This window comes from Gossypium hirsutum, chromosome D01 (genome assembly GCF_007990345.1).
Source record: "Gossypium hirsutum isolate 1008001.06 chromosome D01, Gossypium_hirsutum_v2.1, whole genome shotgun sequence".
Classification (NCBI taxonomy): domain Eukaryota; kingdom Viridiplantae; phylum Streptophyta; class Magnoliopsida; order Malvales; family Malvaceae; genus Gossypium; species Gossypium hirsutum.
In genome coordinates, this window is record NC_053437.1 from 15,750,961 (window position 1) to 15,823,049 (window position 72,089).

The 72,089-nt window shown below is 33.1% G+C and overlaps 4 protein-coding genes across 7 annotated transcripts; 1 reads left to right on the forward strand and 3 right to left on the reverse strand.

Moving 5' to 3' along the window:
- Positions 1-6,893: 6,893 nt before the first annotated feature.
- Positions 6,894-9,669, forward strand: LOC107921047 (coiled-coil domain-containing protein 115). Of its 2 annotated transcripts, none has more exons than XM_016850903.2 (6): positions 6,894-7,160; positions 7,485-7,608; positions 8,356-8,493; positions 8,757-8,806; positions 9,095-9,182; positions 9,261-9,669. In XM_016850903.2, exons 1-6 carry the CDS (start codon positions 7,014-7,016, stop codon positions 9,359-9,361), a joined length of 648 nt encoding a protein of 215 aa, XP_016706392.1. In that variant the 5' UTR covers positions 6,894-7,013; the 3' UTR covers positions 9,362-9,669. The 2 variants fall into 2 exon arrangements, with proteins under 2 accessions (XP_016706392.1, XP_016706393.1); XM_016850904.2 differs by having other exon boundaries at positions 9,095-9,178; positions 9,261-9,327.
- A 689-nt stretch (positions 9,670-10,358) lies between these two features.
- LOC107922000 (epidermal growth factor receptor substrate 15) lies at positions 10,359-19,711 on the reverse strand. 3 transcript variants are annotated; one of them, XM_016851810.2, is made up of 13 exons: positions 19,066-19,711; positions 17,120-18,224; positions 15,831-16,049; positions 15,524-15,744; positions 15,201-15,275; positions 14,764-14,835; positions 14,581-14,679; positions 13,256-13,327; positions 13,065-13,179; positions 12,148-12,216; positions 11,743-12,043; positions 11,561-11,639; positions 10,359-11,157 (listed from the first exon to the last, which is right to left on the reverse strand). In XM_016851810.2, the coding sequence occupies exons 1-13, from the start codon at positions 19,198-19,200 to the stop codon at positions 10,630-10,632; spliced, it is 3,090 nt and encodes a 1,029-aa protein (XP_016707299.1). In that variant the 5' UTR covers positions 19,201-19,711; the 3' UTR covers positions 10,359-10,629. The 3 variants fall into 3 exon arrangements, with proteins under 3 accessions (XP_016707299.1, XP_016707298.1, XP_016707300.1); XM_016851809.2 differs by having other exon boundaries at positions 11,561-11,642; positions 19,066-19,584; XM_016851811.2 differs by lacking the exon at positions 11,561-11,639 and having other exon boundaries at positions 19,066-19,598.
- Positions 19,712-30,856: 11,145 nt separating this feature from the next.
- LOC107921710 (uncharacterized) lies at positions 30,857-35,188 on the reverse strand. The gene is made up of 6 exons (XM_016851534.2): positions 35,134-35,188; positions 34,967-35,052; positions 33,587-33,709; positions 32,505-32,532; positions 31,536-31,604; positions 30,857-31,448 (listed from the first exon to the last, which is right to left on the reverse strand). The coding sequence occupies exons 1-6, from the start codon at positions 35,186-35,188 to the stop codon at positions 30,994-30,996; spliced, it is 816 nt and encodes a 271-aa protein (XP_016707023.1). The 3' UTR covers positions 30,857-30,993.
- An 8,471-nt stretch (positions 35,189-43,659) lies between these two features.
- On the reverse strand, positions 43,660-49,855 carry LOC107920886 (uncharacterized). Its single transcript, XM_016850705.2, has 13 exons — positions 49,544-49,855; positions 49,340-49,405; positions 49,164-49,229; positions 48,953-49,028; positions 48,091-48,168; positions 47,219-47,316; positions 46,708-46,781; positions 46,135-46,222; positions 45,893-46,050; positions 45,028-45,070; positions 44,718-44,783; positions 44,414-44,491; positions 43,660-44,124 (listed from the first exon to the last, which is right to left on the reverse strand). The coding sequence occupies exons 1-13, from the start codon at positions 49,838-49,840 to the stop codon at positions 44,047-44,049; spliced, it is 1,266 nt and encodes a 421-aa protein (XP_016706194.1). The 5' UTR covers positions 49,841-49,855; the 3' UTR covers positions 43,660-44,046.
- Between the last annotated feature and the right edge of the window lie 22,234 nt (positions 49,856-72,089).

The window sequence follows — 72,089 nt, forward strand, 5'->3', positions numbered from 1 at the left end:
TTGGTTGTGAGCTTGAGTCATATTATTGATGAATTATTTTGATGAGTGCAATGCTATGGTGTTTGCTAAATTCTAAATTATATGACAGTTACCTTACATATCTATAGTTTTGGTGAGATTCCTACTGTGTTGTTGATACATGTTAAGTTGGTGTGCAAATTTATGCCCTGTTGTAAGCATAAATTTGTTGTATTGTTAAGTTTTTTCTAGGTAAAGTACTATTGATTTTGTTATATTATTGAATGCTTGATATATGTTATTTTGATGAAAAATAATGATATGCAAAGGTTTTGTTGGAGGACACAGAGAATGAATAGACAGGTTATTTGGTTTTGCAAAGGTTCAGTTGGATTGTACAGGGTTATATGAGCACAAGTATGTGATGACCCTACGAGGATTTTTCTCAAGAATGAGAATTTGCGGAGCCTGAAGCTCGAAGCCTCATGTATGTATGCAAATCTCATGGCCATGGCATATTCAAGTAAGAGTCTGCATGGATTATCTATCAAGTAAGAGTCAGCATGGACTATCTATCAAGTAAGAGTCCGCATGGACTATCTTTCAAGAAAGAGTTCGCAAGGACTATCTTTCAAGTAAGAGTCCACAAGGATTGTTCTTCAAGAAGGAGTCCGCAAGGACTAACTAATGAGTATGAATCCAAAAGTTTAAGTTTGCCAAGGTATGATTCCGCAAATGTAAGTCCTCCAAGAATAAGTTTGTATGTATGAATCCGAGCATGTGAGTCCGTAGGTGTGAGTTCATAGGAGCATGTCTACTAAATAGGGACCTGCAAGTATGAATCTGCATGTATGAACCTACCAAGTTTGGATCCACGTGTATAATTCATCGTATGGGAGTCCGCACGTAAAGGTCCTCCAAGTGGGAAATTTCATGCATTAGTCTTTAGGGACCAACCGCTGAATGTTAGTCTGCAATAGTATTATCTGCCAAAATATTCCATACAAGATTGACTACCAAAATTACTATCGAGCTGTCTTGTATAAAATTAAGGCAAATGTGTAAGCGAAACCATCCTTCAAGAAATACTAACGCACGGACGATGAAAATAGAGAATCGTGTCAATGTATAAAATGTGCCAATTTACAAGTTGTGCCAATGCGAATGATGTCAATTGTGCACTATGAATACGTGCGATCTGCCCTCGTGCAAGTGATGTCAAGCATGAGCCTAGGCCATTGAAGTCATATCATATGATAATATCATGATCAGGTATGTTATATTAATAACTCACTAAGTTCATTAGAACTTACCTAGCTTTTTGTTATGTTTTTTAGGTATAATGGGCTACACGAGACACTGGAGAGGGACTAAGCCAGAATCTGTTAAACCTATATGAGGCTTTTCTTCTTAACTGTAACATGCATATAGTGGGGGCGACCTGTAGGCTAAGCCTCAGGATTAGGAATTCTTGTAACTGAGTATGAACAACATGGTAATTATTCCAACATAGGTTGATTGCTACAATTTAATGAAGTTGTTATTATGAATCATCATTAATTCATATGTTAATGTCCCAAACTAGAAATTAGTATGATTGTAACATTTTCATTTGGCTAGTCGATCGGTTGAGCTTTTGGGATGCTACACTATAGAAGTCGTATACCCAACACACTAGCTTTCAGTTCCTTATTTATTTGAACTCAGACTTTTACTTAAATAAAAGTATACAAAAAACACATACATAGTCTGTTATCCACTCAGGATTTAGGTACGTCACACTATGAATGTCACAAGTGAATAAATCTATAAATAGATTCAGGATCTATTCTTTTTAGGTCTAGTCCGATGTACTATCAATCTAGTTAGTCACATCTATGTCTTTATCTTTTAGGAGTCATCCACTCCGATACCCAAGACAAGGCATCTCCCTAATTGGACTTGATAAACGTCATATTAGTCTTTTAATCTGTTTTCTCATTTCCTATTAAACTAAGGGTATGTTTAGTTCATCTACTAATTAAGCTTTCTTTCCATATTACAATCTGACCACGTAATACCGCTTAGTATTATTTTAAACATTAGACAACCAGTGAGCCAATATTTGCTACTATTTTTCTTTATATGCAAAAACCACGTGAGGAAGATATACAAATGGTATTAATGTAATTCATGAATAAATTTATTAAATAATCTGCTCGAAAAAATTACAAGTGCACATTAACGAAAATACTACACTTAGGGCACCAGATCCAACATTAGGGTCATTGGAGAGTTATGGATCCTATGACTTTGATGGGTTGATTCACAAACCCATAAATCGGGTTCACCTTATTTAACATACTCTCTTCAAGGACCATTTACCTGAAAGCCTACTGATCATCGTAACTACCATTGGATCATTTCCTTAAATCCATTGATGATCATCGTAACTACCATTGGATCATTTCCTTATTTTCCAAAGGCTACATTTTCATTTTCTTGGGTAAAACAAACCTAACATATGTCAATCTAATGAGATTTATTCATTATCGGGTTTATTAATATGATACTCCTTAAATAAACTTTTATCTTGGTGTTAGAGATAGTCATTCCTCATAAGTTTATACTATCATATATATTACCCCCTATCACTACTTGTTTCCTTTTGCCTTTATCTTGCTTACACAAGTATGAATCTCGCTCAGAATATTGCCTATGGCGAGGATATCAAGGTACAAACTATTTAAGCTACCCTAACCTAACTTCCTCTTCTATAGTGTCCTTTAGTGAGGTGCAATATTTAATCTTATGTACCATATCACTATAAAACTGACACCTTTAAGTGGATCAACCACGATATCAATTAGGACTTATTAAAAGAGGTTTACTCTTGAACTTGACTTAATATATATGCTTGTGATGGAATTTAGGGAATATAATATGTAAATTTATTATGTAAACCCTATCAACTTCTCTTTTTATAAGATTCAGAGATGAAACCTTCTTTGGTGAATTTGGGGAATGAGAATGGTGCTGCCCTCCCAAGTTTACCCATAAGATAATATGTGTTATGTGTTGTTCCTTGTTAAAAAGTCGTCTGTAAGAGGGGCAATATGATCTTTGATAATATGAGGCATTATATCCAAAATCAAATTCACTGTTGAAAAAATTCATTTCCTTTATTTCTACATATTTGTAGGCTTTTCATACAAGTTGGTAAGGGGTTGAGGCTTATTCTCCGTGAAGGTGTATTTTAAATGCTCTTGATTCAATCTTGCTATAGAGTCATCCATGACCCACTAATGTCAAATCCTTGGTGGTCATGGTCACGAAGTGAAAGCATTTGATGTAATCTCACAGTGGCTCCCCAAGTTTCTGTCTAATAGTTAGAAGGCTAGTGGGTATTTTCAAAATAACCTTATATGCGTAAAAGTGACATAAAAATAGGTGAAATAGTTGCTTAAAGCCATGAATAAAGCTTTCTAGGAGAGATAAGTACCAATTCTTTATATTTATTAATCATGCCTCAGTATACGTACACCGGGGCTATGAATCAACACAATTGTCTCTAAATATCTAATGGTGTACTACAAGTGTGACAAGTCGAGTTGTAATATTTATAGTGTTACAATGGAACACTCGAGTAATCCAAGGATCGAACCCAAGAGAGTTCGAGGACAAAGTGATTCCTAAGCAACAAGCATACGAATAGAAAGTCTAGCTAACTACTCACTAGGTATTATACTACGACTATTCATAATCCAGGGTAAATTACACTAATTGACTAACTAACGCTAAGAATGACCAAATTGTAAAAAAATAAAAAAAAATATGCAATTAACGATTCAATACACACAAGCGGTTGGTTGACTTTCATGTTGCCGATTAGTCTTTGGGTTAAGGATCTAAAAGGCTTAAACTTCTAATTGGCTCAATTTTACCTCTCACTCGCCCACTTTACCCAATTAGACGATTTAGTTTGGTTTATCTCTCAACTTCACTAAACTAACTTAAGATAATCAAATTGGTGCTCAATAGGATCTCCTCTCGATCTCACCTATCTAAATGTTCACCTAGAGGCATCAATTCTAAGTTTTGAAGTCTATTCAATTTAATCTAGTTTTTACGATTTAGTTTATGTACCCAAAAACTAACCAAACAACACTTCTATCAACCAACCACCATAAATTTAATTACCAATTATCATTTACATGTATACAATCATCCAACACGTACTCAAATCATACATAAAAATAAGCACAAGAGTATGGTTAAGAAAAGCTTAGAAATTTCTTGATGGATGCTTGAAGAAGATGATGACAGCAACAATGGAGCTAACAAATACAAATAAAGTTCATATTTTTAGACTTTGGAAAGAAAATAAACTAAAATATCTTGAAGGACTTGGATGAAAATAAAAAACAAAGTAAATTTAAAGTACCAAAGTGCAATTAATACTAGAGCTACAATAAAAACTAACTAAACTACCAACTAAAATCAGAAAAGCTATGAACTAAAACACTAAAAAATGAAGAAGGAGTAACTACTGAGCTTAAAAGATAAAATAAAAGGTGGCTCATTTAAAGTTATCAGCCAAAAGTGCCTTTCAACAACTGAATACAACTCCAATTTTTAGACAAAAATGCCTCTAAAAGTTATGTTTTGGCTTGGGTTAATGTTGGACAAAAGACTACCCCTGTAGCTATTTTCTCTCTGCCACGCAGTGTTGTCGCGACACCTAGGCTTCAATGTCGTAGTACCTTAGACAGTAGTGAACTCATTGTTGTGGGGGTTTCAGTGTTGCGGCATCACTGGTGTTGGCTCCAATTCCTTCATTTCAACACCTCCAGGGATATCACAACTCAGGAAGCTCGATATCGCAACATTGGCTTGGTGTCGCGACATCCTACCTTTGATGGCGCGACTCTCTCGATAGTAGGCTTTATGTTGATTTCGCGTTGAATTTTTACATCCTCAAGATGAAAGGGTTTGGTGTTGCAGCATTAATATCAGCAGTGTTGCGACACCTACTTTGAATGATGTTTTCCTTGAGGTTGGGCCATTGTCATCTTCCTACACTAACTCAAACACCTCGTTAGGTCCCCTATGGCACCATGTTGCCAATTTGGTTCTTAAAAGGGGAAAAACTCAACCAAAAACATTTATTAATGGTGAAAGCTAAAATTCAACAAAAGCATAGAAATGACACTTAATTTACTTGAGAATAAGCTCCTAGAGTGTATTAGAGAGTCTAATTTGACGTATTAAACTATGGCAGATCATTTATTCTTATGGTGGTGGTGAAGACTCTACATTTAAGAGTATCAAAAGCTCCTGAAACATTAATATAGTCATTGTATTGCATTAAGTGGTTGGGTCCTTGTCACCTTCATAGATTTCTTTAGGGAATTCGAAACTCTGTGGCAAATTGACAACTACTACCTTAAGTATGAGGGGGTTATTGGAACATGATATGCAATCCATGTCTTCAGTATCAAGCTTTAGAGCCTGAATATCTTACTTCAATACCTCCATTTCGTCATGCTAGGTTTTTGCTTCTAAGGAAAGACCGATCTTGGTTAGTACTTTAGGTGTGCATCGTGAACATGAGCATTAAGGGAAGAAACAACATAACCATTATGCCTTTAAAACTAAACGGGGGTTGTCCTACTCTTAACTTTCTTATTACCTCAATTTGATGAAGTTGTTGTTCTAGGTAGATAATTCATTGTCATTTGGTTTCTTAGGGCCTTTATGTGTTTTTTTAGTTCTAGAAATTGTTGGGAGAATGAATTGGGGTTACAGTTAGGATTTTGGGTTGTTTGCTCATAGAATTTGGTATTAGGCATATGTTTGGTGGAGGGGGGAGGAATGTGGTATTATACCTATGTTGTTGATTATACCAGTTTTCAAGTGTCACTATAGGGGTTGTAAGGACAAGCTAGGTGAGGATAGCTTGTTTAGTCAACGTGTTGGGTGGTAATACTAGTGGTTAAAGTGGGATTTTCGGTGATGGCTTCCACAAGACAAGTCATTTTATCACTATTGACTACACCAATTGTTGAGGATTAAAAAAGGTAGAAGGGGGAGATGACAATTTACATTATGGTAAGGTGTTAAAAGTCGTCGGAGGAAAAAAAGGAAGAAATATATGGCATGGAAGAGGAAAGTTGAAGAGGAAGAATAAGAAGAAGAAATAGGAGAAGGAGAACTCTTAAGGCCAAGGATGGGTATTTATAGGTGAGGATGACCATCCCTTGGCACTAGGTCTTGGCACGTGTCTATGCTAGCCTTATTGTAGATGATCACTTAGAGAGCATGATAACCTTTTAGATGGGGGACGATGTGATTGACATGGATCAAGTTAGACTATGCAAAAGGAGGGAATCAACACTTGCCCTTGGCGAGGTAAATTAGAGCTATACCATGTGTCAAGCACGTATACATTCATGTTTGATGGAGTGATGTGTGTAAGCAAAATCATCACCAACAAAGTTAAGACTATATGGGGGTGAGGATGGTGAAACCATTCTGGCAAGGTGCTGATAATAATACAACAGTATTGTTCAGCGCAAGTCCATGACTAAGAAAAGGAAGACAAAACCGTGTAAAAGATACATACTTGGTCTGTAGATAATCGATTGTCAGTTCCTCATAATGAGCCCCGTTCATTAATTAAATAATACTCGCAATCAAAGCTGCAGCTTCACTTTCCATAACAAAAGTCAATAAATTAAGAGTACATAACAATCAAATTCATCATCCTGAATGATGGGATAGTAATCACTCTCTCATATTCGACTATTTGGGTGTGTACTCAGTCAATACTGTTCATCGTCCCAAGGATATTGGGCTTAAACTCCAGATGGCCTGGCTCAATGTGTTTCTACATGTGTTCGTGGGCCTTTACCTATGAGTTTTCTAATCTATAGGCCTAAAGGATCCTATAATTTATGTAATCCATAATGCCCTCAATGTTTTAAGTTGCGAGTTGTGCAACTCAATCTCAGTCATACTGGGATTGGGAGTTGGGACTGTAAGGAGAAGAAGGTGGTATTTTTGGGTTTCGGAAGATGGAAGTAGTAGATCATGAAACCCCAAGCTTGGAAAATGGGAAAACTGACAAAGAAGTAGAAGAGAATGCAAATGTTTTACAATTTATGGACTCCATGGACGCTTATTTGACCCTCATTCATTCTTTATCTTCGACACTTCGCCGGGTAAGAAACATCTTTTCTTTTTTTCGCCCTTTCTCCGATATATTTGATTGGATTGATAAATGATGAAATTTCAACTTTGATTAGATATAATTAGTTCTTCAGTTATCAGAAATGCTTTAGACAATGAACATGTAAATCAGGGTTAAGTTCATTACCAAGTGAAATAAGAAGATGCATTGATCCAGGCATCACCCTTTGAATCCTGATTGTTTTATCTACTTGTAGTTCCCTGTTTATGCCACCCAGCTTCGATCTTTTTTTCTGCTTTTGTTTTTCCCCAATTTTTTTTTTCTTGTTTTGGTCTTAATAAGTACCAAAAATCAGGGATGGTTGGAACTGGCAAGTGCTCGACATTCCATGGGTGCTTCACGGGTGAATACTGTCTTGTTGGACCATACGTCTCATCCTGCTGCTACATCATTGCTTGTAACCCAAGATGAGGGAAAAGGTATTTATCAGCTTTATCTACAAAAGCAATCAGATCCTGGTATAAATTGTTCGGCATAGTGCTTCAAGCAGACTTTGTAAACTAGACTGCAGAGGGTTATCTTATAGTAGTGGACTCGGTGTAGTCAATATTGTCAAGGCACCTGCACCTTGCACATCAAGCCATTTTTGACAAGGCCCATTTGACCTGGCGCCACTAGATGCGCTTTTTTGTATACCTTTATAAGTAAGAAAGTGATAGTATTAAACTCTATATTTCTCAATACTTGAGTATTCAACTATAGACATGGACCATAAAGAAATCATGCTTGTTGACTAATAAAAAGTTTGCTTGTAGACCACAGTTTAGAGTTTGTTATTTCTTAAGCTTTATACACGCACAGAGAAATACACACATACATACTGGCACATAGAAAACTCACACATATACATATTACACTTTACTTCACTCAGGCCAATATATTTTTAGTGCCTTGAACCTAAGCCAATGTAAAGGTTCTAGTGCCTAGAGTGCTCCTCATGCCCTTGACAACATTAGGTGTGATTGTTCTGGTGGCACCTGCATGTGGGTACTTGTATATGAATATGAAATGATTTTACTCTATTAGGTTTTACTGTTTTAGACAGCTAGATCTAAAGCCCCTTGTTATTGAATTCTCATTCATATTGAAACATATGGTTATGGGTTTTACCTGTTCGTTTACCTTTTTGCTATAAGGAATTTTATTTGATTTATGATCTGTAATAGTTGACTCGGGCAAACCACACTTTACATTATGCAAATGGGCATCTTCTAGCAATGAGAACTCCTTGTTGGGGGAGAAACAATCTAGCCAAGACAAATTACATCCACAGCTGCGACACAGGGGCAGTACCGAGCTTTATGGTATGTTTTGGCCCTCTATATAGAAGTAGACACTCTCTTTGGATGTTAATTATAGCACGAAGACATACAATCAACTGAAAGTCTGAAACTATTTGCAAAAAAGAAAAAAAAAAGTGTTTTGGAACTATTGTTGTTAGGCTCATTCTTAGGTAATCTTTAAATTGAAACCAAATGATGGGAATTACAGAATTCCAATTGCAAACCATAATTGCTTCTTAATGGTTTGGTATGTTTTCTCACATTTTCCTTCTGTCTGTTTTAAGAGGAGAAGACCTCATCTGAGAATAAAGCTTCACGTGAAGTTGATGACCCAGTAAGTATCCTATTTCTACCACTCTTGCTCCTTCTTTGTTGTTGTTTTGCTTTCGGTTTCAGTTTCAGTTTCAGTTTCGCAGAATGCTTATTTTATTTATTTGAAAGTAGCTGTGATGTATCTGTTTTAGTAGTTTCCAGGGCCAACTAGAAAAACCTTTTTCTATGATATATTTGTTAAGGAAGCTTACATGATAGATTTTCCTGTTAAATTTGATTGTTTTAGTAAATTCGAATAGAGAAACAATCACATGGACTCATTTTGGAAAACTTTGTGTCTCCGGTTTAGGTTCAAAAGGAGAGATCTAAATCACTGTCAATGTTTGGAACTCTTGTTTCTCCAAAGCTTCGAGCCGCCCAGCTATCCTTTGAGGCAGGTGTGAACTTTTAGGTCAATGCTCTTGATCATATTTCAGTACAAGATGAGACTTAGCTTACAAATTGTATTATTGCAGCACTAGAGACACTTGTAGAGATAGCGAACATGCGCTCGGAAATGGTCTGCACTTTTGATCAAGTCAACATGAAATTGGCAGGCAGAAAGGATGAAAAATAGTTGTTTTCATTCTGGTAACTCTGCACAATATTTATTATTCCCCTTTATGTTATCCCTCCACATTTCTTTTACTCTTCTAAACTTAACAACTCAGTCATTCGTGCCAATATTTCAAGAAAAAAGAAGAGTCGCATGTATAGTTCTGGGAGGGTGAATGTGCTGATAACAGGATTTAATTCTATGCTTGTTACACTTATCTTAGATTTTGGAGATCGTTAATGTATGAACTAAAACAGAAGGGGTTTTGCCTGTTCCCTATTCATTGTAAGTGGGTTTAGTAAACATAATCTGTTTTTCTGTTTTTCGAAGTATGTGGTTTACACGTCATTTATTTTTTTGTTTTCAAATTCAAATAATGGATTCTAATTTTGATATTTGTTATTCAAATTCACAAATATCCGAATCTATTATATACCACATTTTTAGCACAAATAATTTATTTATTTTGAGATGATATTTTAATGTTTATACATTAATTAATTTTTAAAAATGCAAATATACAGCATTGCATGCTAGTATCATATCTTATTGAGTCTTATTCTGGTGTGACAACAAGATGTGAATTTAATCGTGGTTAATCATGTATTATCCCAAGTTCGAGTGCTATGGCAATAAGAAATATATATATATTTTTATAATAAAAAAACCACATCATAAAATGCACTATTGGGACTGCAATTGTGGGCATGACCAATAAATAAGTTTTCACCCTGCAGCTTCAGACTCAGTAAAATTAATGAGGAGTCTGGTTAAGAGTAAAAAGGATTCCCATCAAGTCAACCACTTCTGCTATCGCTATGATTGAAACACCGAACAAGCTCCAGTTCCACAACAGATTCGCTGCCTGCTTTATTCCATTCAAACTCTAAACAATATATAGGTTAGTTTCCGGCAGCAGCAGCAGCAGCAGCAGCAGCATATCAAATTATTTTCTAACAGAACATAAAATTATCACCATGCAGATTACAAAAGCAAACCTACCATGATGATCAGCAACTTAAAAGGAGACTTTTTTGTGTGTGTTTTATTATTTTCCAATCACTATTCTGGCATGCCAACACCCCTCAAAAAAATGTCGCCATATAACAAAAAATACAGCACAACTTTACAACAATCCAATTCCATGCTGCAGAATATTAAACACAACAGCACATAGTAAAAAGGTAGGCAACCCAACAAAACCTCAACAAAAACAGGAAAAGGTGTATAAGAGCCCGAGGGAAAATTACTTATCTTTTTTCTTATCATTTTAACTTTTGGATTACCAATTAGAAAGCACGCCAATTATCAGAACTTTTCTTCGGACTCTGCTGATCTGATGAGACTTTAAATGGACCGCTGGAGCCAAATGGATCTGAGTCGTCAAAAGAGAACCCATGGCCAAAGTCTTTGCTGCTACTTATGGAGTCGAACCTCGTGAGTGTCTCAGGTTGTGGGGAAAATCTGCTGCCAAAGTCTTCGCTATTGTTTACGGAGTCAAACCTTGAAAACCCGCTGCCAAAATCCTTGCTACTGTTTATGGAGTCAAATCTTGTAAGCCTATCCGGTTGCTGTGAAAATCCACCATCATGCATGCTGAAGGAATCAAACCTTGAGAAACTGTCAAACTGATCCCTTGATGCCTCACTGAACCTTGATGGCGAGTTCCCAAACTTGGAGAGTGGAGTACTGGGAACCGAGTCTTCAAATGTAAATGGACTCTTCTTATCATAAAAGCTTTCTGCATTTGGGGATTCTGTTCTTGTGTGTACATCAAAATCACTTGATCCAAAAAAGTCTCTGGCCTTGTCCGAGTCCTGCCATGTGACATTAAAGATCAAGACTAAATATATTTCAATACATCAGACCAAGAAAGGATCATAACAAGCACATTAAAATATTTTGAACACACAAGAATCCGAGTTTATTGAGGGTAAGCTAGGTAAAGCAGCCAGATTTATGCCTTGTGACTAAAAGCTCTGAACATAAGGTTTCCACAATGCGACCTACATGCAACTTGACAAAAAACTTCACAAAATATGAAGAGTTAAGACATCTATTAAGTTTAGACTAACCAACAAAGTATCCCAAATTACTTTTACCCTATCACCACCATACAGGAAGGGTAAATACCATTTAAGTCAGAATTCTACACAAATGATGAAGCTACCATCTTTGTAACCTAAAAACAAAAATGTGCTTCAAGACGTTCGGGGTCACCTTGGTATTAAGAGAATTAAAACCCCACACAGAGTCCATATCATCATTATCAAAGGTCCCCCATCCTGATTCATCAAAACTTCTGTCCAGAAATAGAAAGGAATTTAAAAGGAAAAAATGAGAAAAAAATGTCAAACTCAATAGTTGACAGAAAAAACTTAAAAAAGTTTATTCATCCATACTGGTGTCTTTCTGCCTCTGCTTCAGTGCTCTTTCCAAAAGGGTCATCAGAAAATGGTTTAGATGGGCTTTCTAGAGAGTTTCTATCAGTAGGACTACCACGAGGACTTCTGGCAGATTCATCTTCACTGTGTGTATATGCAGACTCGCTCTCGATGGCACGATCACTAGCACTGAAGAGATTCGCAGTTTTTTCATCAGCATAGGAAGTGGAATCAGGGGTCAAGCTACCATCTGGAGAAGCTTTTCCTCTCTGAGAGACGGCCCCTTTTTTCACATCAATAGTGAGCTCATTGCCAAATCCTGAAGTTTGAAATGAAAAGTCAGATGAATAAAATTGTTACAGAACCCCACCAAGTTTCACAAAACTTTATTTGCAGTTCTCAAACAGTAAAGGAAGGAAAGACCTTCATCTTCAAACTTATCCCACTCTTCGTCCCAGAGTGCTGCTCCCTCTGAAACTCCTGGTTGCCAACCTTAAATAGGCATTGCATATGAAAAGGACAAAACAATTAGTAAATGGAATTGTATTTACTTCAAGAAAAACTAAGGGTCATTCCAAATACAAAACAAAGATAATAGGTATAAGAATTAACATACATCAGAAGTCTCTTTCTTTCTATTAAAGTGACTAAGAGGACCTTAAAGATCATAAAAAAAAATGAAAACAAAAAATTTACAGTTCCATGCCAAAAGAGAATCTAAACAGACATTAGCATCCTAAATGACTGCAAGCAGCCAAAGTATAGAACTTTAGCTCTGAAGTTTTGAAAAGGTATAAATGAGGTAACCCATCCATTTGCTGCCTGTTTTTATTGCCACTTTTCAACTAAACATGTGTTTTAAGAAGTCAAAAGCAAAAGAAGAAATGGAAAGCAGTGTTAAATTGTTTGTTTAATAGATCCTATTGCTGTCAAATCTTTATGAGGAAGGTAGGTTTGGAAAAGTTTAAGAGTGAAATAATTTGACCTTTTCCAATAGAAACATTTTAATTACGACTCAAACAGCTTAAAATGGAAAAGCAAAAATTGTGGGTAAGGATCATGGGGGGAGTCACCATGTACAGTCAGCAGAGACCAAAGACAAACATAGAAATTAAGGGAATATGAAATGATATATCTTGACATAACCATGAAAATTACAGTAGATAGATCGACAAATACAATCATAAAAACATGCTCAAATAAAATAGTACATCCACAGATTCTACCAAGCTATATAACTTTTGAAAGGAAGAATTGAACTCAAATAGGGCTTTCAAGATCAAAGAGTAAAATGGAAGTTGTGAGGAAGAATTTTCTTTCTAATAAAAGCTAAAAGGTACCCGTGGGAAGCTCAATTACTGCAGCTGACTTAACATCATATCCATGTTTCTTGCATCGTTCAGTCAGGGCCTTCATTAGCTCCTCAAGATCTGACTGTATGCGGTCAGCACGGACCTAGATATGCCACAATGCCTCAGTGTCAGAAAATTTTACTCAATCTCCATGACTTACTTGATCAGTTTAAATTTACCTGAAGAATACCATCTGCACTGCCCCCCTGTTCCATGTTAACAATAGCATGATGCAACTCGGTCTTCCTCTCCTAAAAACAAGACAATTACAAAAGTTGGTGAAATAAAGAAAAGGGGTCTGTAAGGGATTTTAAGATCAACATACTACATGGTAACAACAGCTAGTAGGCAAAAGGTTGTAGCCATATGTCAACTTAAGGAAACAATGGAAGGAAATAAAAGACTGAAACAGAGATATAATTTTCGGATGAAAATAAAGGAAAAAGAAAACAAGAGAACAAAGACTCGGACAAGTTATATAAAGCTTAAAGGTTAACAAGTCATCTCTTCTCATCCTGGAAAAAGGTTGATGCCTCGACAAACACTCAAGCATTAAGATGAAAAAGTCAACATCTAGATATTTCAATCAGGAAAATTTATGTGACAACCCCTCCATGTAAAACAAAGTGATGTTAACCCAATAGAACAGTTTACATGGGTCATAAACCTCAAATAGCCCAAAGCAATGTCAAGGCGAGTGCCTAGACACTAAGGCGCGGCTCAAATGGCCATTACCGCCTCAGGCACTTCAAGGTGAGACGACTTAATTCCATTATATAAAAACCTAGTTAACTCTTAATTCTATTATATAAAAACCTAGTTAACTCTTAAAAGCAATGTTGTTTGAACCAAACCGGGAACTGGCCGGGGTACCAGTCCGGAGAGGGGTTTTGAACCGGTTGACCCCAGAACTGTTACGGACTGGTTGAACCGGGCAAAAAACCGGTTCAACTAGGCGGTTGAACCAGATTTTTTATTTTTTATTATTTTATGAATTTTAATAATTTTTTAATCAAACTGGTTGGACCAAAGAACCGGTGGTCTGACCGGTTCAACCACCAGTCCGGTTTAAAAAAATTTCTTAAAAGTTAAAAATTTTGAATAGAAGATGAAGATGAAGGAAATTTAGAGCTAGTTTCTGATGATGATATTCAATTTCATTCTTATGGTGTTGTATTTTACAATACAGTAAATTATTAAACTTAAACTATTAACCAATGTTTTGAATTTATAAATTGAATTATATTAATATTCATCTTTCTTTTACTAATTAATTAATAAATGCTTATTAATTATATGTATTAGTTACATATGTTTTTATACACATTTTACATATATATATTTATATGCTAGCACCTTGGTTTACTCAGGTGAGCACTTTTTTTGCACCTTGCATCTCAGGCTATATAGAGATCCTAGCGCTTCAAGTGCACCTAGCACCCTTAACAACATTGGCCCAAACCAACTCAAGGTCATTCACGCATAAAGGGAAGAGTAAGGTTACCTGAATCTCACGAAATTTTGCCTCTTCAACTGTTAATTTGGAAGCTATTTCTGCAACTTGCTTGTATTTCTCTTCATATTTCTTAGCCAACATTTCAGCCTACAGTACAAATAGTCAGTCAGAAATCAATGACATTATGTCCAAATAAATGAGACAAACACTTTTACAGATTTTTGGCAGTACCTCACGCTTATCTGCAATTGCCCTTTCTGTGATTTCATTTAGTCTATTATCACATCTGCTTTTATACAGGACCTGAAAATAAGAAAGTCGTATAATGATGGTTGAATTTTGAAGTTCCAAATTTCCCCAGGCATGCCATACAATTCGACTCACCACTTACTTAAATTAGGAAAATAATTAACCCGCATTCAGGCATTGCATTTAATGAGAACAATGTTGAATTATTAATGCAATGTTAAAAAGGGGGGGGGAATTGTTTCAGTATGCTGAAGCAACCTAACAAGCATATCATGCATGCACTGTTAATAGTCAGTCATTCTAGTTCCTGATCATTGAATAAGATCCTTTAGTACAGTTCTAATCAAAATGAGATTTTTTTTCCAAGCACATTGTATTTCCAGAAAATAAGAAAAAAACGTGAAACAGAAAATGCTCACAAGTTCCTGCATTTTCTCACGGTAGAACTCAAGCTTCTCTCTGGAATCCAAAATCACCTTTTCAGTTCCATCAACCTGCTAAATTTCAAAGAAACAAGCTCCTTATTGTTATTCAGGAAGGAATATAAAACCACTGAAACTCTAGCTTAGTTAAAAAAAAATGCTTTACAGAAGTGATAAAAAAGCAGTCCCCAAACTCTCACCAAACCTGAGGAAGAATAGAGAAGGAAAAAGTGAAGTGGGTACGCACCCACATGTGTGTGTATGTACCAGAGAGAGAGAGAGAGAGAAAGTATTTGAGCTTTATCTAGAAGATGCCATGCCTTTTTTCCATCAGCCATTACATCTTCGGCTGCCCCATTCTCTAAATTTTGTCCATTGTTATTGGGTTGGGTTCCAAAGGAATCATCCAACACTGGTTCTCTTGGTTTTTGTTGGTTGGACATTGTAGTAGTATCAGCAGAAGCATTGGGGCGAACTGGAGGTTTTACACCAGCTGACGGAGTCACCGTCTGGGCAGCCATCCCCGACTGATGTCCAAAACCTAACAGCAATAATTGTTTTATTAAGAGAAATCTTGGATGGCAACAATGAGAAGGAAAATAAATTAGAAGGGATCCTAACTAATACCAGGATTGGGACCCCGAGCTGCATTTCCATATGAAACATTGGGTTGGCCTGTCATGGACAAGAGTGTCTCATCAAACAAAACATTTCTAGGGAGTGCAGGTGGAAGAGGACGGCCTTCCCTATACCGTTCCATCAAATAGAGAGCAAAGCAAAACTCTCTCAAAGATAGCATACTATCACTATCCTGATCAGATAAGTCCCAAACCTGCTTCAAAACCTCTGTGAAAGACAAAAGAGACAATGTTAAATATGTTTACCCCAAGTAACAAAGGCCTCTGCTCCAACAGGACCAACCATGGAAATATTTCAAAGAAACACTGCACTAATAGGACTTCTTCAGTAAGTATGCCAAAAAATCAGTGTTTTCAAGGGTGAAAGGTGCATTCTAGGTGCTAGAACCCTTATATTGCCTCAGGCAGAAGATGCAAAAAAGCATTAGCCTGAGTGAAGTAAAGCACAATATGCATATGCATTCGTTCTTGAAAGTCTACATATGTATATATAACATATACAGCTTAATATATATAGTAACCTCTAAAGTGTGGTCTAGTTTACCTACAAAACATGCAACTTTTTTTATCAGTCAATATGCATGATTTCCTTATGGTCAATGTTTGTCGTTGAATACTGAAATATTGAGAAGTATAGAGTTCAAAAGTATCCATTTCTTACTACTAAAGGTATATCAAATGAAAACAGTGAAAATAATTAAAGAGAAATTCAATCAGGTGGGCTTTCTTTTTGCTTATTTTCTTACAAAAAAGTGTTTAGGAGCACCAAGTGTGTGCTTGATCAAATGGGTCTCACCTAGAAGGGTCTGAGGCATTTTTTTTTTTTTGTATAATGCTAATGCACAGGCGCACCTAGGTGCATGCCTTGACAACACTGCAAAATGTTTTAGTAGAAAGAAGGATTCATGGAATGAGACCATCTAAAAATACATAGGCATCATCAGTTTACCACCTTAGCAGCAAAAAATATTTTCACTACCTAGACCCTACAAGAATAAAATCTTAAACCAGAATATTCAAAAACAAACCTTTTTTTGATATGATAATATTCACAAATAAAATTTTGAAAAAAGAAAACATAAAAGACATCAGACCATGAGCACAATAACGAATTATATGTTCTCAGCATCTCAACAATGGTGAAATTCCTAACACTATTTTTTTATTCATAAGAAATCACCATACATGTTAAACTAAATAGATAAACCATCTATGTCATGCATAGATTCATATCTCAGAAACTTATTTGGATAATAACAGAATAAGAAATTATCATACCTCTAGGTAGCCTCCAACTCAAAAATAGATTCCTTGCCTGCTCACCAGTTATTTTCCCATCTCTGTCAGTGTCCACTTCCATGAACACTTTCGTATATTTCTGAACATCAGATTGTTTCATTTTTGGCCACGGAGGCTGGGAACTATTTGGGGCAGCATTCACAGCTCCAGCAGAGATTCCTGATGGTGTAAAAGAGGAGCTTGGGGAAGAAACTGGTTGGCCTTGGATTGGAGACGAGTATAGCCTTTGACTTTGACTACCAGCAGAATGCATAGAGAACGTACTTTGCAATGAATCAAGAGAGTTGGACTTAACTAAGGGTTGGGCCCCACTTGAAACTGGTGTAATCCCTGGTGAGGCGGGTGCACTGTGGGGAGAAAAGGTTTGTGTAGATAATTCTTGTTTTGGTGTAAACGAGGTTGCAGAAAATGCATCACTTCCAAATGCCAAGCCAGAAGCAAGCCCATTTCCAGAAACAACCAATGCTTTAGAATCATTAGCAGTAGGCTGGGAGGACATTGAAACTGCAGCTTGTGGCCTTGGTGCTGTTGATGGAGCGACCCCTCGTGGCCCAGTTGAAGCTCCACCAGGCCTTCCAGAAAGCCAATTGCTAGACATATTTTGATTTGTTAAACTGGGACCTGTAGCACCGGTGGGCATTGATTGATGTGAAAGTGGAGTAGAACCAGCAGGCCTAGCTTGAGGTTGACCAACTATATTACCTCCCCTAGAAGACTCTGGAGCTGCAATACCTTGAGAAGGGTGCAGGGCAGTAGCAGCAGGCATGGTTTGTTGGGGTCTCATTGACAGGTTCTGTTGAGATGGAAAATGCTGCTGGCTCATACCAGCATTTGGAACTCCTGGTCCTCTGAACCCAACACTTGGAGAGGATGGTGGCACAGCTGCACCCATCTGTGGAGCAGATGTGGCAGGAAAATTAATTTGCGGAGCTGGAATTTTTGCTGCAGCAGGGCCATATAATGCTGCCTTGACAATGTCTGGTGTTAATTCACGCCTTTGTGCTACGGTCACAAGCTTGAGAGCATTAAAAAACTCTTGCTTGCTCAGGAAACCACTATGACTTTGGTCAGCATATGCCCATATCTGCAGTCATAGGATAAATTGATATGAATGGACCCATAATATCAACTTCCTTGGCCAAATAGGTTTATACAAAAACAGAGGGTATAGGTCGCAAGAATCGCTATAAGATATGTACAACAAGTTACACGTGTACTAATCCAATTCAAATCCAGAAATAAAAAATTCCAATCCCTAAACCATGCCATTCAGTGCGTGAAAATCCACCATAGACCACCAAATGCTACAGAAAGTAGCGCAACGCTGAAGGCATTGCATCTGTTATTTCATCAGAATTAAAATGATTCTTCGATTTTTTTACTATATCGAAATATAGATGTAGTGATCTACAACCCATCAACTTGTAGCCTCCCCTATGTGTCAGAGTAACAGACAGTACATTAATAAAATCTAGAACAAAACAACAGTCACTGGTTCAGCAGCTAACAAAGGCAAGATTCAACATTTAAATCACAAAAAAAAAAGCTAGATAAGTTCCTATTGCAGATGTATGATATTGTACTTCCAAGTGAAACTTCGACCAAAAAGACAAGTATTTTAGCACTCTGAAAGCTTATTAATAACATCCTCGAAAAAGTAGACAATTGAAACCTTTCAAGTATTTGATAAATTCTTGACGTACAAGGAACAAAACCCATAAGCAAACCACAAGTTGGTTAAGAGAAATCTGAAGCTGGAGAGTGATAATTGTAGAAAAGAAAAACAGCAGCCAAGTCTTTAGGTTTTATTGAGAAGTTTCACCAGGTTACAACTAAATACAATCTAACCTATATTCGGAAAAGGCGAGTTCCTAGAGATCCCGATTCTGATAAGAAATGAAATGTAAGGGGAGAAATAGAGGGACCTGAGCGAGGACTTGTTTGGACAAACCGGATCCTTGAAAGAAAGAAACAGCCTCAGCTCCACTAATTCTGCCATCCCCATCTAAATCTGCTTTCCTGAAGTAAACTTCGAATTGATCCTGAGTTTGCCCCGCCATAGAAACGCCCACAAACAAAGAATTGAAGCGAATTCTGAACTAATTGTATAGCTCTCCTAGATCAGGCTAGGAAAATAAAATCCAGAACCAGATCACAAACTCAAGTACAGGGGAAATACAACAGGTTACAAAAAGAATCGAAACAATTGAATCTCGAAATAGGAAATACAATTTGAACAATAAAAGAAAAGGAAAGAAAGTACACGCGATAAAACAGAGAGAGTGGATATAGAATGGGAGTTAGGGTGTTTGGTGGTGAGATCGAGGAGAGGAGAATGAATAGCAATAATAAAGACGAAGGTGGAGAGAGAAGAAAAGCGATTTAAACGACCACTGCCTAAATGATTCAATCTAAGCACTGGGTGAAATAGGAGAGACAATCGGAGTCAATTATGATATGGGCTTAGTCGCATGGCAACCCAACTGCAATATTTCTTGGAGTCCATTACCATCTACCTCCACTGATAAAGCCCAAAGTCTAAGCACATTATTAGCAAACAAATGAAATCTGGAATCGCAATGGAGCTGGTAGCGGCGGTCTTTATTTCACGTTGCTCCACGACACCACGTTTATTTTTTGATAAACTGCACTAATAGTCATTCAATTATTGTTAAGTTTTTTTTTACCACCCAATTATAAAAAATTATAAAATGGTCACCTAATTTTTCAATTTGTTCTTTTTTTTTTCACCAGCAGTTAAATGGCTAACTAAAAGATGACGCAGCACCTTTTAAAATTGATTTAGCACTTAACATTTATACATTGTGTCAAATTAGTCTTGATTCTAAAAAGTTTAACTCTTTAACATTTTCACATTGCGTAATTGGTCTTTTTTTGTAATTTTACTTTTTTTTGTGACACTTTCACCTAAAAGGCTAAAAAAACAAATTTATCAACTAAATTTAATAGAAAATATCCCAAAAACAGAAACATCCAAAATCTAATATAATAGTTTTCATATTTTCTCTTCTTCTTTTTTAAGATTAACTCTCGATGTCAAAAAGAAAAATAAAACTACAAAAAAGACCAAATTAGACAATGTGTAAATGTTGAGGGCTAATTTTTTTAGAATCAAGACTAAATTTATACAATGTATAAATATCAAAGGTTAAATTGCTATTATGCCAATCTTAAAAGATGTCAAGTTATTTTTATGTTAGTAACTTAACAGCTAGAGACTACAAAAGAAAAAAAGTTAACCAATCTTATTATTTTGACCAGAGTCTCATTTATTTTTTTACATAATCTTTTTCACCCACATCCATTTTTAATTTGTTAATAAACATATGTTTTTGTATATATAATTCTTTATTGTCGATATTATATATAATGGGAGTGATTGACTTTAGTGTCAGTGTCACAGCCAAATACATAACACGTTAGTAAATTGACTAAAAGATTTGAATTGCATAAATCAAAGTAATAATCTATATTATATATTAAGCATTTTGTTGAATTTGTATCATGAGTCAATCAGGCACCAACTCAATTGGCTAATGATAAAAGTACCATTATTTTACAAAATAAGTTATATCATTTTATATATTTTATACATAAAAATAGAAAAATATGTATTCATACATAACAGCTTTTGAACCCAAGCTTTTATAATTTTCATCATTTATACTTTACCATTCAACCAAAAATTCATTTTATCATTTATATCAATTTGGGTTTTAACTCAAACAAAGCTTTAGATGATTCATACCAGTATGTTGCACCATCTACCTCATTGATTCCTATTAATTTGAACATGGATGATGAGCGCTACAAATTTCCAAATGAATAAGAAGATACTAATGATTTTAATGATCCTGAATCTGAAGGAGTTCCTAATGTCAACAATAACGATGACAACGATGATTGGTCATATCATTCTTCATCTCCACGAACCTCTATCCCACATGCACAACATTGACATAAATGCAATTGAGGCATTGGAATTTTCGAAATATCTTGACATAGTGTCGAGCTATATAATAAGTTCAAATGCAAACTCTAAAGATTTATATGTAAGGGCACAATTTCCATCCAAGGATGAAACTATGGTAGCCATCAAGTACTACAGTATCAAAACTTGTGTTGGTTACAAAGTTGTGGTATCTTCAATGGCTTTGTACGTTAGCGAATGTTGGAAGTACAAGAATGGGTGTAATTAGAGAGTTAGGGTTACGCTTAGGAAGAGGACACAAGTTTTAGAGATCCGAAAATGGAACGAAACCCACACATGCACTTCTGCTCAACTTTCACAAGATCACCAGAAATTAGATTTGGACTTAATTTGTAGTTGCATTATGCCATTGGTGAATGCACGCGCAACTATTCCAGTTATTGTTATGATCATCGACGTGCAATCTCAATATAAGTACACCATCAGTTATCGAAAAGCTTAGCATGCAAAACAGAAGGTCATTTCCCGATTGTTTGGAGATTGGGACAACTTTTACAATGAGTTGCAGTCATCGTTAGCAACAATGCGACAATTTGCACCAAGTATTGTGGTGGAATTGCAAACCCTCAGTACATAAGATCCATTCAGTTAACTAGTGGAAGGCATGAAAATATTCCACCGATAAATTTGGACATTTGATCCATTGATTAAGAAATGGCCAAATTGTAAGCCCATTGTCCAAATAGACAGGACTTGGATTTACAGTAAGTATAAGCAGATCCTTCTAATTGTTGTTGCTTAAGACGGGAACTGAAACATCATTCGGATAGAGTGTGATTGTGGAGAAAGAAAACATGGAGTCTCATTATGTTTTTGACAAACTTATGACGGTTTGTTATTAAACAACATGGTATATTGATAAAAGCGTAATTTCTCGATTTAATTGTGATATTTCTCCCCTTAAATTATGCTATTTATGTTCTTAATTATATTATTTATACTTATATTTTATTTATTATTGATTTAGGAAATAATTAGAGAAAAATGAGCTTAGAATTTATTTTTGCCAATTTTTTGCGGATTAGACTATCAACACAACACAATGTCAATATTTTGGTCATAACTTAAGGTATAGAGCTCCGTATTGGATCCATAATATACCAATTCAAAGGAAATTGAAAGATCTAACCAAATTTATCTCACAACTCAAGCCCAAAAAAATTTAGGAAGGTATTCAAAAATGGCCTAGAAGTTTGAAGCGAAAATTGCCAAGAAACCTAGAAAAATTCCACTTTAGTTAATTAAGGGCACTTTTGTATTTTTCTCACACTATAAATAGACATTATTAAGTTAAGATGAAAGGTACTTAGACATAGCCACTCTTAGTATTATTTTATTTTTGTGCTTTCTTTATTTTATGGTTTTCTAAACTCCTCTTTTCTAATCGAAGGTTACTTGAAGTTTGATTCAATAAATTCATAAAACTTATTTTGTGCTTAAATTCTTTATTGTTCTTTAGTATTCATGCATCTTCTATTATAATTATGATTTTTCAAGTATGTTAAATATCTTACTAGTATTTGATAGCTTAGAATGATCTTGTCAATTAGAATAATTAAATTTGTAATTATTTAATTCATTTTAATACTAGTGACGAACTGCATAAATTGTTTATGTCATAGTTTATGATTATGTGGTGTGGATGTGGATGTGTGATCTAGCTTCAATTAACCCTACTGGGGTAATTTTTTTTTCGGTTAGAATTAGGTCTCTCTTATTCTTAATGTAACCAGTAAATTAAACTTTGGGCCTTGGGTTACAAGGTTATTTATTGGTTAGGAAGTAATTTCAAATGAGTTGTCTCTTGGTTATCAAATAAGTAAGGAGAGATTAGTTATCTGGTGTTGAGTCAACAATTAAAACTAATTTATTAAAGACATTGAAGTTATCCTTGTATTGATGATTGAATCTATGAATTAAACAAATATTTTACCTTTGGCTAGAGCTTTTCCTCATTGATTTTCTCAAATTTTTATTTACTATTTTTTCTTTAAATTTTTAATTTTCTAAAAAAACTCCCACTTTTATTTATTTCACTTGGTTTTATTTAAGAAATAGAATTATTATTAATCTTTGTGGATGCAATCCTACTTGTTGCTTTCTATTAATTCATCTTTTTAAGTCGGTTTTATTTTTGTAGGTCTTAACATCCTATTATATTTGCCCAATATCTCATTGAGAAAAATCAATCAGTGCATTAATAACACTTTCTGGAAGTCAATGGAGTTCTTCCAAAGCTTACCCAATCTACTACATCTATCATATTGCATGTAAATTTAAGACGGAGTTCCATAATGTTAAGCCATGGAAAGAAATAGTTAACATGGGTACGTACTTGATGCATTACTTCTTTTACATGTATAAATTACATTGTTTTATGAATTTATTTTATATTGTTCACTTTTTGCAAAGTATTACTTTGCTTTGTGAACTTATTTTATATTGCTCATTTTTGTGAAATATTATTAAATACCGTAACCACAACATAATTTTTACAATGCACTAAGTTTTGAATTTTATAACGGATAAACAAACTAGTAATTACTAAATATCATAACCTCAACGTAGTTATAAACACTCGATAAAATCAAAACCTATGATTAGATGGAGTTGTGCGCAATGTGTATCATTGCTAGAGGTATCCATGAGATGATGTGATCCGGCCCGATTAATTGAGTCGGGTTCACTTAAGATGTCCGATCGTCGACGAGAAGCTCGTTCAAATTTGTAGATAGATGGAGTTTGAATGTTTTATAAGCGGAAGGTAGGCAAAATGGGTTCAAAGGATGGGTTTTGGTTTGATGAAAGATAGGTTCGGTTTAACAAAGAATTAAGTTACAAAGATGATAAATAAATGGAAATGGATAAAGAACTCAAACTTTAAGAATGATTCAATACTAAAAAGTATTGCCCCGAGTCTTATATTGCTTAAGGTGAATTTTGATGAAGGATAGAAGCGGACCTTGACCCGTTACCTATATGAAGGTAAGAACCAAAGGTATAGGAAGATGGTTGAACGCCACACCGATTCGGTGATAAGTTCAATGGAGTTCGGATTGACACCACTAGCAAGCTAGATAAGTCGCTTCGAGACTCGAACGAAAGAAGAGAGGAGGTAACCTCACAAGAACAAAAGTTCTATTAAGTTTAATTGATCAAATTCTGTAACCTTTTACAATAAACAAGTAAGCTATTTATAAGCCTAAAATGCCTATTGATATTCGGCATCTATGTTGTTCACACTAACTTAAATTCTGTTCACACAGGTATTTAACATGTTCACACAAATAGCATTAAAATCTAGTTCATGCTTGAAGATGGTACATGAATTGGCCGAACCATCATGATGCTTCACTTGATGCATTCATGCATCCTTAGCCTTGAAGAATCTCGATAATTCCATGAATGTGCAGCTCTTTAATGATCCTACATCTCCCTTGGCTGAATGAGGCATTAATGTGCCTAAAATACTTGAATGGTCATCTTGAAAATGCATGAATCATGCATGAAACGTCCCATGTATTTTCCCCCATAAATATGATCCATGAATCTTCAAATACATGAACTTTCAGCAACTCCCTCTTGCATGAACGTCCCAAATGCATGTGCTTCTTTAAATGCCATCCATTGAACCTCAATTGTGCATGCACACTCCCATACATTGCACCAATCCGTTCATGAACCTGCAGCAAATTAAATCAGCAAGTTAAATGCATTTCAAACACATTAAATTAGCAGCATATGAACTCAATAATTTGCACATTAAATTTGGCCATACATATTAACAATTTTAGACATATTTAAAACATCATAATTAATTAAGTATTTAATTTAGATATAATTAAAACACTTAATTAATTATTTGTCCAGATTTTAACAAATTAACTAACTTAAGATAAACAACTAATTTAACTAATGACAAATTAAATGGTTTATTTTAGCAAAATAAATGCAAGCTAAAGAAAGCTAAAAATAAGCTCATTGGGTTAAGACTGAGCTGAATTGAGCTTGAGTGAGTTGACTTGAGCTCGAGTGAGCTGGAAACGAGCTAAACGGAGCTTAACGAAATGAAATTGAACTAATTCAGCTCGCATGGATTTGCAAACAATGCTTAGGGAGCTGATCCAAAAGTGTGCCCGGGGCATGGTCGTATCATCAGGCCAAGGCTTGGTTCCAAAAAAATTCAAAACCATGCCCGTTTTTAGCTTGCCCCACCCAAAAAGTCTATTTTACTATTCAAAAACTAATAAAACATTTATCAAATATTTTTAGTTGATATTTTATATATTTTTATAATTAAGTTTAAATTTTAAAGATATCTCTTATAATTCAAAGACCATGGGTATCGCAATACCGAGACGCCCAAGACTCCCAATCTCAAGACTGTTGTGGGTATCGTGATACCGCTGTCTGACGAGTGAAAAAACTGTAGGGGCAATTTTATGTCCAAATAAGTCTATTTTTCATTTAAGGGCATAATAGTCAGTATTAGATTAATTGTTAGTAGGCTATAGATACAACTTTATAAGCCTTTGTTTTCAGATTTTTGGTGGTTGAACACTTTCCTTAGGTTTTCATAGTTTATGTTAGGTTTTTCTTTTCTTTTCTTTTCACTTTTTTTAGATTACGTTTTCTCTTTTCTTTTTAGAATAGATTTTTTTTTTGTTTTATTTATTTCTTCTTGTTTAAGACTATGTAAAAGGGAAAGAATCAAACTTTTAGGCTTCATCGGATTCCAATCAATTAAATGAGCATTTTCTCAAACTCTTTACTTTTTACTTTATGTCTACCATGTGTTTAATAAAATGATTGTTTGGAATTTAAGTTTCATTATGTTCTAAATTGTTTGATGGTTGGTTTGTTAGTTATTTGTTATCTTAAGCTCATGTTTATACTTGATTAATTGATTGTTCAATTATATCGAAATGCTTAATACGCTAGAATTGACGTCTCTAGTGGAAAATTTAGATAAACGAGATCAAGAGGAGAGTTTATCATTAGATAGTTTGGTATAATTGTGTAGAATAGTGAGATCGAGAGGAGATCTATATGCTTAGGTGAGTCCGAGAGGAGAACCTAGATAGTATCTTTTAGTCTAAGATGAGATCGAGAAGAGATTCTCAGCTAAGAGTGACAAACAATATAATCGGTATAGGTTTATTAGCTTAGTTAGCAATTAACAAATCAACCGACCATTATTTTATCATTACATTGTCTAAAGCAATAGGGAAGAAATCAACTGACCATTGTTTTATCATTTATATTGTCTAAAGTAATAGGGAAGGAAATTAGATTAGTTAGTTTAATTGATAATTTAAATATAATTTATAATCAATTCATTTTGGAATTTGCAATAATAATTTCTAATTTGATTAGATTAGTAATTGCTTAACTTGTAATTAACTTGATAAATACATTTACCGGCAATTCCTTGAGTTCGATCCTTGGAATGCTCTAGTGTTCCATTGACACTACAAATATTACAACTGACACTGCACGTTTGCAGTTAAAACCAAACTTTTAAATTGTTTTATAAAATTATTTGTTTTCTGCGCACGCGGTCACACCCATATTTTACGTACTGGGATTATTAAACAACCTGGTACAATACATTTTTTTATTAACAATCAACATATGAGACATTCTTAGCTCATATATTTCAAATATAGCACCCAATTCAAATTCCCAAATTGATTTCAAGAATGGTAGAACCGGTATGAACCTTTTTTTTTTTGAAATCCTACCAAAAAAATTTTAAAATTTATAGCCCAAGTTCTTTGAAAAATTCTAGCCAGAACCGCACCAAAACGCATCTACTAAACAATTCATTTCTTCTCAAAATTGTGTATTTCTTGGATTATTTCCTAGAATTATTCTTATGAACAAGATCCATATATGAGAGTTTCATTATTAGTTCGAAAATTCAGAACGGAATGGTGGGACAAATTTAATAATGACAAATATGATTCCAAGTATTTAAATGATTTTTTGAACAAAAATCCAATATTATGCAAGTCCGCTACTTAAGATCAAACTACGGCAAAGTTTTTTCAAGCCAAATCAATTGCCAACGCAATGTTGGCTCAGGCCAAAACTAAGAAGGAATACAAAAAACTTAAGGCTGAGATGCTCAACTCCCTGGATTTTGATTCAAAGGATGAGAAATCATCGACATCTTCGATCAAAATGTTGGACCTCGTAGATGACACCACCGCAGTAACAATCACCAAAACTAGAAAAAAAATAAAAACGAATAGGGGTAAAAATGAATAATTCCCTGGCAAAAGAAGATAGAGATGAATAGGAGTGATTCTCTGCCAAAAGAAATCGAAGATGAACATGAGTGATTCCCTGCCAAATGCGGACGAAGATCAACAGTAAAGATTCTCTGTAAAAGTTTTGTAATCAAAGAATATATTATCTGCAAATGTAATAATAAATTTGAGGTTGCAAATGAAAAATCTTTATAATAATGTAAGGGATTAGATTCTCCAAAGAAAGAGGTTGTAAAGAGGCAAGAGTACTTTATAAAAGGCTCTCAAATTTGTACTGAAAGACACATCGACCAACAAATCAAATTTAAATTCAAAACAATTCAAATTTAACTTTCAAAAAAAATAATTTTCAACAAATCAAATTTAATTTTTTAAAAATTTAATGTTCAAAAATTTTCTTAAATTATTAAGAAAATTAAAACAAATATCAAAGTAATATTTAATCATTCATTGGTGAACATTGATCAACAGCTGATCAACACCAGTCAATGATCGATTAACGATTGATCAACACTAGTCAGTGGTTGGTCAATACTAGTCAATAATGGTCAACAACCAATCAACATTGGTTAACAACCGGTTGGAGTCAAATGTAATATTCTTGTTTATAATCTTTATAATTTATTTTTGCATTTTGATATATTCTTAAGTTTTTTTAAAATTTCAAGAATTTATGTATATATAATTTCATACTTATGGACACCACCTATCATATTTTAATTAGTTGAAAGTGTCGCATGGTGCATTCTAAATGAGGAATATGTCAAACGATTTAGATTGGATCGATTAACGGAATGTAATTTTAATTACCAATATGAGTTAAAATAAAATTTTAATATCAAAATAAAAAAATAATATATTTTAAAGGTCAAATCATGCTTTTAAATCTATATATTAAAATAAAAAAAATACATAAAATATTGTAAGTGGTAAAATGGTAAAGTTAGAAACTATTCACTACAATTGCCTTACGCACCTTTTGCTTCTAAAATCCGAATTGGTAGTTAAGGCAGCTACTTCCAACTACACTAAAGAATGGCACTAATCAAATTCTCATTGTTTTTATAAAAAGGAAAAAAAGATTGCCTCACACAATAACACAATTTTACCTTTTCAAAGAAACCTCTGAATTCAACATAATGTGGTCTCAATGTTAGCACCCGAAAAGGAAAATTGTAGAAAATTTCTTTAAGAAAAACTTGCAGCTCAAGAGGATTTTATTAAAATTAATTAATTGTGTAAATGATTCAATGTATACCCAATTATAAGTAATTTTTTTAAAAATTATATAACTAACATTATAAAAATAATAATAATTTTGGTATAGCACCACTAAATAAAGTCCACTTTTTTATTTGCTTTAATTGACAGAGAATTCAGGATAATTAATGATTATAGCATTGTTTAATTAAACAATAAATCAAAAGGAAATATCTTTGTCATTTCTTTATCAAAAGTGAAATTTGATTAATATTATGCTGTGACGGGGTACATAATTTATAAACAATATCAATAATTGATTACAAACTAGAAAAAAGCTGAAATCAACATCAAACCCATAAATTATTCACAACTATTTAGGCTACGTTTAGTTCACTGTAATTGAATAGAGCTGTAATCAGTAGTTTAATTGTTTGGTTGAATGTAATGGAATAGAACTGTAATAGTATTCTTGTGTTTAGTTGAATGGAATAGCATAAGGAAAAAAAAACTAAAATGACTAGAATACCTTTAGCAGAATTCTTTTTAGGTAGATAATTATTGCTATTGTTATTAAATTTTAATAAGATTATTATTAAAAATAATTTAATAAAAATAATAAATAATTTAACCATATTTTAACATAATTATTATTAAATATAATTTAATAAAATAATATATAATTTAATAAAATTCTTAATATAATTATTATTATATGAATTAAAAAATCATAATATATAATACTATAAAAATAATATATAAAATCTACTTTATTATTTTTAAACTGCAATATATATTTAATGTACTAAAATATCATTAGTGAAACAAATAATTTAATTATTCTACAATAAAAAACAAAATATTAGAAGTAATAAATAACTTGAGAATTATATTTCACATCCAAACATAATATTCATATATTAACAAAAAGTTACATGATTTTATTAATTTATATGTCATAATCCATATGTTATAAAATTTTACAATATCAAAAAGTTAAAACATTGTAATGGCATTCTATCATGTCATTATACCATCAAAATATTACAAACACAAAAAGTTACCAAAATATCATCAACACAACCATGATTTTAATTGTCAGCAAGAAATCTTCTGACCCATTCCAAACGCACAGAAGAAGGTAAACTAAAGAAAATGAGCATTTGCGTTGGATGATCTAGAATTTTGCTCAATGCGCGATAACACTCATCCTCAGTTAAACCTTCCACTTCACATAATGTTGGATATAAATTTAGAGCTCTTTCTTGAATGGTCATTTTTGACTTTTGTTGAATTAGCACTTCGGAGGCAATACTCCTACTGATTTCAACGCCAACGGTCCATATGTTTTCCACCAATAAAGTGGCAGCATCATGAAATGAAGTAGAAAAAATATGATCACTTGCATCAAAAATCTTTTTTCTCTTCTTTGAAAATGTGGAATCACCTTGGTTTCTAGCTGGTTACGATTGTGTAACTGAAACATCCATGTCATCCAAAGAAACATCAGCTTTGCATCCATAGAAATCGTTTCTTTCTTCATGAATATTTGTAATAGCTACATCCTCAACATCTATTTCTTCAATAATATCAGCGGTTGTTTGAGCATCTTTTCCAGTGGCTCGATCTTTTGCGTAGATGGCAATAAGTTGATCATAATAAGAGAAAGTACGATGTTTGAATTAACCGGCTTCTTTATAACCCTATAAAAATGAGAAATTCATATTAAATATAAGTTTGGTCAAAATAAGATAATAAAGACTTGAAATAATTCTTACATTTATATATGAGTTCCACACCGCATCTTCAGCAACAACAAGCTGCCTATGCTCATCCCAACCAAAACCGCTATTGTTTTTTTCCATTAAGCATGTCATAAACGATTGACCAATCTCTTTTCAATGTCCTAATCCTCGATTCAAGATTAGGTTTAGCCTTCAACATGGCATTCGATAAAACTTTTTCTAACATTTTTTCCAACTCATTTAAATAACCGGCTTTGAATCTCGTATCAGCATTAAAGGTTCCAACATTGTGCAAGTCGACCATACAGGAAACTAACGCGACATCTTCTTCTGGAACCCATTTTCTTTTGGTTCCTCGAGAATTTTGGGAAAAAACACTTGATTGTGAAAAACCTGACATAACTATCTTAAAAAAATAAATTAAAATTAAGCTCAATATTATGAATCAAAAGGTCAACACTTTATAAAATTATAACACATGATGAATCAAAAGAAAATAAATTATAATTTAACAAGTCTAGTACAATACAAAAAACAATTCAAACACCAACAAAGTTTCATAAACTAGATACATGAATAACATAAACAAATTAACGTTTACTATTTTTACCCTAAACCTAATTAATTTCTAGATGCTTGCCATTCATCGAATATTTGGTTGGCTAGTTCCATCCTCCAAGTAGCCCATGCATCCGATGGATGAATATTTACGATATTCAGTTCATCGTCATCTATCACATTACTAGTTAATCCTTTTCCCAACTCCGCTTCAATAGGATCAAGACTCATATAAGTTCGAATAAAATTATGGAACAAACAACATGCAATAATGATTCTATTGTGCACCCTCACAGGATAGAATGATGGACTCCTAAGTATTCCCCATCTAAGTTTTAATAACCCAAAGCATCTTTCAATAACATTACGTGCTGAAGCATGTTTCATATTGAAAAATTCTTCAGTAGTACTTGGCTGGTAACCCTGACGCCACTCATTCAAATGATATCTTTGTCCTCTAAAAAATGCAAGAAATCTCTCACAATTTGTGTATCCAGCATCAACTAGATAATAACAACCTATAAAAAAACTATTTGTCATGGTTAATTTTCCAAAAAAGTATGATATTAAAGATTAATTCAAAATCCTCTAATTTTGCACTTTACCATGAGGAACTTTTAGTCCATGTCTCTTACTAATGGCATCTCGAAGAACCCGTCTATCAGCAACAAAACCTTCCCAACCAGGAAAAACATAAACAAAATGCATATCAGGTGTACAAACATCTAACATATTTGTTGCTATGTCACCTTTTCGCATTCGATATCTAGGTTTATCAACTGTTGGAACCCTAATCTTGATGTGGGTTCCATCTAAAGCACCTAAGCAATTCTACATCACATGTATAAAACCTTGAGTTAGGATATTATATTTAAATCTAAATCAACTAAATTATGTACAAGCTATATATAGAACTCACTCCAATATCTTGAACTATTTCCACATTGGGTCTGTAGAATTAGCTGTAATCGACTCTGCCTTTTTAAATAACACATCTTGTAAGCGTATGACAGCATTTAAAACATTGTGAAATGATCTGCTAATGATTTTCCCAGACCTATTAAAGTGAAGCTTGATAACTCCATTTTTAAGGTGATGAGAAATGATATGTGAAAACATTGTCACTTGCTCATCAACAAGCATGTTCATTGACGACTTCAATCCCCCTAAAGTTTGTAACATCTCACACAGTTTAAAAAAAGGTAATTCTATTCATCCTAACTTGTTCAATACATGTCTCGTCACTAGCATATACAAGTCTTTTTACATAATCTCGTTTTGCATAAAAAACTAAAATATAGGATCTAATCATTGGTCTATAAGTATGTAGGCTATGGATGGCACCCAATGTAAGTAAGAACCAACTCACAACTGTACACATTTGCAGCCATATTGTCAATGCAAGACCAATTCTTTTATGCCTCAAACTTTGTACTATTAAAGGCAGATGAGCCATTACTGCAAGATATTAAATGTTACATATCTTCAAATCGTAGTAAAAGGGTCACATTTCTCCAATACTAATTTCAATAATAGTAAATAAAATCAAATAATTTAATTACCAAAGAACTTACAGTGATTCAGTGAATACAAGACGCTCAACTGTAGGTGGATGAAGCAATCAAACAAGCCAAAAAAGAAGAGGAAGCAATAACACACTATCAGAGAAAAATGAACGATACATATTAAAAATCTTTACAAAGCACATAATAGAAATTGCAACTATCTTTGCAAGTAAAAAACTTGAAATTCATTTCTTTATCAATCACCCAAAAAAGAAAAAAAAAGGAAAGAAAAGAAAAGAATGTGTTTTGTGGATTTGATTAATTAATGACTAACGTTTAATAATTATTTTAAAAAAAAACCCATTTAACACATCCACATCCAAATAACATAGTTTCCAATTCTACAAAAATATACATATATTATATGAAAATTTTTAAAATATTCAATCTTTAATTTACCGTCTAAAAAGTTTGTATTCATCCTCACATTGTAATTAACTAATTTTTTATTTGAATTAATAATTGTGAATAGAAAAATATATATTATTTTGTTTGAATAGTTAAAATTAGCAACAGGAAAAAAATAATATGAATTTAATAATTTTTATGACAAAAGAAAATAATGTCTTAATTTTTTTTATTTTGTATTAACTCAATTCGATTATAGGTATATAGTGTGTTAAATATCTTAAAAATTATGTATTTTAAAATATTCGATTATTATTTGTATTTAAATAAAATCTAAAAACTTCATATACATTACATTCTTACCATAACATGATTTGTTTGTAGCATTTTACTTTCTTTTTTTTGTTTAGTTTGTTCAGATAATTATTGTAATGTTAATTACAATTTTTAATCAAACAATATAAGTAATGTAAAACATTGTTTAATTATAATTTTCAATCAAACAATATAAGTAATATAAAACATTGTTTGAAGATCAAAATTAAATATAACATAAATTAAAGATATCGAAAATAAAAATAGTTTAAAAATATATTAAAAGATTAAAATAGTTTAAAATGAAACATATAAAAAATAAAAACATATTGAAAATTAAATATAACCAAAATGTTCTTGTTTAAAGGAAAAAGATCAAATCCAAATTGTAAATGTAGTTTAACATGTATATATTGTCCTGTTGCTACCTTAGCACACCCTTGAGTGATATTTTTCCCCTTCTTGCTGCTACCTTCAACCACTCCTTTAGCTAAAACATAGATCAAATTAAAATACTCAAACAGAAGGCAAGGACAAAGGTGAAAATTAAACTAAAAATGTCGGACATAATACTCTAATCAGTCACAAACTAACTAATGCATCAAGAAAAAAAGTAGTAAAAAACCTGGCTAGCTTAACACCCACGATCGATTTGACATGGAAAATAACAACTTCCATCTTCAATATACACACTAAAATAAGAAACCAACTTTATGCAAAATTAAAGCACAAGTAATACATCTTAAAACAAATCAATCTATCAAAGAAACAACACATATCTAAGAATCCAGATACCCAAAAACAACTCTATAACCATAAGCAACGCATCCTAAAAAGGTTGTAAAAATCACTTCAAAGTTCTATCTCAAGCAAAGAAAATAAACAGAGAAGATTCAAAATAGCTACGTTACTGGAACTCGGGTGTGAGTGTCAAATACGGGTACGGTTAGTTTTTCTTTATATTGGAAGGATCCTTGGAGGTCATATCCCAATATCTATGTGTCAGACACAAGTGTTAGATATGGGTACTTCATGATTCATGAAAAATGAAAAGTCCGAGCAGCATAGCAATATAGTCTTTAATTATTAAAGATTAACAATATTTATTATTGTCAAATGATTTTTTTCTCGATCTTCAACTAATACCCAAAACTTTAAATCAAGAATTAAATCAAATTACATCAAGTAAAGATAATAATAACTTGAAATGAACCCTGAGACTAGAACCCCTTACCTTGCAGGCTGCACAAAATGAAATTGAATCATTGTTAAAATATTAGCACTCCACTATGAATTCCAACCCACTAAACAAAATTTAAGCACGCAAAAAGAAAGTTTCACCATTTGTCTTAATCAACCAATATCTACGATAGGTCATTTATTTGAAGGATTATATTCTTTTAATAAAATTCCAGAATTCAATTACTTAAAGGTTTGGGCATAATGATATATCTGGGTTGGTTTCTAGTTGATTCTTTATATCGTGTTAGCAGAGGTACTTTGTCGAATAATTGGTATGCCTCTGCAAGTTAACAAATACTCATGTAGAATGCTCTACATTTGAACATTATTTGCTATGTTAACACCCCTTTTTGTTTAAAAGGATGGGCTAAAGATATCAACCAAATGATGAGTTATAATTATTAAAAAATTACATCAAGAAAGCTTAAATGCATCCAAAATCTAACAATATTAAATCATTAGTTAAAAACCCAGATTTTAATTGCCCTAAAATAATCGGATCAACCAATCGACCAATTTTTTTTATAAAAGTGAAATACAAGCAGAGAAACAAAGAGATGAAATACATGCCTCTGGTTCATAGATGATCTCGATCGACCGGTGACACCAAACTTGGAATGAACCCTGAGATTAGAACCCCTTGCCTTACAGGCTGCACAAAATGAAATTGAATCATTGTTAAAATATTAGCACTACACTATGAATCCCAATCCACTAAACAAAATTTAAGCACGCAAAAAGGAAGTTTCACCATTTGTCTTAATCAACCAATATCTACGATAGGTCATTTATTTAAAGGATTATATTCTTTTAATAAAATTCCAGAATTCAATTACTTAAAGGTTTGGGCATAATGATATATCTAGGTTGGTTTCTAGTTGTTGATTCTTTATATCGTGTTAGCAGAGGTGCTTTGTCGAATAATTGGTATGCCTCTGCAAGTTAACAAATACTCATGTAGAGTGATCTACATTTGACCATTATTTGCTATGTTAACACCCTTTTTTGTTTAAAAGGATGGGCTAAAGATATCAACCAAATGATGAGTTATAATTATTAAAAAATTACATCAAGAAAGCTTAAATGCATCCAAAATCTAAAAGCTTAAATGCATCCAAAATCTAACAATATTAAATCATTAGTTAAAAACCCAGATTTTAATTGCCCTAAAATAATTGGATCAACCAATCGACCAATTTTTTTTCGAAAAGTGAAATACAAGCAGAGAAGCAAAGAGATGAAACACATGCCTCTGGTTCATAGATTATCTCGATCGCATTGTAAAACTCCTCAATAGGCTGCTCCTTCAGCCTCACCAAAGTAGCAGCTGCTAACGCCGCCGATATCGCCGAAGAAACGATCGAAAGGCCTCTCTATTTTCTCTCTATTTTGTCAAAGGGAGATCGGGTTGGTGAGGATAGAAACATGAAAAAGAGGGAGATAAGGTTGGGAGGAAATCAGAAGAAGAGGGTAATCAGAGGGAGATAAGGTTGGGAGAAAGTTTGAAATGCTTTAGACGTGAAAAAGGTAATCAGAGAAAATTTTTCCCGTTGAATCCCTAAACCCAACCCAGACCATGGAATTGTAAACGTTGAATTAGCCTCGAATAATCCTGTTTGGAATAGGGCTGTAATAACTCATTACAGCCAACCAAACAATGGCTTATGATGGGCCCACCAAATTCAGCTGTAACGCATTAGTATTATAGCCAACCAAACATGCTCTTAAAATTATCGAGTAAAAAAAACGGGTGAACTACTAAAATAGTCACTTTTGTTTATCTCAAGTTACATTTTAGTTACTTATATTTAAAATGTTACATTTTAGTCACTTACGTTATCGTATTGTAACATTTTAGTCACTGAGCCGTTAATTGCCGTTAACAATATAACGGTAAGCTGAAGTGACATATTAAATCATCATTTTAAATGAAAATTTTAGGTTAAATTATACAATTGATTCTTGTATTTTTTCGTTTTGAGCAATTTAATTTTTTGTTTTGTTTTTTAACTTTTTTTTCCTTATTTTCCATTCTCTTTTATTTCTCCTTATATTTTCCTCCCTTTTCTATTTTTTTTAACATGGTTTTTTTTATGTTTTCCATTTATTAAAAATAGTCCCTATATTTTTATTTTTTGAACAATTTATTTTTTTCCTTTTTATTTTTATTCACAATTGTCTATAATAAGCAAAAAAAAAGATTAAAAAATCTTTATTCTAGGTTAAAAAATCTTTATTCTGGGTTTTCGTTGAAAATCAATACAAAATTTTTTAACTTTCTTTTTTTTTTCTTTATTTTTCATTCTCTTCTGTTTCTCCCTCTGTTTTCCTCCCTTCTCTGTTTCTTTTAACATAGTTTTTCTATATTTTCCGTTTGTTAAAACTAGTCTCTATACTTTTATTTTGATATTGGGTATTTCTTGTATGTTCTGTTTAATCTTCCTTTTGATTAGTTTTTAATATATTTTCAACTGAGGGTAACAATTTTGTATTGCTCTTCAATGAAAATCCAAAATAAAGATTTTTTTAATCTTTTTTTGCTTATTGTAAACAATTGTGAATTGGGTTTTTGATATTTTACACTTATTGTTGATGCTATACAAAGGATCCAAAAATGGATTATTATGGTGATTTTATAGAATTGCTTGGACCTGATATTTCAATCAAGTTTTTTATAATATTGGTTAACCCTTCTGATCCCATTAGAGTTAACTTGATTTTTAGTTTTTGGCACCAATTTGGTAAACAAATTAATGTCTTTGGTAGAATTTAGCTTGGTGTTCTATTATATATTGAAGAAGAATAGGAATTGATTGATGCAATAAGATCGATTTTATTCATCTTGCAATGATCAAAAACAATCTTTGGGTTTACACACGGAGTATGTAATCAAAGATAATTTGCTTTAACAAATAAAGAAATAAAAATAAAAAAATTAAATTGTTCAAGAAAAAAAAGTATAGGAACTAATTTTAACAAATGGAAAATATAAAAAAAAAACTACATTAAAAGAAATGGAGAAGGGAGGAAAACAGAGGGAGAAGTGGAAAAGAATGGAAAATAAAAGAAAAAAAATTAAAAGAACATAAAAGAAAAGAATTAAATTGCTTAAAATGTAAAAATATAGGGACCAATTTTATAATTTAACCTAAAATTTTCGTTTGAAATGATGATTTAATGTGCCACATCAGCTTACTGTTACACTGTTAACGGAAATTAATGGCTTAGTGACTAAAATGTTACAACATGATAACGTAAGTGACTAAAATGTAACCTGAGGCAAACAAAAGTGACTATTTTAATAGTTTACCCTTAACTAATACTAAAACAAATTAAGAAGTTGATGTTATGAAACCTAAATTTCCACCTATTAATTAAATATTTACTCTTTTTTTTTAAATAGCTCAATTCAATTTTCAATTGTAAAAAAATTTATTAATCCCATCCTTGCTAAATCAATTCTTACAGAGACATCATCCTAGTAACCCAAATTGTTCAGCTAGATTATTGTAAGAATCATAGCCTACCAAACAACTGTTCAATCCCTACAAAAAAAATGTTTTTGTAAATAAAAAATGAAAAGAAACATTGAATACCAAAAGTTTCACTTTAGTATATATGTTAGAAGCTTTCAACTTCTTGTGAAATGTTGTCATTGAAGTCCGAACCTACTGGTTTGGTCATTTTCTCTTTTGTGCTCACATTTGTTTCTGCTTTTGCATTGACTGAACTTGTAGAGGCTTGAAGCTTTCTTTTTGATCAAGCACGCCTATTCTAAAACTAGTTATATACATTCGTTTCAAAGATTTGACCATGTTGTGCTAGTTCAGATGCTATCTCTTTATTTTTTTTGCTTGCTTGGTGTTCCAGTTCCTTGCTTATATATATTCTCAAGAATTTGAAGTTGCAATGCGATTGGACTTCATCACTATCTAGCAGTGATCTTGTGCCCAACAGAGGCTGATATTGGAACACAGTATAGATTTCCCAACCTTATACCTAAAAGCAAAACAACAAACCAGCCATATATTATTATTGAATATAAAACCAAGGCAGCCAACATGAGAAAAGTAAAAAAAAAAACAAAAAGAACTGAAGGAGAAAAAATAAGAAAAGAACCAGTAAAATTGTAATGGGCAGACAAGGATTTGTGCATGTTAGAATTGAGTGACCCGAATCCTTATTTAAATAAAATATAATAGTAAAATAAAATAAAAGTAAAATCCATATAGAACTACACTTCTTTTATTTTATTTTAGAATAAGGTTTTTTAAATCTTATTAAACTCCATCTATTTGATATTGATTAGAATAATGTGTTTCAATCTTACTACACTCTATTAGAATATGGTTTTACAAGCCTATAATTTTATTTTTCTCTGCCCGTGGGTTTTTTCCCAAAAGAGTTTCCACGTAAAAATCTGTGTTCTTTATTTTTTTTCTCTTTTCTTTGCAATACATTGTCATTATCGACGTTTTATTTTTCATAAATTGGTATCCGAGCTTCCAAGTTGTTCATCTCAATCACAGTAATGGCGACTTTGAGGTATGAAATTTCGCTGTTGGATTGTAACATCAGATTCGCATTGTGGCAGATTAAGATGCATGCAGTTCTTGCATAGATGGATCTAGAGGATGCCCTACTAGGGATAGATAAGATGCCTTCGACATTAACAGATGAAAAGAAGAAGCGTAAGGATCGAAAGGCATTAACACAATTACATCTACATTTGTGTAACGAAATTTTACAAGAAGTGATAAAGGAGAAGATCGTCGTTACATTATGGAAGAGGCTGGAACAAATATGTATGTCAAAAACTCTCACTAGCAAGCTGCAAATGAAACATCATCTTTATGCTCATTGTTTGGAGGAAGGTGTGTCTGTGCACGAACACTTAACAGTGTTTAAAAAAATTCTCTCAAACTTGGATGCTATGAAGGTTCAGTATGATAAGAAAGATTTAGGGTTGATTCTATTTTGTTCGTTGCTCCCGTCTTATTTAACCTTTAGAGACACAATTTTATATAGCCGCGAGTCTCTCACAGTTGATGAGGTTTATGATTCTTTGACCTTGTATGATAAGATGAAGCATATTGTGGTTAAACCCGACTCTCAGGGAAAGGGTCTCATTGTTCATGGGAGACAAGATCAGAATGCTGATGATGATTGTGGAATGACACAGGAACGAAATCCTCGCGATAAATCTAAAGGTAGATCAAAGTCTTCAAACAAAGGTAAAACTTGTAACTTCTACAAGAAAAAATGGTACATTAAATATGAGTGTTATAAGTTGCAGAATAAGATCAAAAGGGAGGCTACGAATCAAAAGAGAAAACAACCAGAAAAATCCAGTGAAGTTGATGTTGTAGAAGACTACAGCGATGGTGAACTTCTAGTCGCTTCTATCAACAATTCTAAAGTGATCAAGGAGTGGATCCTTAATTCGGCCTGCACCTTTCACATGAGTCTCAATTGGGATTGGTTTACAACTTACGAAACAGTGTCTGAAGGTGTTGTTTTGATAGGAAAGAATGTTTCGTGTAAAATTGCAGGTGTTGGAACGATTAAAGTTAAGATGTTTGATGGAGTTGTCAGAACACTTAGTGACGTGCAACATGTTCCAGGATTGATGAGAAATTTAATTTCGTTGAGTACTCTTGATTCAAAAGGTTACAAATACACAACTGAAAGTGGGGTTTTGAAGATTTCCAAAGGTTCCCTCGTTGTGATGAAATGGCAGAGAAAGACTACCAAGTTATATATTTTGTAGGTATTTATTGCTACTGGTGATGCAGCTATCGCTTCCTCTTTCATATCAGATGATGATATTATTAAACTTTGGCATATGTGCCTAGGGCATATGAGTGAGAATGACATGGCAGAATTGAACAAAAGAAGACTTCTTGATGGGTAAGGAATTTGCAAACTAAAGTTCTGTGAGCACTATGTTTTTGGGAAGCAAAAGAAAGTTCGACTCACCAAAGGAATCCATAACACGAAGAGAACGTTGGAGCATATTCTTTCTGATCTGTGGGGGACATCCAAAGTGCTTTCGAGAGGTGGAGCTAATTATTTACTAACTTTTATTGATGATTTTTCCAGAAAAATTTGGGCGTTCTTCCTGAAATAGAAAAGCGATGTGTTTTCCGCATTTAAGTATTGGAAAACTATGAATGAAAAACAGACGAGAAATCAAATAAAACACCTCTGCACAGACAATGGCTTAGAGTCCTGTTCTGATGAGTTTAATGAACTATGCAAGTCAGAAGGGATCATGAGACACTTGACAGTTCGTTATACTCTACAATAAAATAGCGTTGCAGAACGAATTAACAGAACAATTATGGAGAAAGTTCGATGTATGTTGTCGAATGCTAACTTACAGAAGTTGTTTTGGGTCGAATTAGCCTCTACTGTATATTTTTTGATCAAACGATCTTTATCCATTACCATTGAGAAAAAGGCTCCACAAGAGGTACGGTCTAGTAATCCTACTGATTATTCTGATTTAAAGATCTTTGGGTGTCTTGCATATGCTCATATTGATAATGGAAAATTGAAACCGAAATTCATTAAATATATTTTTCTTGGTTATAAACTGGTGTAAAAGGGATAAGTTTGTGTTGAATTTTCCCTTCTTCTTTTTTTAGCTTAAAAATATTAAATAAACAATTTCCTTTTCTTTTATTTTTCAAAGATAATTTTCTTTATTTTTCCTTTTTTTCTCGGTATCTTCATTTTTCTCCAACTTTTTCATGCTTAAACCCTAGCCATAGCCATTTAATTTCTTGGTTTGACCTTTTTAAGCCTAGTGCAGCCTCGAAAACAGCCCATCATTTCCTTAGATTCTACACAAAAACATGGTGAAATGCATTAAATATTTCTTAAACTTGTAGTTGCTCAACTTTGAAACACAGATGGGCGCTCAAGCTCCACCTAAAAGAGTCTCCAGTCCACTTCCAACTCATTCACGTTTTTCTTCTTTGGTTTCTTAATTCCTTGCATTAATGCATTTCCAGCTCTGAAATCCGATAGAGTAATCAAGCTGCCAAACCAGCCGGCGACGCCTTCGATTTCGCAGTTTTTGAGGTATGTTAATGTGAATGAAGAGCATGGAAGGCCACTTTTCTACTGGTTCTTTGAAGCTCAATCTGAGCCATCTCAGCACGTCTCCTGTTATAGCTTAATTGAGTCATCTCACCATCTTTTTGCCGAACCATTTTCTGCAGCCATGGGGGTTTAAGGGTCTTGGGATTTTGAAGGATTGAAGGGTTGATCGAGGGGGTTAGGAGCTGATCGTTTGGGAACACTGGATCCAGTTTCTTATAAACAATCAAAAACTGTTGCAGATTTGGGTTTTTTTCCCTCTTGGTTTTGGGGTTAAGTGAGACTCTGTCTTTTTTCTGATTCTCATTTTGAACCAAAGGATTGTTGGGTTATCAATGAATGTTCTTCAAATTTCTTCAATTGTATCTGTAAAATCTCACAAATTCTCGGACCATTCTCTCCTTCTCCCTTCGTATCGCACGGCTTAGTTTAGAAGTAGAAATTTGAAAATAAAACAAACAAAAAAAATGAAAGACTAACAGGGAAATTTAAAGAAAAATTTAAATGTATATTATTTATAAAGAAAGAATAACTTCAAATGTGAAAATAAAATTTGAAAAATAATATCTATTTTAACAAATTTAGTTTTTGGAGTAATTTTAAAAAGGTATTTGAGTTTTTTTATGAAAAAAAGAAAAAAAAAAAAGGAGAATTGCTATCAAGATCAACAAACACTCAGATGGAATGTCGCCCAACCAATAGCATAATTTTTACTCATGTTTTTTTTTTGTATTTCCTTATAATTTTTTATACACCATATACTCTCCCATAATTTTTGGTACTCCCTATTTTTTTTTAGCATACCCTTATAATTCTTTTTACTCCCTAATAAATTTTGGTTTTGGTACTCACTCTATTTTTTTAAATGTCCTATGATTTTTTGGTATGCTTTACAATATAGTTTGTTAAGAGGAGAAACTAATATTTGATATTCAGAAAATATTATTGCTGCATACTACGTAATTTATTTAAATGTAATGGCAAGTCTACCATTATTGAAAATTAATTGTTATTTTGTATGTAATCAACTATTGTTATCACTTCAAATTTTCCTTAAAAATCTGATATAATAAATCCTAAAATAACAAAAACAGAACACTTATTGTATTAGATTTTTTCTTCAATTTCGAGGGAATAACAAATATCGGTTTGCCTTAAAAATTTTACTTTATTTATTAAATTTTCAATATCTGTTAACTTATCCTTGTAGATTAATAAATTTATTAGTATAAAAAAATAATCTTTTCTACCAATATACCATTGGTTTGTCCCAACAAAATCCTAACCAAATTTATTAGTATGCAAAAATAATATTTTATATACCAAAAATTAATTTTGAAAGCATAAAAAAAATCAAATGGCATAACAAAAGTTACGAGGGAGCACCAAACCAAAATTTATGAGAGAATACCAAAAAAAATGAGAAAGTACCAAAAATTATAAAAGATTACCAAACCAAAAAAATATAAACAAAATACCAAAAATTACATAGAGATGCAAAATATATTTAGATTTAAAAAAGAGTGAAAATTTTATGAGGGAATACCGCTCCTTTAAACTTTCTTAACCCAAAAGAAAAAAGTGAGGACGAGGGGGCCTCAGCCTGCCACAAATTCTCAGTTTTGATGGTATGTTCTGGTCTGGTCAGGTCTGGGCATTTCACTTGAAAGTTGAAACCATTAAAAGTTTTCATTCACAAGTAAAGAGAGTGTGAATGAAATTTTGTAATCTTACAACCACCATTCCAACTGCAAAAGTGTTGCAAATTTTCACCCTTTTTATAATAATAATAATAATAATAATAATAATACTCCATTAATTTGTTTCTCAAGATCAATGTACATGGAATAACTCAAGGGATGATGACAAAAGCTTTATAAAATGAAATGAAATGTCTCGGGAGAAAACCAAAAATGCATCTATTTCTGTTCAGGGCTCCAGATTTTGACTGTTTCATAATTATAATAATAAACCACCATCAAAGTTCATCTCTTAATATTGACTTAAAACATTAAATATTCAGAAGAAACGGATATTAACCAAACTTGATAAACCAAATTATCAGCTGAAGGCTTCACCTCTAGGTGAATGGATACTATATTATCAATAATTTGTGCACAAGTTCAATAAAAAAAAAATGAAACCAGTGAAATACCAGCTCGACCTTATGTATTATGGTAAAACTAATAATATGTGCATAAGTTGCATGTAATATCCCATGCAATGAACTAGTGGCTGACATGCACAAACTCATGCACAGCCAACTTCAAACCTCAATAATTCTACTTTCAGGAGGTTGGGGGGGGGGCAGCACAGGATAATCAAATACTACAATTTTTGTAAGGAATTATGAGTGTTCAATAGCAGGGCTTGACTTGGGGGTAATGAGGCTGCTTGAAATGATTGCATGCACATATGATAAGTGAAAGCCTTAGATTAAACATGTTTTGGAGTTAAATGTGAATTCCTGGATTAGAAGGCCAACGAACAGCCACTAGGAAAATCCATTAACAACACTTACTTCAAGGTGGCCTTTTCACTATCCTTTAGCTATAACATCAACTACAAAAATGCTACCCGAATCACACCATCCACCAAGTATATCCCTGTTAGAGCACTGCAGCAGAAATCGACAAAAAGACCAGTTAAATAACTTCTGTTCACTGAATGCAAGCATCAACGCTTTAAATGAAAGCAGACCTAGGACAAAATATATTTAATCTTTTTCTGATATTACATCCATGTTTAACATTTCTAAAGAAAGATATCTTGGTGGCTTGAAAAGGATGAAACAGACATCACCAAAAGAACTAAACAAATTATAGTAACTACTAATACCAACAAGGTTACCACATCTTAGAAGAAAGAACAGATATTTCAACCAGAATTTACTACGAACTCAATACCTTACTGAATCCCAGCCAATTTGAGTCTCCCCTAAATGAAAATACCTTACTGCTTTCTTGCCACTGCCCACAGAAAACCTGCAAAGCTTCCTTATTATCCAAAAGTCATACTGGATGGAATCTCAAAGTAAACTACTCAACATGATCGGATAACTACTATGCTAGCTATAGAAACTTACACAGCTACATATTACATATATGTAAAGGGACTCATGAAACTGAAGGTCAGACAGATAAGAATCATTCTTCTAAGCTAGAATCCAACTACACATGGAAATAAAATTGCAAGTTGAAAAGCAGTCACCTCATAATCAACCCCTTGAACAAAGATGTAATCAGGGTCAAGAGACGAGAAAGCAAGTCCAGTAATCTGCAGTATCAACAAACAAAAAAAACACCCATACATGGCTATAATGTTAAATCCCAAGATGATGAAATCACATGGAACCTCTCTAGCAAGAAAAAAGGCATTGGAACTTCTCTAGTAAGTGTTCACTTCCATATGCTTGATGTCAAGATGAGCACATAAAAATGTCTTTTGTTACCATATTTCCATCTCTAGGTTTGATAAACATTAATGACAAACCAGGAGGAAATTTAGTCAAACAACTAACCTCATATTTTGAACAGTGCACCCATCTTGAAATTGCTGACCATCTACATAGAAGAAGTAATATTAGTGCAGCATAATCTCATTGTGTCTAAGGTGAAGAAACATTCCACAAAATTTTTATTAAACTGCCATACACAAGCCAATCAGCCCGTCATGGAAGTCCATTAGGAGGACTGTAAATTGGATTAAATATTTTGACTATATCCTCCTCTGTGATTTCATAAACATGATTAGCAGTAGGATAAAGTAATTGTCATATGAGTTCGTCATATAGGCAAAATTGGAAATGGGAGAAATGGATTTTATTTTTGACCAACCTTAATAGTCTATTATATATCAAAAATCATTTCATCTCTACTCCTTTATTAGAAGACAAATTCTAACATGTAGCTCACACTTTAATGGGTTTGTTTATGACTTCATTACCAATTTATGGAATTCAAATCTGAAAAAAGAAAATGCAAATATGTAGGAAATGGTAAAAATAAACCCATAATAGATACAATCAGAATCACAGAAAATTGTCTGTGTATCTATTCATGTGACCTTCACAAGTTGGCTCTCTCAACACAAGTCAAGTCACCCTGGCCAGACTTAATCCAACTCCCTTCTCAGGGGTCTAATCTAATGCCATAGATCGCCCAAATTCAATCCTCCTCTATAAATGTGTATAAAAACATTATTTTATAAAATTGATTGATTATTCTCGCATAATCCTGTCTACTAGAGGCACCCTAAGGAAAAGTTAATATAATCATCCAGAAGATAATAATAAACCAATCATCCGTATGAATTGAGGGAAAACTAATTAGAGTGAGTTATTGCACATTTACTTTTTAAAACTGACATATATAATGGCAACCAACCTGCGGGGATCATAGATAGTCACAGTTCGATCAGCACCACCCACTGCAATATTACCAGTTGAAGAACTGCAGACAGCATAAAAGATATCTCCAGCAGAACCACAAATACGATTTAGACAACCACCATTTTCTTTTATTCTCAAGTCCCATACAGACAACTACGTTAATACCAGAAAAAGAAGCAGAACCATAAGATTATTTAACACATTGAGAAACATAAAATATAATGCATTATTATATACCTGGCAGCCTTCAGTTACGGCTAATATAGAACTCTCATTCCCATGACCTAAATTCCGCATGAAGCTTAGCGAAGATGGATACCAAAGTCTGAAAGGTGTCAATAAATCAATATAAAATGTCCATATAAAAAATTCCGGATGTCAATAACATTAAATATATTTTATAGTGTTCTTAGGAACTTGAATCTTCTACATTCTATAAACTGCAATGTTGTCAAAGGGACGATCAGGTAGGCTGCAGAAGCAGATGTTGTATGTTGGTTCTCCGTGATAGCTCAAGAAAGTAGATATGAGGTTTTAGCAAATAATGATTCACAAGTAGCTGTAAGAAGTATGAGAGTAGGAAATTTACATGCCCACACAAAACCTTTTCTATTTGACATGTTGACTGCACTCAAATTATATGCAGCCAGGTCCATAATTGAGAATCAAATAACCATGTTGTCATAAAGCAGAGAACTATTATTTGGACAGTACTCTAGTGAGAGTTTTAATGCAAAATTCTCGAGTCTCTCACCAAGGACATAAGTATGACCTGGTACACATGTAAGAAGATAGATTGATAGCACTCACGTACGCAAAGTCCGAAGATGGATATCCTGGTCATAAACATCAACACTTTTGCAGAAGCTTCGTGCCACAGCTGCCTGGATTAAGAAATTAGTGCAAAGTGAAGCCCTAATTTATGTTGGAAAGGATAAAATTCAATTTATCAAAAAAAAAAATTTATGGTAGAAATAGTTAAGTGCATTAAGTATTGACCCAGAAGATGTTTAGAAGTTGAAGTAACATGTCCGACATGTTAGAACATAGCATATATTTAAAGCTGAGTTTCCTTAATGTAATCTCACTTCTACTTATCATTGCTGCAAATGCAGAATTCAAAACCATAGTGGCTTTGACTAGGTATAAGAAATATTTAGCAAAATCAACTGTCCTTTAGATCCTATGCACTTAAGACATGAATAAAAATGATATAGAAAAACCACACCCTATAGAAGAGACCAAAAACTCTAACAAACCATAAAGTGTAATATCCTATAGAATTTTATTAGTTTAAGTTATACAATGGAAGATCACATACCATGGACCATTGAATTGGACTGAAGCAAACCCCAGACCAACTACCTTCTCCAACACCAAAATCCCGAGGTAACACTGAATAAGTAATCTTGTCAACATCTGAAAATTTCAACAGTAGACATTGATAAGACACCTTAATTACTTAAAAATGCAAAGTTGGCAAACAACATGATGCAAAGTCCACCAGCAAAGAAAATAAGTTGCATTTAGTTGTTGCTGCAGAGATAGAGGCACTATTAATTGTTTGTTTACCCCCGTTTCCTCATTATTCTAAGGGGTTAACACAAAGAAATTTGGATATTTTATATCAAACAGATTAATTTTTAAATGTTCTAGACACGCTTTTCCCCCCAGATTTCCAGCTCGCTGTCTAAAACCACACAGCATATGAATCTAACATATCAACAAATAAAAGAGGGTGGCAGAAAAGTAATATACAAAGATGAATAGATAATGGAATTAACTAAAATTAGCAAGTTTTGAAAAAAAACCAAGACCGCAGATCATCTACAGCATGGCAGCATAGTAGAAAGCAAAAAAGTTTCTACCGGGGTTGGCCTTATTTGATGATGAACCAGAACTTGCATCCAATCAAAGAAAAGATAACTATCATTGTATGGAAGTCATGAAAAACACTTAAGAAAGCCTTAGGAGAAAGTATGGAACTCTTTTTGTCTCTTCTGAGATAGACATGCCTACGAAACAGAAAATTCCACATGCAAAAGAGCCAAAGACTTAAACAAGAACATAAAAGCTCATAATTGCTTCTCAAAAAGAGAAGCACCACAGATTACTAGTGTTTCAAATATGAAGAATACACCAGAAACGTTTTCATTAAACCTACAATCAAACAACAGTGATATGAGTATGTACCTTTACCACTGGCATCCAGTTTAGAGACAATAAGATGACCATAAGCATCCACACTTGCCAATACTAAGTAACCAGTGCCTGTAGACGTAACATTTTGAACAAGTATTCTAAAGTCAATCCAATCCAAAAACCTTAATAGGATTTTGTCCCTTACAAGAGAAAGATGATTTACCGTGAGAAGTAGTTAATAGCTACAAGAGAATATACAAAAGAAGCAAGCAATATAGGAGCCAATGCCACTTGGTATTCTAAAGTCAGTAGCATTAACAAATTAAACCACTCCAATGCTACAAACAGCTAAAAGTACAGCTAGACAGAAGTAAAACTCATGCAGGTTTAATTATAACTACAAACAAAAGTATGCAAGTTAAAAGCCAATGTTAGACCTTGAAGCATTTTAAAGGGGAATAAATGTTCTTTCTTTCCTTGTGTTAATTTGCAAGAGGCACCTAAATGTCTAGTACCAAAAGATACCTCACTAGAACAAGATTTTGACAATTTGTTTGAATGTAAAAATGAACCCCAATATACTAATGAGATACAAGAAAAGAGAAGTATCCTGAGAACGAAAATGTATTAAAGATCAAATGCTTCTAATCAACCACACACAGTGTCTACCATATCTCTATCTACTCTCCCTATCCATGAATATAACGGAACTTGCTATCATATGTTATCATTTAGAGAAATAAGATAAAGAATAAGATAATGTCAATAAAAAGTAAGAGTAAGAAATATCCCATCTTCTTCGAACTACAACCAACCATTAGCAATTTTATGCATAACATAAGCCATAGAAATGAATTCTGTTAGGATATGATCAATGGAAAGATACACTAATATCAATGCCAATGCCACTTACTTTCTATTTCAGTAAGTACAATACTTTGGATTTCTGAACGATGAGGGCACCGTTTAAGTAACAAAGATTCTATAACCTTCAAAATCACAGCTCAAAACAAGATCAATACATAATTAATGAATAACAGAAGGGCAGGTTAATTTGGAGTCCATATTCTTCTTTAGGAGAGAATTTATGAATGGCGTGCTGTTAAAAGTCATAGAATGAGCACCTCTTTTGTCTCCGGAATAAGGAGGCCTTCTTTCCCTGTGCTAAGCCAAGAATCTTCCAGCGGAATCTATTTAAATTAATAATTACAAAAAAGCAAAGATTAAAAATAAAAAGCGGGGGTTGTAAGAATTCATTAAAACACCCAAACACATATAAAAAGTTTCAATCTATTTATACTTGAAGTCTGTAGATGTTGCATCCGGATGCAATGTAAACCCAGCAAGAGGAGGAATCCTCATTCACCTACGAAGAATTGGGGAAAAAAACAACATTAAATAAATAAATAAAAAGTATGAATGATTTCATGTAAATGCGAGGAATATATACATACATACACACACACACACATGCATATAAGGGGGAAAAAAAAAAGACACACACATGGAGGGCAAGGCGAGTGGACTGGAGGTTTCCAGGAGATGGGTTCTCTAGGAGTGTTGGTGGCACCACCGCCTTTCTCAAACTCTTTGCTTCCAGGGTTGACCCCATTTCTCTGTCTGGGTCTGGCGAGATATAGCAGTTAAAGCTATTGGTGGTTTGGCCAGTATTTTGTGGAGATCGGAGAGGAAATGAAGGAATCTGTACACTATCGCTTACACTGATATTTTTCCAAGGGTTTAAGGTTTTAGGAAAAACCTTTCTACCCTTTTTATTTTTGGGTAAATTGCCTTTACGCATTCTTTTTTTTTTTTATCATTTAAAAAAATTTTGTTAATTTGGATACTAAGGTTAAAAAATTGATCAAGATTTCTCCTTTTTTTTATTTCTTATTTCTTTAATTTTTTTTCTTTCGTTCATTATTTTTCTATTTCTTCCCTTCTAGTGTCATGGGTTGTGCATGGGAGCACGCAACCATGACAAACTTGTGCGATCCATCATATTTGAAGGAGGTCATTTGGCCCAAACAAACTGGCCCGTTGCCTGGAGAGATTAAAAGCCCATCCCAATAGCCTGGTAAAAATGGGAAGTAATCCAAGAAGATATGATTATGTAATCTTAGAGTTCTAATTGTACACAGCTTCTAATTGTGTCTTAGAGTTCTAATTGTATACAGCTTTTAATTGTAGCCTTTGATGTACTTTGAGGCTCAACTATAAATAGAGACCTCTTTGCTCATTGTAATTCATTAAGTTATCAATAAGAATTTTGAGAGTATTCACTCAAATTTTCTCTTAAGTGTTCTTGCTTTTCTGTGGCTTTCGTTCATCTTTCAACGTTCGTTCTTACTTCGTTCTTCTGCTGTTCTTCGCGGGTGCCTTGAGGTTATCATTGCAAGTTAGGCCGACTTAAGCGTTTTTGCTGATGAATCCTTTATCATTGCGAGTTAGGCTGATTTAGGTGTTTTTAAGCAAAGAAACTGCCTAAGGCCGCACGGATCGCGTGGGAAAACTCTAAGTCTGTGACAGTTGGTATCGGAGCTAAGGTTCGAAGCCACCATTGAAAGATGTCGAAAGAAGTTGCTGGGAACGTTGAGGGAATGGAGACCCGTGGGAGGGCTAGGAAAGCTAGTCGCTCAAGGGACATATTGTCAGCTTTAGAGGATCATGTCGTCACTCTCGAGAATTCCGTGGGGGATATCAGGGAGAGGATTGATGATGTCGATGATAGGCTCCATGATGGATTGCAGTCCATGCATGAGCAGCTCAAAGTGTATGTGACGGATAATGTGGAACAGTTGACTGGTAAAGATGATGCCATTGAGGCTATGGTGGCGGCCTTGAAAAGGGAGATTGCGGAGCTCAAGGGTGAACTCACAATCTACAAGGTTGCTTTGGGCAATGGTGGGTTAGCTGCCGTTGCACCCAAGCCCAATATTGATGTTTCCAAGCCCAAGGAGTTCAAGGAAACAAGGTCTGCAAGAGATGTGGACAACTTTTTGTGGGGAATTGAGCAATACTTCTGTGCTAAAGGCATCACGGAGGATGTCACTAAGGTAACTACTGCTGCGATGTATTTATCCGACGTTATTTTGTTGTGGTGGCGTCATAGGTCCACTGATGTGAGACGTGGTGGGACCGAAATCGGAACATGGAAGGAGTTTCAATGTGAGTTCAAAGCACAATTTTACCCAGAGTATGCCGAGGATGAAGCTCGGGAAAAGTTTAGTCGGCTTGCACAACAAGGCACTATGAGGGAGTATGTGCAGGAGTTTAGCGAACTTATGCTCCAAATCTCAGATATGGGGGAAAAAGAGGCATTCTTTTCTTTCATGGATGGATTAAAATCGTAGGTGAAGCAAGAGTTGCAACGCCGAGGAGTTCAAGAACTCACCAAGGCGATGTCCGTAGCAGAATCGCTTGCTGAATTTGGTGGGAAGAAAGACAATCCCAATTCTTCTAAGCCCAGATTTAATCAAAAGGGTAATAGTGGGGGAGATAAAGAAAGGCCCACTAGGAATGGCAATGGTAAGAAGCCTTGGGACAAGAAAAAGAGTGGGCCTATAAGTTGCTTTCACTGTGATGGTCCACATATGATCAAGGACTGCCCAAAGAAGGCCGCTCTCACGGCTATGGAAGCAAAGGGGGAGTCCGATGTGAAGGATAACAATCTTGGTTCGATACTAGGGGGTGTCGAAGATAGAATGAGCCATGGTTTGATGTTTGTAGACATCATTGTGGCTGGCAAAAAATTGAATACGCTCGTTGACACAGGCGCTTATGATTTGTTCATGTCCGAGGAGGTTGCTTATAAAATGGGCCTCAAGGTAGATAATGAAGTGGGTCGGATTAAAACAGTGAACTCAGAAAGCATTCCAATCAAGGGGGTTGCAAAGGGAGTGGATCTTCAGCTCGGCAAATGGTCTGGGAAGGTATCCATTAAGGTAATACCACTTGATGATTATGATTTTGTGGTTGGACTAAGCTTCCTAGATTAGGTTAATGCTCTTATTGCCCCGTCGAGCAATTACATGGTGATTTTGGATGCAAAACATCAATGCATGGTGAAAGTGACAAGGAAAAGAAGCTTTGAGGGAAAAACACTGTCAGCAATTCAGTTTGCTAAAGGTGTGCGGAGAAATGAAGTCTCATATTTAGCAACCTTAAAGATCGAAGAGACCGCTAAGTCTGTTAGTGATACCCCAAAAGAAGTGGGTCAATTGTTGCAATTATTTCAAGATATACTGCTTGCTTAGTTGCCTAAAAGTTTTCCACCCAAGAGGGAGGTGGACCACAAAATCGAGTTAGTGTCTAATGTGGTGCCGCCAGCAAGGGCCCCCTACCGTATGTCTTCGCCAGAATTAGAAGAGTTGCGGAAACAATTGAAGGAACTTTTGGGTGCGGGATTCATTGGACCATCTAAATCCCCATACGGTGCCCCAGTGTTGTTCCAAAAGAAACATGATGGGTCCTTGAGAATGTGCATCGATTATCGAGCTCTAAACAAGATCATTGTGAAGAATAGGTACCCTATTCCTTTTATTGTAGATTTGTTTGATCAGCTTGGTAGTGCAAGATGGTTTACCAAGTTAGATCTGAGATCAGGGTATCATCAAGTACAGATAGCCGAGGGAGATGAACTAAAGACAGCTTGTGTGACACGGTATGGTTTGTATGAGTTCCTTGTGATGCCTTTCGGACTCACAAATGCCCCAGCTACATTCTGCACCCTAATGAATAAGGTACTTCAACCATTTCTTGATCGTTTCGTGGTTGTTTACCTTGATGATATTGTGGTGTATAGCAAGTCTCTTGAAGAGCACATGAGACACTTGAGGGAGGTGTTCCAAACTTTGAGGGAAAATGAGCTGTTCATCAAAAAGGAGAAATGCTCATTCGCCCAACAAGAGGTGTAATTCCTAGGCCACATTGTGGGAGGTGGTAAAATCCGAATGGATAAGAGCAAGGTTCGAGCCATTTTAGAGTGGGAGCCTCCAACCAAGGTAATGGAGTTGAGATCCTTACTTGGGTTGGCAAATTACTATCGACGCTTTGTAGAAGGCTACTCTAGAATTACCACTCATTTGACGGACATGTTGAAAAAGGGGAAGGTATGGGATTGGAAACCGGAATGTAAGAAGGCATTTAATCAATTGAAGCAAGAAATGACGAGGGAACCTGTACTTGCCTTTCCAGATTTTGCAAAACCTTATGAGGTACGCACGGATGCATCAGATTATGCTATTGGGGGAGTACTAATGCAAGATGGGCACCCAATTGCTTTCGAGAGTAGTACACTGCTTGCGCACATGGAGACATTATCTATTGGGTTCCAGGTTCGTGGTCCTTACCGATAATGTTGCCAATAGTTACTTTCTAACCCAGAAAAAGTTGTCTCCCAAGCAGGCTCGTTGGCAGGTTTTACTAGCGGAGTTTGATTTTACAATGGAATATAAACCAGGAAGTGCCAACATTGTGGCTGATGCACTCAGTCGAAATATGGAATTCGCAGCAATTATTCAACCTAATGGCTCTTTGTTGGAACGCATTCGAGAGGGATTGTCCCATGATCCCATGGCCAAAAATTTGATTGAACTTGCAAAGGAGGGAAAAACAAGAAGATTTTGGCTTGATGGGGACCTGTTATACACTCATGGGCACCGCCTCTATGTGCCCCATTATGGGAAACTCCGTAAGGAAGTCATGAAGAAGTGTCATGACTCGAAATGGGCAGGCCACCCAGGGATGCATCGCACTTTGGCCCTTTTGGAGGAACGTTATTACTGGCATAACATGGGTGCTGATGTGGAAACCTATGTGAAAACTTGTCTAGTATGCCAACAAGACAAGGTTGAGTTAAAGACTCCAAGCGGTTTGCTTCAACCCTTGCCAATTTTGGAAAGACCATGGGAGAGTTTATCCATGGATTTTATTATTGGTTTGCCTAAGTCTGACAGGTTTGGGAGTATTCTTGTTGTGGTGGATAGGTTTTCAAAGCAAGCGGCATTTATTCCGGCGACCAAGGAGTGCCCTGCTGAGGAAGCAGCTCGGTTGTTTCTTAGACACGTGGTGAAATATTGGGGAGTGCCACTGTCTATTATCAGTGATCGAGATGGGCGATTTACGGGCCGGTTCTGGACGGAGTTGTTCAAGTCAATGGGCTCAGATTTGAACTTCTCCACGAGAATGCATCCACAAACCGATGGGCAAACTGAACGAATGAATGCATTGTTGGAGACATATCTTCGACACTACGTAAGTGCCACACAAAGGGATTGGCCAAAATTGTTGGATGTAGCCCAATTCTCATACAACTTGCAGCGAAGTGGGGCCACGAATCAAAGTCCATTTGAAATAGTGACGGGTCAACAACCACTCACACTCAACGCTGTTGTGACCCATTATAAAGGACCAAATCTGGTAGCCTATCGATTCGCAAAAGATTGGCAAGAGAAGAATGACTTGGCTAGAGCTTGTTTACACAAGGCAAGTAAGCGTAGCAAGAAGTGGGCTGATAAAAAACGAAGGGATGTGCAATTTCAAGTGGGTGACTCAGTCCTCGCTAAACTACACTTGATTTTGCGATATACTGGCTTGCATAAAGGTCTTGTGCGAAGGTATGAGGGGATGTTCAAAGTTGTGAAGAGAGTAGGCAAGGTGGCTGTAACAGCCCGATTTCGACTCTAATCGGACATAGTGGTTTCGGGACCACAAGTCTGAGTCAAAAAAAATTTTAATATTATTTTGTGTGTTTATTTTGTGTGCATTTGATTGTGTGAAATTTTCGTGTTTTAATTTCGTCGTTTAAGCGTCCGATTTAATAAAAGGGCTTAATCGCGTAAAATGAAAATTTAGGGGTTAATTATAAAAGCACCTAATTGTTGATGTCTTTTTAAATGGGAGGATTTATGATGCAATAAGACCATAAAGTAGATAGTGAGTGGCATATGACATAATTGACCTTAATATATATGTTATATATATTTATTATAATAAGGTTAATTTAGTCAATTGTTAAATTAAACATTATAATTAAAAATAAATGATGAAAAGATGAATGTTTTCATCTTTTCTTAGCCGAATTTTAAGCATGAAGAACCCAACAATGGCTTTCTAAAATTCGGCACTTTCATAGCTTGATTAAGGTTAGTTTTGTTTCGTTTTTTTTATAATTTTTACGTTTTTGAGATCGTTGCTTTTTGTACTACAAGACCCATGCTTTAATTTTAGAATTTGATGGTGATTTTGAGATATGCCATTGATGAATGTTTGAGCTTTTCGATAGTTGATGGTGAAATATGAAAGATGGGTGAAAGATTAAAATGTTTTGTCTTTGAATTTTTAGTGAAATTGAGTAAATAGGGCTAAATTGTGAAATTAAATTTTTGGGGGACTAAAATGTAAAATAAATGAAATGTGTGGACTTGTATGAGAACCATGAATATTCGGCCCTTGTGTGGTATGGGCAAATTTTGTGTAAATTGTGTTTTATGCAATAGGGAGTAAATTGCAAAAAGTGTAAATATTAGGGGCAAAATAGTAATTTTCCAAATTATGTGTTTTTGGACTAAATTGAATGTGTTAATAAATAAATTATCTCATTTTGAATATATTTAGATCGAGAACCAAAGAAATCAGAGTTAGATAGGGGAAAAGCCAAATTAGTCGAATAATCGTCCGACTTCGATTTTCCATCGTCCGAGGTAAGTTTATTAGCAATTTAATGTTATTAAATCAGCATATATATATTTATTTTATATTTGATGAGCTATAATTAAAAATATATGAATTTTTAATTAGTTAAGTATGAATGTTATATATATCATAAATGAAGTTCGAATATATGTAAATATATATGCATATCTATTGTATATTTGATGAGCTATAATTGAAAGTATATAAATTGAAATTAGTTAATGTGTGAATGTTATATATATGCATAAATGAAGTTCGAATATATGTAAATATATATGTATATCTATTGTATATTTGATGAGCTATAATTGAAAGTATATAAATTGAAATTAGTTAAGTATGAATGTTATATATATGCATAAATGAAGTTCGAATATGTATATATGAATATGTATAAGATCTTGAGTTTAATTAAAGGTATGGATGATATATTTATATATATATAAGGTTTGAATATATATGTATATACATGTATAAGTTTTTGAATGGAATTAAAAGTATGAATTCTATATATTCATGCATATGTGTGAGGTTCGAATATATGAGGTTCGAATATATAGTTATGTGTATATATATAAGTTTTTGAAATGAATGTAAAGTATGGACTTTACATATGCATGTGTGTGGTTCGAATAGATATAAATACATATACAAATACTTGAGTTGGATTAAAAGTATAATTTGTAAATGCTTGTATGATTCAAACATGGATTACAAATTTTCTGGAGATAAAGTTGAGGTTGTGAATTATACATAAATGTTATGAACATGTGTTGCTATTAAGAAATGTACGAGGAATCATCTTTGTATCTGTGAAATTGAAATTTTCAGGCTAAGCGCCTAGCAGGCTTAATGCCGGTGAATTTTTCGGACTTTAAGTCTAGCAGGCTAAGTGCCGGTGATCTGAATCAGGTTATAAAGCTAGCAGGCTAAGTGCCGGTGATCTGAATCAGGCTATAAGCTTAGCAGGTTAAGTGCCGGTGAATATGTTAAATTAAGTGATTATATGCATTTGATATATATATAAATATGTAAATGATTTTGGGTTATATATAATGGATAAGTATGTGAACATTTATTTATATGTATTTGATGAGCATATAAATGTTTGGATCTATGTGTTTAGTGAATAGGCACATATATATTGGTTGTTATGAAGATTGTTGAATATACATGTATGCATTCGGCACATGTGGATTAGAAGTATAAATGTGCATTTGGTTCATGAAGTTGATAAGTAAAAATATAAGCTTTTGACATATGTATTGGAAAGATCATAGAAATGCATTCGATGAAATCCAAATGATAAGTATATTAGAAATTAGTATATGCAATTAATGATTATGTTTGTAACTTGATTATAAGCATATAATGTTTATACATATGTTCGTTTATATGTATTTTTAATTTGCTATAAACTTACTAAGCTATAAAAGCTTACTTTGATTGTTTTTGTCCATTTGTTTTATAGATTTTGGAGTCGCGTTACGAGCTCAGGGATCATCAGCATAGTCTATCACACTATCGACTTCTTTTGGTATTTTGTTAAGTTGATCTCGATTTTATGGCATGTATAGGCTTGAGTTTGTTTTTGGTTAGTTTTGTATCATAAAATATAAATAGCCATGCGGAAATGGTTTAATTTCCATGTTTGTGATCAGTTTGGTTTAAAAAAAATGTTTTGTTCATGATCATTTTGTTTAAATTGGGTTATATGTGTTTTCGAATGTGTGATTTGTTTAGTAATGCCTCGTAACTCTAATCCGGGTGACGGACGCTAGTCGGGGTGTTACAGTGGCCTACAAGCTTGAGCTGCTAGCAAAACTTAAAGTCCACCCAATCTTCCATGTAAGCAGGCTTAAGCCATTTCATGGGGATCAAGAGGATCCAAATCGAGGCAAGTCCGAACGAGCACCGATGGGAGTAAAGGTGTCGTACGATCGTGAAGTCGAAAACATTGAGGCAGATCGGGTAATTAGGCAAAAGTACCACCGACCATGACATGAGTACTTAGTATGATGGAAGGGACTTCCTGATAGTGAAGCAAATTGGGAACCTGCCGAGGCATTGTGGCAGTTCCAAGGGCAGATTGACCAGTTTCATAAGGAAGATGTGACGAGGGCGTCGCTAGAACAAGTGGGGGAGAATGTCATGGATTGCGCATGGGAGCACGCAACCATGACAAACTTGTGCGATCCATCGTATTTAAAGGAGGTCATTTGGCCTAACCAAACTGGCCCGTTGCCTGGAGAGATTAAAAGCCCATCCCAAGAACCTGGTAAAATGGGAAGTAATCCAAGAAGATATGATTATGTAATCTTAGAGTTCTAATTGTACACAACTTCTAATTGTGTCTTAGAGTTCTAATTGTATACAGCTTTTAATTGTAGCCTTTGATGTACTTTGAGGCTCAACTATAAATAGAGACCTCTTTGCTCATTGTAATTCATTAAGTTATCAATAAGAATTTTGAGAGTATTCACTCAAATTTTTCTCTAAAGTGTTCTTACTTTTCTGTGGCTTTCGTTTATCTTTCAACGTTCGTTCTTACTTCGTTCTTCTGCTGTTCTTCGCGGGTGCCTTGAGGCAATTCTGTTGAATCCTTTATCATTGCAAGTTAGGCCGACTTAGGCGTTTTTGCTGATGAATCCTTTATCATTGCGAGTTAGGCTGACTTAGGCGTTTTTAAGCAAAGAAACTGCCTAAGGCCGCACGGATCGCGTGGGAAAACTCTAAGTCCGTGACACTAGGAACACTTGTCGCTACGCCATTGTTGTTTTTGTTGAACCAGCGCCGACGAGCATTGTCCTATCAATGGACAACGTTAGATATGCTTCTTCTTTCTCTTTTTAACTCCTTACCCACCACGATTGCTTCTCACCATTATTGTCATGATTATTTGATGTTTTCTCCAATATCAATTTATCAATCCATTAACACCCCTTACAGATCTGAGCAACAGATGTCACATAAAAAATTTCAAAACTTTTCAGATTCAAAGACTTAATTTATTATTATTAGATTCAATTTTGAACTTTAAACTTTATTTTTGTGTTTTATTTCGAAATTGATACTGACTTTAAATTTTAATTTTATTTATCCGTATTAATTTATCACAAAATTCATATATACAACTTAAACAAATATTATGAATCATATACAAATCATACCGAATTTAACTTACCAATTTCTATATATTTATATAATTATTTCAATTTGATACAATTCAATCTCTTATTTAACTTAATTTTAATATTTTCATTTAACAAGTTTATAATTTTTATGTCCAATTTAATCCTTAATGTTTTTCCTAGAAATTACAAAACAATCTTTGTACTTTCAAATTTAACAATATTTACAATTTAGTCCTTAAAATCTAAATTTTCACTATTCTATAATTTAATCCTTAAAAACAGAATTTATCCCTTCTAAAAATGCCCATATTTTTCAGATTTTACAAATCAATCCATTTTACCAAATTTTTTAAATTTTAAAATCTTTACAATTTGATCTTATAACCTTGAATCTTATCAAACAATGCTCTCTTTTCAAATTCACATATCCCATAATCACACAAAATAATTTATGCATCAAAATTCTAGATTTCCACATCTCAATTCTCATAATTCAAACTTTTCAATTTTTTACAATTTAGACCTTATTTCAATTTTTTTATCAAATTAACCCCTACACACACATATATGTATGTATATGTATTCATCCAAACAATGTAAAAAATAAATATTTACCACTTCAAACATAATAAATACACAATTCCATCATAAAAAATAACTATTTCCAATTTCAAATATTCATAGTAAAATCATCCACACTTTCTTACTTTCAATTATTCACATAAAATCATCCACCAAATTATTCATAATATCATTCACCATTCACTTCATACATAAACATAATACTTTCATAACTTGAAACATAATAATAATAATAATGCACACATTATTTTTACAATTGCACATCAAATTATACAATTAAATAAATATAACATAATAATTTAAGCAACTTATCTATGTTTTCTCTCACTTCCATCTTCCTCTTGATGCTTCCATGGTTGGTTTTGTATGAAAGAACACTCTTAAATTAGACTTTGGTGTGAAATCTCACTTTAATTTCATGAAAATTTCAAAAATTTTATGTTAAAAATGAGAAAATGACCAAATTAAATAAAATAGAAAACATTTTTTCTAAATATATTTTTGAAGATACAGTGGCAAAACCTCACTCAAAATTTAGCCAATGGACCTATTTATAATGATGGGAGAATTGTCTCCTTTGTTTCTAGATTTTTCCTTTCTTTTCTTTACTTTTCTTTCCTTCTTTTGTTATTTTTATTTTATTATTAGCTGTTTGTTGTTGCTATCGTTTACCCTTTTTATTATGTAGAAAAATCTACATATTTTCTTTTTCTTTCAATTTAATCCCTTAATTACCAACCAATCAAATTTCAACAAATTTCTTGCTAATTCTCCACAATTTGTCTCTTTTTTACACCTCAACACTTAGATATTCTACTCTCATGATTTTACTGATTTAAATAACTATAATATTGGCCTTTCTTCACATCGTCATTTCATAAAACAACTATCACTTTTCATAATTCAATTCATTTGCTTAACGCTTGAACATTTTTTTCATACACATTTTCCACTGTTATCCAAATTTCATAAATCATTCATACTCCATTCTTTGTAACACTCTATCAATTGTCAAATTGATCATTATTTTCTTACATTTTCTTAGTAATTTCCATCACTTTTGCAACCCTTGGTAAATGTCAGAGGAGTTTGTTTCAATAAGAACATATGGTGTTTCAATAAATTCTAGAGCTCCAAGCCAAAAGAGGAACTCTCGGCCCATGTACGAGAACTCTATTAAACACATTACATATCCCATTTCACCTCTTCTAGTCCCCTCCGAACTCCCGACCTCTAATCACACCACACTTTTCAATAATTGATCATATTTCATATGAGCTCACTAGGGCATTTATTTACATATCACTTTATCATATTGTTCTCTCTCTTTTCTCTCTCCTTTTTTTCCCCACATATTTCGCATTTCACATCTCCCACATCATTTCAATATTCAATTCATTTCAAATACCAGTTCATATCACATACATGATAATATATTTCATTCTTAAATTCGGCTTTACTGTCATCAGAAAATAATCACATCACATTTTCTTTATTTCATAAAGTACATTTTAAATTATATCTATATTCTCAGTTTGGTCCAGAATCGACTAAACTTGTAGCTCTGATACTAATAAAAGTAGCATCAGTACCTGATTAGGTAACAAAGCCGAACAAGAGATGTTGCATAAAAAAAATTCAAAATTTTTTGTAATATTTAAACACTTAGGGTCCGTTTGTTTACATGTAAAAGGTTTTACGGAAAATATTTTCTGCATTTTCCTGTCTTTGTTAACAGTTTGGTCAACGAAAAATGACTTACAGGTCAAAGTAAAATAAGTCATTTTTCCTATAAAATGACATACCCTTTTGAAAAGCGTAAGTAATTTTTTGAAGAAAAAAAACTCCTCTATAGATCATTTTATTTTTATATAAAAATTAACTTAAATCAAACTTAATATTATTACATTAATAAGAATTTTTATTTTATTTTTAAAAATATTTAAAATATTAATATAAAATATTATATTTTTCAATATCATTAAAATACCTATTTAATTATTTATATTTAGTCATATAATAAATTATTAATATTATTAATATAATTTATTATTTTAATAAACACTTCAATTTTATTTAATAATAAATTTTAAAAATAATAAATTTAAATAATATTCATCACATATTATTGAAAATATTCAATATTAATATTTTAATAATAAATATGTATTATTCACCAAAAATAATAATAAATATTTATTACAATTATAAATATATTAATAATAAATATTTTGTAGTATAAAGGTTAAAATATGTCATAAGTCTATGTATTTTTCACAAATTTGTAATTTAGTCTCTATACTTTTGTTTTTAAGAATTTAGTCCCTCTACTTTTCAGATTTGAAAATCAAGTCCAATTGTTGACATTGTTAAATTTTTTTTATCAATTTTGTTGATATCATATTTTTTAAATAAAAAATACTCACTTGGTAATCATGCAACTAAAAAAATGATGTTGTAATGAACTTGAATTTAACAAAATATTTTTTATATATTCAAAAACAATGTAAAATATAAAATTATAGATATAAAATAAACTCAATTAAACAATTAAAAGATAAGAAAATCTTAAATGTATGTTTGTTTCCTTGAAATTAAATTTTATAAAATATTTTTAAGAAATCTATCAAACACCATAAAATATTAGCTTTTTCAAAAAAGTTATTTTCTAAAAATCATATTCTGGAAGTCATTTTCAGTAAAACAAACGGAGCCTTGATTTATTATTATTAGACTCAATTTCAAACTTTACATTTTATTTTTGTGTCTTTTTTTCGAAATTGACACATATATCCATCATCTGAGCTTATTCTATAGCCTTAAAATTTAATTTTACTTATTCACGCTAATTTATCACAATTGGTCATTTTTATTCTTGGTGTCTCGATACATGCTTCCAATGTCTTAAGACACAATGTTCTATTACTTATATATAATTGACAACTTGTAAATAATTGTTTTTTTTTTATAAATAAAATATTACAAAGTTTAATAAACTATTTTTTCTAAAATTAGGATTACGCTTGCAATTATAATTATTACATTTAAGAACTGATTCACTTATTGTAATATAAAACTTACTTTCATAACTTTTTTAAGAAACATTTGCTTAACTTTAACTTTTTGTATTATAATAATAATAGTTAAGTTAAATGAATTAGTCTATATAAACATTGAAATTGTCACGTATTATTCTATTAAAATTATTCCTTTAAACATAGATTTTTTTTCCATTCAGTTTGATTTGGATAAAATGAATTTCATGTAAAAGATTCGAACCAAATTGAATTGTATAATTTAGGTGATAACATCAACCCGAAACCAAACCAAACAATATAAAACTTGTATTCAAATCAAATTTTCAATTATCTTTGCTCGGTCCTACTTTATTCCAATGCATTGCAATTTATCCTTTACACGCATGGGTGGCCATTGCTCTTATTCCCTTTGTATCATTATGCTCTTGGTTGACAAAACAACAAATAATACTGTACTTCATTATTGTTTAGTCTTCAAGTGGTAGCTCCCAAAATGGGTTAAATTGTCCAATGAAAGCTCCCTAAGGTCCCAAAAGTCTATTGTGCTTAGCGTATTTTACGTTTTTTTCAAATCCCCACCTTACAAACAAGATTAATATAAACATTTTTGTATACATCCAATTTTAATTCGGTGTATTTATATATATATTAAAATTTAATTTTAATTCAATTTTTATATGTTATTAACCTTATTATTTATGTGCCACAATTTATCGTTAAATCAGGTATAAATTACAAATGTTAAAACTATTTTTAATTGAAAAGTAACTTTGACAATATTTGAGAAAACATACAAAAAAATTCATTACAACATTGGATGTTATTAAGAAAATAAGAGTTATTATCGATCTTTTTTATGACGAGTGATCGGTCACCTAATATAAATTACCTTTTAAAAAAGAAATTTTTTGAAGTTCTTTTAAAAAGATAAATTTTGGATCTGTGTTAAAAAATCAGAGTAAAACGAATTTAGGTTCGGGAGTCGACTACATATGAAGAAAATATTAGCATCCTCACAACTCCCAAAAATTGGTAACTTGTCTAATACATGTTGTTTTCAAATTGAGAAAATTATACGTTAAGTTCAATATTTAAACATGATCTCGTAAAAAGTTGACATGGATATAAATTTATGTAATTGAATGAATTTAATTTTAGAAGTAGATATTTTGTTAAATGTGACATTTTTATTATAAAATAAAATATATATTCACTCATGTTTGAAAAGAGTATTTTAACGATATGGTATCTAATAATTTTGACAACACATCCTCATTAATTTTCTAATGCAAAAGCAAAAAAACAAACAAACAAATGAAATCATGGTTAAATGCACACATGTTGAACCACGTTTGAATCAACATTGTGAGATCAGACTAGATTTTAATGGTTATGTACGCATGAATTATACAAAGATGTATATGTATAGACTAAACTCAAGGTAAAGTGGGAAAGTAGCCACAAAATATATAAAAAAGATAATGAAATGAAAGCTGTAGCAACTAAGTAATTTTCTCACATATTATACAAATAATTTGTGGATGCGTCTCATATTCTTCTCCTAGTTAAATTTTGATTATTCTAGGTATATTTTAGTATGATTGGAACTCTAACTTTAGCCTATTTAAAGGCATATTGTATCATTGTTTTGAGATGCCAATTAGAAAAAAGACTTTTCTTTGGGGAACGACAAGATGTAGTTGCATATGAGTTTTGATGAGAGTTTCATGGTAATCATGTACAGTATTTTATATTCCTTTTATGAGTGCCCTATGAGATTTAGGGTTTGCTCTTTGAGATTTTAAAATTTGTATTCAGGGTTTTTGGGTAAATTAACTTTCCCTCTTTGAGGGTTTTCCTAGTAAAATATTTGTATTCATTTTTCTCCACTTTTATTATCTTGTTGTTTATAGGGGTCCATCCCTAATATAATTAATTATAACATGACAGCAGTGTGAATTGCACGAGCAAATTATGACACATGCAGCAACCAAGCATTGAAATTTCTCAAAGATATCAAACAACTAAGCTACCGTGCTAAAAGTATATAAAAGGTAAATGATTAACTCAAGGAATTTGTTTACCAATAAACTGATCACTTTGAGTTGCTCCCGGTTCTCCTTCTAGAACTAAGCTACACAGACAGAAGGGTTCGTCTCCCTCACGTCATCAACGCTCGAAAGTCTAAGGCCATCTTGCTTTGCCATTCAAAGTCGACACAACCAGCGAATGAGCATATCTTCTTGTTCTTCTATATCTTAATGGTTGGGTTAAAGGGAATGACTTGTATCGAGAGCGGCAGCAAGTCTTCGGTTGGGAGGATGAGTATGGATTTGATGAATGGTGGTGTCAGTTGGAGATATAAGGTGAGAGAGATGGCTAAAATAGTTCAACAAACCGCTGCTAAAATATTCGAAAACAACTGTACAACATTTTGATTGTTCAAAATGATTTTAGCTTTGAATAATCTAACTTTTGAGTAGCTTTTAACTTTAGAATGAGGATATAATCCTTCAAATAATATATGTGAAATTATTCACATAAGAATTTGATCAGACTCATTTGTTGTACATTCGACTCTCATCAGAGTCCTAGTCATGTTTCCAAGGGATGGTCTAACTTGAAAGCAGATGGCTTTCTTAAAGTTGTGCCCATCAATGTGAAATTAATTAGGAGAATATCACTTGAGGCTTTTTTATTACCACATAAATATTTTACAATATCAACTATCGACGATGGTGATGCGGTTATGGAATAGAATTATACTATTTGAATTTTGATTAGCCATTCACTTTTAAAGGAAATAATGGTTAAACGAAATTGATTCTGAACAAAGGTATCTGATCAAAAGCTAGCAAACTAGGGAACGGTGTTAAACAGAAAAGAACAAAAGCAATTCAATATTGTATGATAATGCACTACAGCAAAACAGGTTTTTAGCGGCGTTTTTTTGGGCCTTTAGCAGCGCTTTTTGCCGCCACTAAAGATATTTGCGGCGCTTTCAAAAAAGGCCGCTAACGAAAACGTCGCTAACGTTTGCAGCGTTTACAACTAAAAACGCCGTTAAAGAACATGATCTTTAGCGGCGTTTTTCCTTTCTTTAGTGGCGCTTAAGGAAAAACGCCGCTAAAGAACATGTTCTTTAGCGACGCTTTTTCTTTGAGCGCCGCTAAAGAACTTTTTTACAAAAACGCCACTATTTTTGGGATTTTTTTATATTAAAATTTTCATTTCTTCTGCCCTCCTGTAGCAAAAAATAAAAAACAACCAAATCTAAACCAGCCAAAAGCAATAAATTTATATAATATTTCAAATTAAACGAATAAAATAATATTAATATCAATAAATAAAAGTGAATTCATATTATTTTTGCAAAAGTGTTAAAAGTTAAAATGATAAAAATATTAATGCAATACACTATGACGGCGGAAGATGCGACTGAAACATCTTCATCATACTCTGAAGCTGCTGCTGGAGTTCGTCGTACTTTCTGCTCTGCTCTGCTTCTCTCGCTGCAGCCTCTGCTTTAAGTTTTAGCTGCAGTTCTTCATATTTCTTTTGAACATCTACTTCTCTCGCTGCAGCCTCTACTTCCCTCGCTGCCGCATCTGCTTTAAGTTGTAGCTGGAGTTCTTCATATTTCCTTTGAACCTCAGCTGTGGTCACTTGCATCTGAGTCATCTGATCTTTTAACCTCTGAACTTCAGCTTGAGCCTGACTCCCCGAAGCCATGTATTGCTGCGAACTGAATCCAAAATATTAGGTTGGGCTAACAAAAGATCCTTGAAATCGAACCCGACCATACCTTTCAGGACCCAAAACTTCAGTAATAATCCGGTTATCAATGTCTTCAAGATGAACAGAACTATCACTAGAAGCAATCGCTTCGTACTCTGCCTTTTTATCCTTTAGTTTTTCCTAATAAATAAATCGCATAGTTAGGAACGCAATATATATTAAAAAACATATGCAACATAACATTAGCCGCATTACAAGCAATGAATTAAACCATTAGAAAATAAACACTATAAATAACTAAAACAAGTCAAATCGTATTAAGTAAACATACCATTATTTCACCGGCTTCAGGAGTCATGGGAGATCCATCTTTCTTCCTATGTGTAATTTCAAAAAGTTGAAGTCGTCCAACTTTTTGACCGGACGACAGTTCCTACAATATAGTAGTAAAAATATTATTTAATGGAAAGTTATATATATTTGACAATATTAAAAAATTAAAAATACCTCCGCCTCAGCTACACATGCAAAACTTCTCGACCCGGCTGTGTGAGTGAATTTTTGTTTCTGCCTGCTGCTTTTTCCAACTTGTTCACGATCCTACATTATGAAATTTTTAGTACGTAAATAGTAAATACTATAAACCAAAATAATTACAATAGTTTGGAAGTACGTCATACCTCGCATTTTTTCGAATGCCAAAATCTAACCGCATCTTCCCATTGGTACCTTAACATACCCGGCAGGACATTTTGCAATTTCTCATCGAGGGTTGTTTTTGTCTTGTAATAAGTTTTCTTCAAAGTACTTTTATTGTCTCTCCATCTTTTTCTCAATGCCTTCTTTACATAAGCATCCGAGACCTCTAAAGCAAACCTCGCCTACAAAAAACACAAGTTAATAAAGTAAATATAAATGAAACTATTTCCCAAGCATTACAGATGACATTAACATTTTGTTACCTTAATATTATCGAGGGCTTGGTTTTTGTTGCTATCGGGCATTTGATGCCATGACTCGTAGTTGATAGGCAACATATTTGCATTTCGTGCTAAAATGCCCATGTATCCTGCTAAAAGTCGAGCTTCTGATCCAACAGGCTGACCAAAACTGTTTCGTCCAACTTTGACACGCTCGACTGGATCTAACTCGTATAACTCTCTAAGTAGCGTACGTCTTCGACCTCTGCGCGTCCCACCATTTTCAGCTACAAATGGTATATTATAATATAAGAATTTGAAAAATGAATCAATTATAAGTCAACACGCATGTAAATTAAATGTAAAATTACTTTGAACTTCTGTAGGATCCTTAGGTGTAATCGGAACATTCGAAGATCCAATTGCTGTCTCTTGTTCAGTACTATTTGTTTCTGTCGAGTTTGGATCATTTTGAACAATGCTTCCCCTTAGAATTTTTCTTCTAGGCATTTTATCTGCAATACACATAAAATAGTTGAAAACTTAATAACTAATTACAACAATAACAACACATATAAAATAGTTGAAATATAATAAGACCAAGATTTAAATTATGATATTACATATAATTAAACAATCGTAAAATCTTACTACATCATTATTCGTAGATATCTTCATCCGTATCCTGACGAACCCATTGAAATTGTGCACAGTACTAGGGATATTATCGTTTAAGTTTTGTTCTGGAAAGGGCAAAGTTTCTGATATGTCATCGATGTTATCTCTACTTCCACTGCCCATGTCAAACAAGTCTCTAGGGATGTTACGGAGTACAACGTACCAACCCTCATCAGTTGGATCTTTTGAGTAAAAAATTTGTTTGACTTGAGATGAGAATACATACGGCTCATCTATCAGTTGTTGTTCTGTGTGAATCAATCGGTCAAAGTTCACCATTGTAAAACCAAATTGATCTTGCTTTATTCCACGAGCAATATTAACATCGGCCCAGTCACCTCGAAATAAGACAACTTTCCATTTGCCGTAGTAATCCAACTCAATTATGTCAGTAAGATGTCCGAAATATTCCACATTTCCCTCGACAGGATTATTGTCCCTAGCACTAGCATAACTTGTAATTGCATAATTAACAACTATTCCAGAATTTTGCGTTCTCCTCAACCTCTTATGATATTTTGTATGAAACCTAAATCTGTTGATGAGGAACGCACTATATCTTTCAACCACTCGATTAAGTAGCGCGTAGAACTTCGCTGCTTCTTCATTCGGCTCTTCATGAGGTACACTACTTCCCTGTTCGGTAAAAGTATTTCTCCCAATATTACAATCATCAGAAGCCACAAAGTCCGCTGGGAACGACTGGACACCATGATTGTGCATATTAAATGCATCCCGCAACATACCTTCCATGTCATCCCCTCTATCAGACTGATGGTAAGCAGTACCAGAATAAGATACATCCATCGTTGAAGAGGAAGTACTATGCGAGCATTCTCCATGAAATAACCATTGTTTATAACCCCGAACAAACCCATCAACAATTAGATGCTCGTATACAACGTCACGATAATGCCAGTTTATGTTGACACACTTCTTACAGGGGTAAAGAATCATGTTCTCTTGGCTTGCATATTGAAATGCAAAATTTAGAAAATACTGTACTCCATTTCAATTACCGTTGCTAACCCTTGACAAATTCATCCAAGACCGGTCCATTTCTTAATTCTTGAAGTCTGACGTTGACAATAATTTGCACAGGTAAGTTATTTAATTTATGTAAGTTATGTAAGTTATTTAATTTATGTAGGTTATGTAAGTCCATGAAATTTATGTAAGTTGTGTAAGTTATTTAATTTATGTAAGTTATGTAAGTTATTTAATTTATGTAGGTTATGTAAGTTATGTATGTTATTTATTTTATGCAAGTTTATGTAAGTTATTTAATTTATGTAAGTTATGCAAGCTTATATACAAGTTATGTATTATAACATAAAGTATTATGTTATTATATATAAGTTATGTAAATTATTATGTAAGTTATGCAAGCTTAAATATAAGTTATGTATTATATAAGTTTTGTAAGATATGTAAGTGGTGTATTATGTAACTTATGTAGAAAACTTATAAAATTAATACACATAAATTTTATTTCTCCCAAATTTAGAACACTTATTTAGAAAACGAAGTAAATTTAATACTAATAAATTTTAATACAAATAAATTTAGAAAACTTATTTAGAAAACTTATAAATTTAGAAAACTTATATAGATATTAAAACAATATTTACAATTATTTAGAAAACTTACAAATTTTATAGTAATAAGTTTTAAATATAGGTTATATACCCATACCATATATGGGGTGATATATTAAAAATATTGGTTTTAATAGATATTAAATTATCATTTACAAATCTTTTTTAATTTTAAAATGTTATTATTACAAAAAATGAAATATAGGTTAAAATGCCCATATTAATATATGTAATATATAAAAAGAATATAAATTTAAATATTTACGATATAATATTTTTGTCCAATATTTTAATATTTACGATATAGTTTATTAATTTAGAAGTGAAATTGATAACTTAGTTACATACTTTGCCAAAATCAATAAATTTTTCATATTAAACCGAATAAACTAATCGCCCATAATTTATTCAAATACTCTTTACGTAAGTCCTTTAAGAATTGGGATAATCCGAAATTTAGTAAACTCTGACGATTGTTTTTATTTGCGTAAACAGTTCGTCAACATATATCAAATCATAATTTAAACATCGCAATTATGTAATCAGGTAGCTGCAAAGTTATAAGTAAACAGATGCATATAGGTTAAAAACCAAAAACCTTAATTAAAACTCCCTTTTAAAACTAAAAAATAATAAGTAATCTATTAAGCTAAAATATATCCAGGTCAGAAATTTAAACATTTGGATGTGTTTTTGTAAGAAAAGTATATAGTGAAACATAGGAATAAATACCTCAAATTTCCTCAAAGTTGCATAAACTTCTGCAAAAAATAACAAAACACAACTAACTAAGTACCAAAAAAAAAGAAAGAAGTAAACAGAAGATTATTTAAGTACATTTAGATTCAAATCAACTTAATATAAATTAAATCAAAATCTTAAATTGATAAACTAACTTAGTACCAAAAAACAGGAAAAAATACAACAGAAGTAAGCAGAAGATTATTTAACTACATTTATATTCAAATCAATGTATCAAATTTAATTATCACAACAATAAACTTAATAATAATTGATAAAGTAACAATCAACTTAATATAAATTAAATCAGAAACTTAAATTAAACAAATATGGTAAAGTAACAGTTACAGGAAGCACAGTTACAGGAATTTTACAGAGAAAATAATCGAATTTCATTTGAAGCCACTAAATATTCCAGAGAAAAAGGAATTTTACAGAGGTTTAAAATTTAACATATGAATATTTCTTCAAACCTATTAAAGAAATGAACGCTTACCCATGGCAATATTTGCATTTTGTGATGAAGGACTATAAATAACTAGTGTCTTATCCATGATGATATTATCAAAATATCATACTAAACTTGGAACATGCTACATGAAACTCTGTAGACTTCACTTGATTAAAATCAAACAACATTCAGATTAAGTCAACCAAACTCAACCCAATCTAATTTGATTATGAAAAGTCAAAACCCCAAAAATAACTCAAATCCAAAATGGCCAAAACTCAAAATAACTTAAAACCCGAAATGAGCTAAACAACTAATCCAAAATGACCTAAACCTGAGACGACCTAATCTGAAAAAACCAACTAGCAGAACTAAATAATCCGAGCAGAAAATGACCCAAACTGAAATAACCTACACTTAATTTAAATATAAGACCCAAATATAATTCTTTTCAAATAGACCCAAAATTTAAAATTTCACATATGTAATAACTCTTAATTTGTTTCAGTAATATTCTATTTCCCCTGAAATGAATGCATATAAAATTAACATATGTAATAAACAAATTAAGAGTTATTACATTTGTATGATAATATCATCATTTCAAATTAACAAAGTGCTAAATGGTTAAATCAAATTTATATTTGTTTATAGTACTAAACTTGAAATTTAACATATGTAATAACTCTTAATTTGTTTCAGTGATACTCCATTTCCCCTGAAATGAGATAAATGCATATAAGACCCAAATATAATACTTTTCAAATAGACCCAAAATTTAAAATTTAACATATGTAATAACTCTTAATTTGTTTCAGTAATACTCCATTTCCCCTAAAATGAATGCTTGAAAAACTCCATCGGCAACGAAATTAAAGAAATTAAATTGGATGCTTGCATAATATTTTCTGCAAATAGCAACTCCCAAGATAAAATTCTTTTAACTCAGGCTTTCTATCCATATATAACCATTGAAAGAATTAACAGAATTGATTTCATGGTAAATACCAGCGAAATAAACAAATAATTCACACCATAGTTACATATATAATCGAAACCCTAAAAACCCAATATTTCTTCCCACAACCGAATAAAATCAGCAATGCAGGTTATCAATCTCTCTACGACTGAACAACTTCATAAAACCAAATAAACCTATATAACCCGAAGCCTAAAGACACAAAAACAGTAACTGGAAGCAACGGGTAAAACCTTACCCAAAAAACTAAATGTCCTCGAGGATGTCTTTGGAGTAAATGTTGCGAAGCCTCCAAATGAAATGATCCGGGTAAGGTAACCGATGAAATGATGAATCGAAAGAACAATACCAATGCAAGGGATTAGGGATTAGGAAAAAAAGTTGAAGGGGATTTAGGGATTTCGATGGAGGGCAAAGAATTTTTCAGAAATTAGGGGCTAGGTGCGGGAAAAGAAGGGGGAAAACTGCTAACCTAAGCAAAACGACATCGTCTTTG

Bases quoted from the DNA above. Each gene is read 5' to 3' on its own strand.
- LOC107921047 (XM_016850903.2), top strand. From the start codon at position 7,014: ATGGAAGTAGTAGATCATGAAACCCCAAGCTTGGAAAATGGGAAAACT. The intron at 7,161-7,484 runs GTAAGAAACATC...ACCAAAAATCAG, and splicing joins TATCTTCGACACTTCGCCGG to GGATGGTTGGAACTGGCAAG. The intron at 7,609-8,355 runs GTATTTATCAGC...GATCTGTAATAG, and splicing joins AACCCAAGATGAGGGAAAAG to TTGACTCGGGCAAACCACAC.
- LOC107922000 (XM_016851809.2), bottom strand. From the start codon at position 19,200: ATGGCGGGGCAAACTCAGGATCAATTCGAAGTTTACTTCAGGAAAGCA. The intron at 16,050-17,119 runs GTATGATAATTT...TGTCTTTCACAG, and splicing joins GAGTTGGAGGCTACCTAGAG to AGGTTTTGAAGCAGGTTTGG. The intron at 11,158-11,560 runs GTGACCCCGAAC...GTCACATGGCAG, and splicing joins TTAATTCTCTTAATACCAAG to GACTCGGACAAGGCCAGAGA.
- LOC107921710 (XM_016851534.2), bottom strand. From the start codon at position 35,188: ATGACCTATCGTAGATATTGGTTGATTAAGACAAATGGTGAAACTTCC. The intron at 33,710-34,966 runs GTATTTCATCTC...CGACATTTTTAG, and splicing joins CATCTATGAACCAGAGGCAT to TTTAATTTTCACCTTTGTCC. The intron at 31,449-31,535 runs GTAAAGTGCAAA...GTTTTTTTATAG, and splicing joins TGGACTAAAAGTTCCTCATG to GTTGTTATTATCTAGTTGAT.
- LOC107920886 (XM_016850705.2), bottom strand. From the start codon at position 49,840: ATGCGTAAAGGCAATTTACCCAAAAATAAAAAGGGTAGAAAGGTTTTT. The intron at 49,029-49,163 runs GTGCTCATTCTA...GTGATTTTGAAG, and splicing joins TTATTCCGGAGACAAAAGAG to GTTATAGAATCTTTGTTACT. The intron at 45,071-45,892 runs GTTGGTTGCCAT...TCTTCTATGTAG, and splicing joins ACTATCTATGATCCCCGCAG to ATGGTCAGCAATTTCAAGAT.